This window comes from Tachysurus fulvidraco, chromosome 9, assembly GCF_022655615.1.
Source record: "Tachysurus fulvidraco isolate hzauxx_2018 chromosome 9, HZAU_PFXX_2.0, whole genome shotgun sequence".
NCBI lineage: Eukaryota > Metazoa > Chordata > Actinopteri > Siluriformes > Bagridae > Tachysurus > Tachysurus fulvidraco.
The window spans coordinates 7,942,567-8,014,655 of NC_062526.1; the positions used below are offsets into that span (position 1 = coordinate 7,942,567).

The 72,089-nt window shown below is 36.0% G+C and overlaps 2 protein-coding genes across 2 annotated transcripts in view; one reads left to right on the plus strand and one right to left on the minus strand.

Annotated features, from left to right (window-relative positions):
• Positions 1-927: 927 nt before the first annotated feature.
• gc (GC vitamin D binding protein) lies at positions 928-44,923 on the minus strand. The gene is made up of 12 exons (XM_027138503.2): positions 44,669-44,923; positions 43,279-43,348; positions 40,478-40,610; positions 36,656-36,867; positions 19,143-19,275; positions 13,464-13,552; positions 12,320-12,446; positions 11,869-12,065; positions 7,847-7,976; positions 5,413-5,507; positions 3,806-3,911; positions 928-2,419 (listed from the first exon to the last, which is right to left on the minus strand). The coding sequence occupies exons 1-12, from the start codon at positions 44,736-44,738 to the stop codon at positions 2,378-2,380; spliced, it is 1,404 nt and encodes a 467-aa protein (XP_026994304.1). The 5' UTR covers positions 44,739-44,923; the 3' UTR covers positions 928-2,377.
• A 24,375-nt stretch (positions 44,924-69,298) lies between these two features.
• The window catches only part of npffr2a (neuropeptide FF receptor 2a), an 18,510-nt gene continuing 15,719 nt past the window's right edge, over positions 69,299-72,089 (plus strand). Inside the window, exons 1-2 of the mRNA XM_047818027.1 lie at positions 69,299-69,553; positions 70,555-70,886. Coding sequence (XP_047673983.1) covers positions 70,562-70,886 — 325 coding nt within the window. The 5' untranslated portion in view covers positions 69,299-69,553; positions 70,555-70,561. The remainder of the gene's footprint in view (positions 69,554-70,554; positions 70,887-72,089) is intronic.

Sequence of the window (72,089 nt, forward strand, 5' to 3'; positions counted from 1 at the left end):
CATGGGTCATAGATCAGAGTGCTTAAAGAGGGCATAAATATATAGAACCATATAAATATATGGTTACATGAATAACACATAACACATATAAAGCTTGAGTGTGACTTTTATGAGTCAGGATTCATAAAGCTTTATATTACAGGTACTGTGTTATGTGTAGTATACTACAAGTAATATCAAATACTACAAGTAATGTCCAATTTGAATGTCTGTATTGGTTTTATAATCATGTATTATAATGTGTTATGTATCCAGACATCATTTTATAGACAGGATTAGGAGCGATTGGTAGAAGGATGTTGGAGATAGAGTTGCCAGATAAGAGGTCAAGAGAAATGTTAAAGAAGAGATATATGGATGTGTTTAAAGAGGACATGAAGTTAATTGGTACGAGAGTAGAGGATGCAGAGGATAGAGTTAGGTGGAAACTGAGAAGAAGTAGGAGAAGAAGAATTTTCTCATAATTGTCCTCTTAATTGTAAAAAGCTTTTTCAGTTTATAAAAACTCTGCTAAATAAAGAAATTACAAATAAGTAAAAAGATGTATAAGGCTGAGTTTCAAAAAAATAAAAATTACAGGCCATTTTCACCCTCAAACAGTCTTTATTTTCATCAGGAAAAGGATTAAAGTGACCATATAAATCACTTTAGCCTGAACCGCATGATGACGTCATGATTCACTGTTGATTTATTGTGCAGATCATCAGGAACTAAAGACAGAATAACTATTGAATAACAATCCCCTTGATTAACAAAGTCAGGAGACTTCTTACTTAAAGAACACTTCATTTTTGTCCCTCAAAAAATCTGGTATTGTTTATATATTTTAGTTCATTTGTAAATTAAAAGAAGTGGAATTGTTGTATCACTTTAGGATCTGACTGGATCTGAACTTCTTGAAAAAAACAACCAAACAAAAAAATCCTCTCAATTTCAGGGATAGTTTATTTATTTATTTATTTATTTATTTATTTATTTATTTATTTATTTATTCATTTATTGGAATAACTGAACAACAGGAACATAAAAAATACCATGCTGCAAAGTTAGTCATTTTAGCTTCTCAGTGAGTTCAAGCCTTTCATGCTGTAGCTCATAACTGAATGCAGGTTCTGTGGATTTGAAATATCTTCGTAGACAACGCTGAAAGCGAAATCAACAACAACAACAACAACAAAATAATAATAATAATAATAATAATAGTGATAGTAATTATAATAATAATAATAATAATAATAATAGTGATAGTAATAATAAAAAAATAAACACATTTTATATTTGCTTATATTATTATTAGTAGTAGTAGTAATAGTAGTATTAGTATTTATATTATTATTATTAACAATAATAATAATATTTATATTATTAGCAGTATTATTATTATAATTATAATTATTATTATTATTATCATCATCATCATCATTAGTAGTAGTATTAGTATCATCATTAGTAGTAGTATTAGTATTATTATTATATTTATATTATTATTATTATTATTATTATTATTAACTATATTTACAGTATATAAACGTGAGACTTGTTTTTCAATGATCAGCTTACTTTTCAAATTGATACGATGGCGCCATCTAGTGTTCAACAATCAATCTTGCACAACTTCATATTTCACAGCATTAACATCTTGTCCCATTACCCAGATCTATATGATCTCCAGGAGAAGATGATGTTGTAGAAACAAATCTCATGCAATGAATATGTTTTATTATAAAGAAACTGCAGAAACTGTGAAAGATCAGTTTGCTAAAATATAAATAATATGGAATTTCACTAACCCTTACGCTTCGTCATAATGCTCAAATATTACCTTAAAACATTTTTTTCTTTTTCTATTTTTTTTATATATTGTCCTCAACAAATTTCTTAAATAAAATGCCTAAATCTTGGAGCAAAACGTTAAAGTACACTGATGTAGTATTTAGTAAGTGACCCCTATCATTATTTTCACATTTTTTTCTTTGCCCTAAATATAATCCTTTAAATGTGAGATTAAAACATGTTAAAGATAAATGACAATTAAATCACCTACAACACTTGAAAAAAAATAAAAATAATAATAATTCAAACCCCCCCCCCCCCCTTAGATCATAAGGATGTTTATTATATAATTCATTGTTCTCACATATTAACCTAAAAATCTGACATTTAGATAGATATTCTTCAATTATTACTAGCACAGGCAAAGCACTCTGAAATCTGTTACTTTGTTTGTGTGTGTGTGGGGGGGGGGTGTCTGAGCTCACATCATAAATCTTGTGGAGGGGGGGGGGGGTAAAAAAAGAATAATTAAAGGTTTTGTATTCATGATATGCATTCGATTATGCTCAGGGTCTGTCATGGTTCAAAACCCAGCAGTGAGTGTTCAAGCTGCAGTGACATCCTCGTACTTAATGATCGCCTCAGTCTGTGAAAGGGAACAAGAAATGTAAAGTAATCAACAGGACGATGTGGTCTTAGCTATTACCTCTGATCCTTTTGGTGGTCTTGACATTTCTATAATTGCTGCTGAAATGATGAGAATCAGTAGGTGAGCTGATCTCACATGCAGTGCATTTAATAGCACTGCTTGGGGAAAATCCTTTAATAGCTATGCTTGGTCACTCTCTAATCTAGTTCCTGGTTTATGGATTAATGAAAGTATCACGTGTGTGGTGTAACATCTTCACTTAAATTATTCATGCTGGGTATGTTGCACTCTATTGCAAAACATTAAAAACTTGATAAAGACAACTTATTTCTTAATCCTTCCTTTATCGGTCACTTGCACTTTATTAAGACCTGTTTGGACAGGATTGTATTCCATCATATCCAGATTTTATTTCAATTCATTTCAATTTTATATGTATAACACCTTTAACATTAGACGTTGTTGCAAAGCACATTTACAGGAATATTGAAAGTTCTAAATAAAAATTTGTTTTCATTCATTCATTCATTCATTCATTCATTCATTCATTCATTCATTTTCTACCGCTTATCCAAACTTCTCGGGTCACAGGGAGCCTGTGCCTATTCAGGCGTCATCGGACATCAAGGCAGGATACACCCTTGTCGGAGTGCCAACCCATCACAGGGCACACACACTCTCATTCACTCACGCAATCACACACTATGGACAATTTTCCAATGATGCCAACCAACCTACCATGCATGTCTTTGGACCGGGGAGGAAACCGGAGTACCCGGAGGAAACCCCCGAGGCACAGGGAGAACATGCAAACTCCACACACACAAGGTGGAGGCGGGAATCGAACCCCCAACCCTGGAGGTGTGAGGCAAACGTCCTAAACACTAAGCCATCATGCCCCCCAATTTGTTTCCATTTCAATTTATATTTATCCTTCATAAGCAAGCCAGAGATAACAGTGGCAAAGAAAAGGAGCCTTTAAAGGAGCCTCTGATTAGGAAGGGGGAACAATAACTGGCTAAACCAAGAGCTAATTAACAGGAGAAATAAAATAAGATCGGTTAAAGAGCACAATCCTTTTTAAAGAGGCAGATTAAAGGGGATAATAAAATATCAGCAGTTATTGTTGCTTCATATTCAGTGTATCATGCTTCATTCTTTCTAGTAAATAAATATTTTGTGCAACACTTACAGTATACCTAACTTAAAATGCCACCGAATAAATAAAAAAGATCATAGGACCATCTGTGAAACTATAAGCAGAGGAACTGTGCGAAAAGTTTTACGGATTTCACTCAGTGAAACAAATCCCATCCAAATCGGGTTATAGAGTATGTCTCTGTCTCATTATCCATAAGTGTTGGAGAACAACAAAGTGCTTACCAGTTTTTGGCACAGCTGTGCAGGAGAATGCTGGAAGCAGCAACTGGTGGTTAGATCTATCCATGCTTGGCTCTTAAGTTCATCTCCCTGGAATTCATGCTGAATCCTGGAACCAATGAAAGGTCACGTAGAACATGTGGATTTACAGGTATCAAGAGCCATGCTAATCTAGTTGGCTTAAATTAGATTGCAATTACGTTGCTTTCAAGCTATTGGAAGGGATTATTTAGAAGTAAAATGTAAAATAACACAAATGCAAGCAGGGCCTTTCTATCTAATTCATTTTGCACCTGCAATTAGATTTACAGTCATAAGTCCTAAGCCTGAAATCTATTTTGGCAAGGAGATTGTATGAGCAAATTCATTTGTTCCGAGGACATGTATAAACATTGCAAGATGAAGATAAAACAAAAAATATTTACTAAGTCTTAGCATTAAGAGCGTTCGGATCAGATTATTCCTCTCAAAATGCACAGCCAAGCTGCTACTGTTGGACCCTTGAACAAAGCCCTGAGTGCTGTAATGATTATATGACGAAATAAAGGCTTCTAAAATTATTTACATTTTTTAAAAATCATGGTCCAGATTTTGTATGAGCTCTGCAGTGCACACGTACATTCTGCATAGAGCCAGTAAAAAAAAATCACCCATTTACTTTATGTTACATTTTGAAACGTTTGTTTTGCCAGTATATGAGTTCATTCATTCATTCATTCATTCATTCATTCATTTTCCACCGCTTATCCGAACTTCTCGGGTCACGGGGAGCCTGTGCTCAGGTGTCATCGGGCATCAAGGCAGGATACACCCTGGACGGAGTGCCAACCCATCGCTGGGCACACACACTCTCATTCACTCACACACTCACACACTACGGACAATTTTCCAAAGATGCCAATCAACCTACCATGCATGTCTTTGGGCTGGGGGAGGAAACCGGAGTACCCGGAGGAAACCCCCGAGGCACGGGGAGAACAGGCAAACTCCACACACACAAGGCGGAGGCGGGAATCGAACCCCCAACTCTGGAGGTGTGAGGCAAACGTGCACACCACTAAGCCCAGTATATGAGTTTCTCTACCTAAATATTTGACTTCACACCAATGTTTGGACTTATTATCCAGAATCAAAGTAAATTTGGGTCTATTCTGGCTAATACTGGCTTGTTAAAATCCTTACAGCCAGAAAGTGGCTAAAATAATCACGCTGTGACATTGACGTCGATGGTTTCTCCCGGTTGGAAAGCGCCATTTAGAATTATTCTCATATAATGCAAATACTGTGCTATTATCAGCCACATAAGCATTTTTATAGTTGCATTAAAGCAGCACCAGTCAGCTAACCCTGGTTAGTTAGATCATATGATAAAGTTTGAGCTTAATAACTAAAAACTTGTTTATCTTTAAAAACTTTTTATCCATTGTAAATGGCTTCTTTTCTAGCACAGGAGTTAAAAACCTCATGGTGGGCAGAAACCATATGCTGAATGAAAGTGATATTTGTTTAAAAGGCATTAAAGATTAAAAGCTATAATAGAGGAAATCTGTAGGTGGAAGCAGACTTGTCCGTACGCACAGTACACAGAATAAGTTAAGTTTAAGTCTCACTTTGTTTTGAATGCAGGCAACTCCAGTTTAAAATACTGCAAGCAGAAGTCATCAATCACGGAAAAAAGCGCTGCTGCTTTCTCCAATTTGCTTTCCTGTGAAAACAAGAAAGTGAAAGAAACGATATTCCTGGGTCACTGTGACAAGCCTGACTTCTGGCATGGCAGAAAAACAAAATACACTCTTCTAATCAGACCTCAGTGTTGAAGAGGTCTAAGTCTGAGTGTAGTTTTTTCCCCTCTGAAATCAAATAAATAATTAAATAATCGATTTGGGGGGGAAAAGGAGAGATAGAAAAAAACATCATGCCTGGTGAGGTAGGAGTCTGGGCATGCTAATCATGCATGTTTACCCTCGGGCACTAAGATTCAGATTTAATTAAATGTGTGTGCTAATGACTTCCAATGCTGTGCTGTCGCTCCATCTGGCATAAAAGTGCTCATGGACTTTACTGGAGAGATTTCAGGAAGAAAAATGAAGCTGTAATCACAATCAATGTGGTGACATTTCAGAGACAGAGGTACAGCCTCAGAGGCTACAGTGCTGCATAACCGAGCCTTAAGCATACTAAACAGACCTGACTGTACATTAGCTGCTTATTTACCGTGACCACTGTTTAAGAGCTTATCGGTGAGGCTGGGAAAGTAAATTAGTGTCAGTGTAAAGGTCGTCAAAGAGAACAGCACCCATCAGTACGCAGAATATTAGCGATTAGTGCTGCAATGACTGAACAGGAGGCAATTATAAATGACTGTATGAATCATTTAACACAGTCCTGGTGAAATATAGGACCATTCATTTATCTTCAGTAACTGCTTGTCAGGATTAAGGTGGATCTGGAGTCTGTCCCAGGATTACTAGGTGTGAGGAAGGAGTGCACTCTAGATGAGTATCCATTTATCACATCGTACTTTGCATACACATTGTCATCAAATGGAGACGGAGTCTCTTTTGAGTCTGGTTTCTCTCAAAGTTTCTCTGGATTGCTCATTAGAGATAAATGGTATATTGGAAGAGTAATCGTTTATATTCACACTACATTCCAGTGTCACCCAGAAGAGGACGGGTTCCCACTGAGTCAGGTTCTTTTCAAGTGTTTCTTCATCTCAAGGAGTTGTTTCCTTGCCACTGGCTTGTTCATTAGATTTAGAAATCTGCTTCCATATTTCTGTAAAGCTGTTGTTATAGAAATTGCAATGCAAATACAGTTTCCTAGAAATGAATGTATAGAGTCTCCAGAGAAAAAAAAACGTGCTCTTTATCACTATCTACTGCACGTTAAAAGACTTTTGACAATTTCCCTTCCTCAAGTTTACCTAGTTTATTATCCAAAAAAAAAAGATCAAATTTAAATTCCAGCACTGTCTTTTTTTTTTAACATAAAATGTTTGTTTTTGGGTTTTTTTTTATTTTTATATCTGCCTACAGTTTTTTTTCCTAATGAAATTAGTTGGTTATATTTTACAAAATATAAAACTAAATGCTAGGTTGATTTATCCTGCAGGCTTCATATGTAACATGTTTTTTTCATGTTCCTTTTGATAAAATCCTGCAGAATCCTGATGAACAGCTCTAGTCTCACACAGATGCCAATATTCGTATCTACAATCCTCCATCCCTCTAGATCCCCTTCAACAACTCCTCCTTTCATTGTCTTACTAATTTGGTTTTGGCCAGTTTCCACCCACCAGCTAGCACTTCTTGTCATGTGACTGACTCCCAACCAGCAACATGTGAAGCCAGCCAACTGAATCATTCCGAACTGCTGCTCATGATGGTGTTGATGAAAACCACCAAATAAAAGCAGAACTCTAAAGTACTCTAAGTGCCATTTCTGATCCTGAGGCCCATTTATTAAAAATAGCGTATAGAGTTACAGCCATGATTCCATAGTTTAATGCACTGAAAGCTTGTGCCACAGATTTCACTTTTTCTCCAGCTCCACCCTCATCCATTAGCCACAGCTCATATATATATATATGTTGCATCTCATTTTGTCTTATCATCCTGTCAATCCTATTAGAATTGTAGCCAAATACATATAAATTCTTCAAAATGAAAAGCTCATTTATTCTAAAATGGACACTAATGCAGAAATGAATGAGGCTCGGTATGATTGACATACATGGCCAATTTTGCCCTCATGGGCTTCTGCCCGCTGCTCATCGCAATCTCTATTATGAGGAGGGTGAACACTTTTTTGTGCCACTTGGGAACCTAAATAATGCACCGTAATACACTGGCTATTTCCTTTCCTTGTTTTCATGCTTCCATATCCAGATATTCTGTTTTTGATTGCTGCCTGTGTTGCTGCCTGGGCACTACGACCACAGCCTGTAGTCGTAGTGCCCATGATAAATGTATACAATCACTGCTGTAGATTGTTTAGACCTATCTTTAAACACGCATCACCATGGTGATTGTCAAGGCCTACCTTTAAACATACTGTGGTGTCATTAGTGCCTGAGCAGCAGGCTGACACTGTGCTTCTCATATGATCCTGAATGGTTGTAAGCACTGGCAATGAAACTGACACATGTTTCACCCCAATCTGGAACAAATACCTGGAAACAGATAAAAAAAGACATACAGAATACCTAAAGCTTATATTACATATAAACAGTAAGTTTTAGCACCATATCAATGCTTATTGCAGTTTATATGTAATCAATTTGAACACGAACGTTCATAGTCAGGTCAGCTATAGCCTTTATTATTCATTCAGACGTGGTTGCTAGTTACAAGCGTTATTATTGATTATCATGTATCTTTGCCAGGAAGGCAAGGTATGAACAATTTTTTTTTGCATTCTGTTATGACATTCTAATTCAAAGACTGTTTTATCATGGAAATATCATCTATAAAGAGATGAACGGATAATCACAAAATGCATTTGTCCCCATTGTCATTGATCTGAAAGAGTTATATTATAGTTGTTGTTGTGGGAATGGAGTCAGGGGTCACTGTGGTGTCATTTTATTTTTTGCCCCCAAATATCGGATTTTTCTGCTTATAACATTCCCTGACAAAATCAATAAATATATTTCCACAGAATAACAAAGAAAAGCTTCTTTATATTTTATAATGTAATAAGATGTGGTATAAGGAGAACATTTAGCAGTTTCATGTGGTGGAAGAAAGGTGTCTAAAGGTGTCTACTGTAGCAAAGTGTTATTTCCCCATACATTCAGTGTAATTTTTCATCAAGTTGTTCTTTTGGTTGCTCCCCCTTCGGGGTCATCATAGTGGATAATCTTGTCCATGTATTTGATATAGCACAGGTTTTACACTGTATACAATAACTGACACAACCCAGCCATTTTACCCTGGCTTGTGACTGGCACCAGCACTCAGTGGCTGGGTTAGCATCTACCCACGAAATCAAATATGAGCCGAAGCAATGAGAGCATGGGACCCTGCCACTGGACCACCAGGGGACATCACATATTCATGAAGAGTTGAAAAAAAATTTGTATACGTTTGTGCTGTAGCAAAATGAACATACATTATCAGTTTTTTAACTATGTTATTGCCTGTCAAAAATATCAGTGATCATCATCATCATAAAAGGGAGCTGATTGTGTGCTTACACACTCTGCACAGATGGCATTGATGTTCTAAAAAGTTTGACAGTCTTCATGAAAGAATAGGAAATTTAGCCAATGAAACAGAAAGCACTGAATTATTCAGTGATCATTTCAGCACCAATGTAGGAGCTGAAAGTGATCATTCAAGTGAAAGGATGGTGATGAGGTTTGTATTTGAATGCCATAAATTTGTATTGTGAATGAGTTTGTGAATGAGTTTGTGAATGTGTGTGTGTGTGTGTGTGTGTGTGTGTGTGTGTGTGTGTGTGTGTGTGTGTGTGTGTGTGTGTGTGTGTGTGTGTGTGTGTGTGTGAATATGTGTGTGAATATATGTGTGTGTGTGTGTGTGTGTGTGTGTGTGTGTGTGTGTGTGTGTGTGTGTGTGTGTATACAGTGTCCTGAGATGGAATAGTGTATTGTTGCTTCATACCCAGTGTTCCAAAGCTTGCTTACTAAAGATGGTTGAATATAAGAAAGAGAGAGAGAAAAAAAAGAAATAAAGAAAGAAACCATTGTTGGTACCAAAGAGATCTGATTCAAACTTCTCCCATTCTCTAGTTTGTGAGATTATGGAAATCCTTACAATCCTAACAACAACAACAGGTTAGATAAAGACTTCAGTCAATTGCGATAATTATGAACACTTCCAGGTTATAATATTCAAGTTTGTCTCGAAAACAATACAAGCATCTTCTGTATACTTTATATGCCAAGACAAAACGAAGGGCTCAAGCCGGCCGTCCTTTTCCAGTATAGAAGGTAAGAAATGTAGAGAAGACCATTTAATTACAGTCTTGGATAAATTAATCATGGCCTCACTGGGACGCTGACAGCCTCAGCATGGACTCTCCCTTTCTTGTCCTCCCATGCGTACAAGTTTTTTTTATCAGCTGTGTGCAGCACGTCATAGCCTACTGTGCATAAGCCTACCGTGCATTAATGTGTTTATACTAAACATTATGTGCTAGGATAAGGTGCAAAACTGAGCAAAGTTCAAATACAGACAACATTGAGCTGGTCTCAATAAGTATATCCAATGCTGATAAATAACATGAAAGTTAATCCAAAACTGTCATTTTAACATTTAGAGTCCATTATGAAATTTGCTGGGGAGTGAGGGAGGGGAGGTGCAGGGAGTGATGTAGATGTGTGATTAAAAATGAACCGGAAAAGATGATTGGTCAAGAGCGGTGAAATTATCTGTTGAAATACTCTATATACAAAAGTGAAACGAATTCCATCTTGTCCGAATTTTAGATATATTACGTTTCACCCGGAGTTTGTCATTCATGCATTAACTCAACACATTTTTTAAATCTTTAAAATATGAAGAAATTCATATGCTGATAATGGCATTATTAAGGATGGTAACACTTTACTTTACTTAGCTGACATCTAGATTTGCTGACATCTACGACATGTCATTAATCTGGTGTCTGTTTTATGTTTGTTTGTAGTTAGTATAGTGAATACTGTTAGTTTCCAGTCTTAGAAAGCAGTTCTGTCAGGAAGAGTGCTTCTGTCAACTGGATGCCAAGTTGACATAACACTTGCACGGATGACAGATTTTTGTTGACATATTGATGTGTTTATTATACTTCCTTTTACAGCAACTGCCATCGATTCTCCTCTATGACGTCTCGTGAATACTAGCTCGGTTCATCATTCTCATTCAGGTCTTCTTTCTAGGGTATATATAACCATACAGAAGTCTCAGAACTTTCTTAAATTTCTCTCAGCCAAACTGTCCAGGAAAGTTAAGCATTGTTATCCGTGACTGACTTATTGACTATTGGCTCACTTGACTTCTTGGCTTTTTTATGTTCTGCTAAGGTTTGCTCCCAACAACTACCTACCTATGTACCCTGTATTTTTGGAAAATTATTGTAATCATCACACACAGGGATACTAATTATCCCTAAGAGTCAGATGTCTTGTACTTTAATTAAAGTGCCTTGATAACTCATTTTGTAGCTGATTGTACAGCTGGTATTATAGTATAAAAAGTGTTTAAAATTCAGAAAGCACTATAAAAATCCGCTCGTAGAATTTATAACCGAAAAATGTTCTTTTTTAAGACAGGTAATACATTAAAAGAATAACAAAAATAACAGTGATGTGAAAATTATAAATTGGAAATGCTGGAGCTATTGATGATAATTAAGAAATACATTTACATTTACATTTACGGCATTTAGCAGACACCCTTATCCAGAGTGACTTACAGTGAGCAACTGAGGGTTAAGGGCCTTGCTCAGGAGCCCAGCAGTGGTAGCTTGGTAGACCTGGGGTAGAGGTAGCTGAATACAGTCTATTAATAGTGCTGGGTATAGGGAGCTCATCAAACTATGATCAAGATTTATTTAATTACGACCATTGAGCATGGTCTTCAACCCTCAAATGTATAAAATTGCAGAAAAATGTAAGTTGTGGTCTGACATGTTGTGTAGGCTAATAAAAAATTCAGAAGTAGAAATCACAGCATTATCAGGATGCTCAGTGAATTCTGGCACTGAGAATTCCTCAAGCTAGCATCATCAGTTGAAATTCATAACTACATCTATGTAGTCTATCAGTGGTGCTATGACCATATGACCCTTTTCAAAAAACAACCAAAGACCACCACTTAAAAAAAAATCTGTGCTCATGGTCCTCTAGCACATGATTAAAAATCAATCTCTGCTTGATATATCACTTTACTTGCATTTCCTCATTGTGCATTTGTCTCAATGCACAATTCTATTCCAACCAGTTGGAAATTCTGAATGTCCATATTAAGAGAATATGTTATATGCATATATGAGAGGATTTTTTTCTTCTGCAGATGAAACATGTATTTATTATAAATAATAAAGGTTAACGTGATCACCTGTCAGTGCGATCTGGATGGGTTTCTTCACAGAGTTGGGATGAGTGGACCTGAGGAACGTCTGAGGATGTGACAGGATGTCTTTTTACACTATCCATGCAGGTGATGGCATCTAGAGGGGCTTTGCTGCAGCATCTTTGCAGTTCCTTAGACTTGTTGCCTTCGTCCTTACAGAGGACCTTTTGAAAGCTTATAAACTACCAAAGATTAGGACAAAATATTAGCCTCGTCATACTGTTCTAGGTCATGAGACGTATTTACAGTAAATAAATAATGAACACTTCTTATTTGAGGGAATCATTCATATTCTGCACTTAGCTATTCAATCTCCAAGATTAAAATTTCACTGAATCCCTAACAGGAAAATGGATTAATATTAACTATATAGGCAAAAAAGAGAATAGTGGGGTTAACGGAACTGGGAGTGTGACTGTACGCCTTCTTGTCTTACCTCTTCAATGACACATTGAGGCTGTGGTTGTAAACAGCATTTTGCAAGTGCAGACTGAAACTGCTTTGAAATAGCCAATGCTTCTTCGAATGGTACACTCAGGAAGCTTCCGAAATAGGCAGTCAGTCTAAAATGATAGGACAAGTGACATTTATTTCACAGTTTCAAGTAAATAGCTAATTCCTACCCATCAGTGAAGTCTATCCCTCCATCTGTGAGGACGAAAGCTAAGGCGTGCTTCCTCCAAGACATGTGACAAGCCACTGCATCAGAACTGATGAATCAGGAACTGATGCTCTTGTAACGTCATGGAACAGCTGAATGCACTAACTGCCTGCTTCTGTGGGCATAAGCACAGAAACACCCTCAAATTTCCTATCAGCACTTTAATTGAAAGGAAGGGCATCCGGGACACCCATAGAGTGGGACAGATGTCCTTTCATACACTTCCGGTCACAGATGGTATCGCTGGCATTCAGACGTGTCACCTCCTGACTAAAGGATGAACACTTAGACAAGTGATATTAATGACATTTAAGTTTTTATATGCTACCACATTTGGATACACATCATAAAATTTTAATGTCATAAAGACACCCTCATAAAGAAATGTGGTAGCCTAGTGGTTAGGGGGCTTGACTACCAATCGGAAGGTTGTGAGTTCCATTCCCGCATCTAGCAAGCTGCTGCTTCTGCTGTGCCTCTGAGCAAGACCCTTAATATTCAGTTGTATAAAATATCAGTCACTCTGGATAAGGGTGTCTGCTAAATGCTGTAAATGTAAAGGTTTATGGCTTAGGAAAGTGTTTTTCCTTTTTTTTTTTTTTTTTACAAACTAAATGGTCATATAAACCTCCTTATAAATAAATTAAAAACGAGTTTCATTATGTCTCGTGCCATGTCCAAGATATGACATCCTTGTTTGTGCTGGTCAATTGCTTCAATCTATGAGGAATAAAACAAGTAGGCAAATGATGCTATTGCAAAAGAATCAGAAAACTTAACCTTTAACATTGTTTTTTGGACAATTTGAAAAATATTTAATGTTCATATAAAGTTATATTAAGGATAAATTAACATTAGTCGTTATTGATCTTACAGATTAAAGTGACTTTTTTGTTATTAAACTGAAAGATGCATTTACCCAGTTTTGTGAGATCTGAGATTCACTTCATTGTTACACATGTTGGAGAGAAACTTCAGAAAAATAGCCAAACTATTCTCTTGATACCTCTGTAAAGAGAAGATGTTTTTAAGTTATTTCTCGTCACCAGCATCTTCATTTTAGAACAAAACTCATCCTGATAATCATCATCATCGGCATCATCATCATCATCATCATCATCAACATCATCATCATCACATCATGAATTGCCACAATGCACCAACTACATAAACCCATGGCCGTCTTGTGTTTTTGTGCTCATCATTGTTCTCAGTGTCACGTTCATGGTCAGCAGATTACTGATTGCACACCTGGACACTATCACTACTCATGTCGTCTACCATACTGATCCTTAAGTCTGATTGCGGTTCAGGGTTTTCATTCTGAATTATTAACCTTGTGATTTTTGTCTTGATCTCTGATTGTTCATCACCTGACATCATGCCTGCCTCTTGACCTTGAAAAGTTTTTAACCCATTTTGATTGTTTTTGCCAGTTTTATAATGAAAAGTGTTCATCACCATGTGCTGTCTGAAGCAGGGTTAATTATCTCATACTGTATCTGTAGTACATAATAGAATCACTGTGTGTGCTCTATGTAGTGGTGGCAAAACTGGTTAAGGCTCTGGGTTGTTGATCGGAGGATTGGGGTTCAAGGCCAAGCTACCACTGCTGGGCCCTTGAGCAAGGCCCTCAACCCTCCTGCTCCAGGGGTGCTGTATCATAGCTGCCCCTGCACTCTGATCCTAACCTCCTCAGTTGGGGTATTTGAAGAAAAGAATTCCACTGTGCTGTAATGTACTGTATATTTGGCGATAATAAAGGCTTCAATGCCCGTTCTGTCTATCTATGTATATTAACATGCCTGTTGTTGCATTGCCTTGTCTTGCAGTAATATTCTCTATGGTAAATTATTTAGTGTAAAATTTAGAGACAGGCAGATTATGGACTGTTCTGGTCTGTTTTCAGATTATGGACTGTTGTAGTGTGTTGACAGATATGGACTATTCTGGCCTGTTTTCAGACAAATGTACAGTTGTGGCTGTAAAGCATTCTTATGTCCGTTGTATGACGAAATCAAGGCAGTCGTGTTCACATTCTGTAGAAGTCCCAGTAGAAAAGCGTCCATGCACTAGTTTCCATGCACTAGTTTCCCAAACATCCTGCTATGATCATAATCTGTTTTCAGAATATGGACTGTTGTGGTGTGTTGACAGATTATGGACTGTCTTGTCCTTCATGTAATCATGTAAGACCACCATGAAGAGACTGACGTTCACATTTTAGTTAACAAGGGCTTCTCTTTGTGGCAAATTGTGGGCAGGTATATTCTTTAGGTCTGTATGCCATAAAATTATTATTATTATTTTAATGTTTAATCTAATAGTGTGCCACTTGAGGAAAACCTAAATCATACAAATTATGGGAAACAGGAATAACAAAAAAGGGGTCTTCTGCCTCATACATTGACAACTCTATTTCAATAAAACATAAAGAAATGGGACCAATCCGTCATACGTTTTTTGTATACTTTGAAATCTTTCATGTAAATAAAGAACTAATATAACAAACATGGCTTTAAAAAAATTTAGGTTATGTACAGAAGTATTGTGAATCGCTAACTCTAAGCTGTGTGCTTTCCTAATGCCATCAACGTCATGATTCGATCAGGCGACAGAAAATATCGAATTATATTAATCAGTGATAATTTCAGCACTGATGAAAGAACAATGATTGTTTAAAGAGTGTTGAGGAAGTGGAAGTTAACCAAATGCAGTGACTGAAATATCCCTCAGAATAAGAGACTGATGTGAATGATACTTATGAATTATGTTTTATGTCTTAAGCGATCAATAGAATCTTAGATTGTATTTATTATATGTTTAATTAAATACAAATTAATAGAAAAATACTAATTGCTTTTAAAGATTAGAGAAGTTATTTAGAAATATCCAGAGTTGATAATCATAGATCTTGCTAAATTATTACATACAATACAGTAACATATTGTATTTCAGTTCAAGAAAATAGCTACAAAATAGGTTCCCAGATCATATATAGTAGAAATGTCCAAATTCGATCATGTCCAAGGCTGTCAAACAAATATACACTTTTATAAGTAATCATTTAAGTGGAGGACTTGAAGAACAAGTCAACATTCAGATATGCCACTTTCTGTAAGGTGCTCTGGAAAAAGGCATCTAGAATGTGTAAAAAAGTGCAAAGGAAAAAGAAATAAGATGCAAATCAAATGTGACTGGAGATGTAAAATTATTAGGATATCCTTGTTCAAAGACAGCAGATAGTGATCCGAGACCACGCTGATAGTTTAAAAGACAAATGGGAATGAAATATATACAGTCTCAATTATCTCTATTTACTGTAGAAAGCAGAACATGTGTCAAATGGAATCAACCTTTTTGTTTCATTATGCAGTGGGACAAGGAATAAAATAATGGTAGCAATATTTGCTGTTGCTGTTGGCTACTGCTCTGTCAAAGGGATTTTCTCATTTTACAACACTTGTTCAAGACATAAAATAGTCACAATGGAAAGTTTCTAATATAAAGATAAGCAAAGCAATATGGGGAAAAGCCTGATTATAACACAGTACTAGAAGTTATGTTCTTGCGGGTTGGCAGTGAAATGAAATGCCTGAAAGGAGGATTTTGTTTGAGCTCTCTCACACCTCTATGTGCTAGGTGCTATGAGGAAAGCAGGACCAAGGGTGCCTGGAAGGAGGGGAAGCAAAAGAGAGCCAAACTGCGGTGGACCAATCAGACATTGGTCCAAACACTGGACCAATCAGACCAGTCACTGCAACTCCTCACCCTCTAGCAGGAGATGGGCAGACAGAATGAGGCTCAATAGAGCAGCAGAGGTAAGAGTGAGTTTCCTGGGCAGTAAGTCGACTGACATATGTTCTCTCTCTCTCTCTTGTTACAGATTCCAGAGATGTTCACACTGTTAATGCTCCTCATGCCTGCTAAGCCTCATGCCATGCTCCTGGGCCTACCTCGTCACTGCTTGGCGCTGCTTGCTCACCATAATATATATTCCAGCAGATACAAGTCAAGGGCTCCAGTTAATGTTCACTTACATCCAACATAATAATGAATAGTGTAATCTCTGTGATACTGACACATGATTGGCTGGTGTACAGGTATTCCTATTTTACTTTCTAGGTTTTTGTAGTATGTCTTTGACCTAGTGGTCATAAATGGAACTGCAACAAGTGCCACTGAGACAGGAATCACACTGCCACATCCTTGCACTATGAGCATTTTCAGTAAACGACGCACAACAATCATTTAATGACAAGATTGCCAGATTGGGCTTATGTAAATAACGAGCCTCCTCTAAGATCTCGTTTAATTATAGCAAAAAGTACTGTAGCAAAAAGACACTTTAGATTTCCATTCTAATTGTATGATGAACAGAACACTTTATATTGTAAGAGATATGCAATGACTATAAGAAAATGATTATGGGATTTGATTATGTACAATGGATAATAATAAGAAAGTGGATAATACATAAACACAGAAAAGTGAAAATATACCTTTCTCAGTGCCTAAAAACTGTTTAATTATTTTCTGTTCTTTGGTGTGGTTTCTTAGATGTAGTTAAAAAAACTACAGCTAAAAAAAAACAACTATGTAGTTATCTTATAGCATTAGTTGTTAATGCTTCTAGCATAAATTAGGTTGTGTTGTCATTAGACTGTTTTGTTATTAAGGTAATCACGCTACACAAAAATTCATTACTGGAATCCACCAGAACTCTATGTATTTTTGCTTAATCAAGATTCAAGTGTTTATAGTCATACTGTATGTACAGTAAATAGAGTGTTACACCATACAATTAAATTCTTACTCTGTGAATCCTCCAGCAGCCTAAAACATAAGTGGATAACTTAAAAGAAAGAATAGCAATTTATTTACAATGACAAGATTACTAATAGTGCAAAATGCAAGAGGCAAAAAGTGTATAATGTGCGATGTAACATAAACACATGTATGTCATGTGGAGGTAGAAGGGCCCATGTTACTTATTTGCAGTGAGAGGAATGTATGTGTATGTGCAATGAATGCAGAGACAGTCTGTAGTCTCTGATGTTTATTGCATTCAGGTGTGGGTGTGTATGAAGGATGAGATAGTTGACACCTCTGAGAGTCAGAGGGTTTTCTCTGACTGTGTTGTAAGATAGTGGATTGGTGTCATTCACAAGCCTGATGGCCTGTGGGTAGAAACTGTTTTTCAGCCTTGATGTTTAGGCTATGACACTAATGTAGCCTCTGTCTGATGATAAGTGTGTAAAAATGCTGTGCTGAGGCTGACTATTGTCTTTGATGATGTTGGCTTGATGGCTTTGGCATGGTAGAGGCTTTCCAGCGATTTTAATGCCATTCCAGATTTGGATTGGGCAGCTCTCACCACACGCTGTCGAGCCTTCTGGTCCTCTGTTGTGCAGTTTCCAAACCAGACTGTGATAAATCTATTAAGGGAGCTCTAAATTACATCTCATTGTATAAAAGCTACCGAGGATTCTGATTGACATACCAAAGGAGCAGAAAAACTAATTTCCCCAGATGCTTGTTTTAGATGCCCTGTTACTCATGCTGGGTGATAAACAGAGTAAACAAATTTAACATAAGCAATGCTGGAATTATTAATATAGCTTAATTCATGTGAGAGTGCATAGAAAGTTCACCCCACAGTACATAAATAATCTATAGCTTTTAAATCAATTACTCAGACATTTTTTGTTAATTGCTTATTTCATTGAGGTAAAAAGTGTTCATATCCAGAAGCAATTCCTTCCAGCTGCACATCCCTCCTGAGAAGTTTCATGGCTTTTCGAACTTCATTAATCCTCTTCGATTAGAAATCATTAAAGTCACATGCATGAGAATTCAGAAATGTATGCCTATTAATTTGTCAGTGTGTTTCATGTAGGATTTGTGTCATCATACTATTATGTCAGACCACCAGAAAGAGCCTGGACATACAAATGTACAAATGTTTACAATACCATCTACATCCAGATTCAGGAAGAGCAAAGTGTAGTGTAAGTGTAGTGGTTGGTTAACTGAGATCATCTATTGAATTCGTTTAGCATTATGTGAATGAATATGATAAAACTAAGTTTTTTCTTTTTTAAAGTTCAGCAAAAATGTACCATATGAATTTATATTACAATAATATTTTTTATGAATTTATTATTACAATAAACAATAACAAAAATATGAAAAAAAATCATTAAAAATATAAAAATAAATAAATGATACCACTATACTATATAATATAATAATAATAATATAATAATAATAATAATAATAATAATAATAATAATAATAATAATAATAATAATAATAATAATAATAATAATAATGTGACATATTTGATAGCTGAGTTTGTGATAGTTGAGTTTGTATACAGACCAGAGCAAAATGTTCCAATAGCATTATGTTGTTAAGAAAAATATAATTTATTATCAAAATACTGTCATCACCTTCTGTATATTATAACAACTAAAATAGGGTTGTATTGTTAAAAAACAGAATTGCTGCCAATTAGGAACATTTTCTTTTGAGCATTTCATAGAAACTAATGAGGCAAAGAAAAAAAGAGGAAAAGAGTCGAGTTTTACGGTACCTCTCTGAAAAAGCAGGGCTTTGATACAGTGGGCTTACAGCAATTCTCTGCCATCCTCATGTGTCTTTGGGTCACGTTGAGAACAAAACCTGCTGGGATCGTCCTGTGTCTCCGAGAATACTCGTAAACGTACCTAACAAGCAAAAATAGAAAGTGAATATTTTCTATTTAAAACAAAGGCAAATGTGTACTGTAGAAACTTCACAGAAAAAGAAAACTCAACTGCTGACTGTTTCACTGTTTAAAAAGAAGTGTTCTCATGTTAAAGGTTGTGTTTTGACATACAGAGAGATTTTCTTAATAATCAGCTATTATTAACTCAATAAATACTAGTTTGCTGTTGATCACAAGTCTATTCTAACTAATTTGTACTTCAAATATCTACCATACACATCTATGTATATACATATATTTTCACTTATATTTTCATATATTTTATATAGTTTATACTTTTTTATTTATCTACCTCCTTTTTGGTTTTATTTTTATCCTTAATTCCATTCCCTTTTTATGATTGAATACCGGACAGATGTAAAAAGCATTTCACTGCATGACGTTCTCTGTATGTATGTATATGTGACAAATAAAATCAGATTTGATTGATATATTCATTCATTTTCTACACCTTATCCGAACTTCTCGGGTCACGGGGAGCCTGTGCCTATCTCAGACATCAAGGCAGGATACACCCTGGACGGAGTGCCAACCCATACTCCGTACTCCGGTTTCCTCCCCTGGTCCAAAGACATGCATGATAGGTTGATTGGCATCTCTGGAAAAATTGTCCGTAGTGTGTGAGTGAATGAGAGTGTGTGTGTGTGTGCCCTGCGATGGGTTGGCACTCCGTCCAGGGTGTATCCTGCCTTGATGCCCGATGACGCCTGAGATAGGGACAGGCTCCCCGTGACCCGATGTAGTTCGGATAAAGCGGTAGAAAATGAGTGAGTGAGAGTGAGATAATCACATAATAGGCAAACTATACTATAAAGCAAAAAATATATATATATATATACAGTATCAATTATATAATATTATTAAATTATTACATTATATAAAGTATTCATTAAATTCTGGGGATTAATAGAATTTTGCATCTAATTTACTTTTTGTACATGATAAATACTCATGTAGTGACCTTTACAGTACATTACAAAATTTTATGAAAGTGTTAAATCAATCAGATTTCATTGTTAACTTAATTTCTCTACACTTTTGCTTGAATTCCCCACTAATTTCATGTGCCTGGGCAAGCTCTCTTTAGACATGTGCTAATCAGCTAGCTTTTCAAAAATCCGCCATAGATTGCCAGACCAGTAGCTGCTCTACATCTATTATTGCATGAAAATGGGTAATTACATGCTTAAAAATTATTTCCATTATCTCAGTATTCGGTTGGTGAGCTGATAAAACAATGCAGGGTAGACAGGGAAGTCCATGCTGAAATGTTTCTGTAGCAAAAGGACAAAACCCTCACTTTAAATTTAATGTTTGTGTTTAATGCATCAACATAGATTTTCATTTTTATAAATGTAGCATGAAAATAAACATTACTCTTTTGTTGAAAAGCTTATAATTTGTTTAAAATACTGTCTGCTAATAATACACTTGGGTATAATTATACATATTTAGATATAATATGTAATTAAAATACATATTTAACTCAAACAGCTTCTTCCATAATCGCCTTAAATTCTTTTTTATTTGTTGTTGTTGACCAAGTGCTTTATTTATAAGTGTTTAAAAATGATTAATGTGTGTTTGAAAAGCTTTGCGCCTTGTTCTGCTTTAATTTTACTCTCATATTTTGTAACGTGGGATATTCTATGTCCTTGTGCCATTGTGTGAATTGATCTGTTAGATGTGAGAGACACATAACACACCTTTAATAAGAATTCAGGGCTCTGTCCCAAAGTGCAAACTACATAATAAAGAGAATGTCACAGCAATTACACCAGCCCATGTGTCTGACAATGTAATTAATTGCTTATGGTCATGTCCTCAGTATTAAACTTTTACTAGCTTTTATGCACCCCATGTGACTGTAAGAGTAACTTATAAACTCAGTGGTAGCTATAGCCAAGTCAAGTCAAGTCAAGTCAAGTCAAGTCAACTCAAGAAGCTTTTATTGTCATTTCAACCATATATAGCTGTTGCAGTACACAGTAAAATGAGACAACGTTTCTCCAGGATCATGGTGCTACATAAAACAAAGACAGAGCTAAGGACTTAGTACGTAGTCCTAGCCACATAAAGTGCAACTGTGCAACCTGGTGCAAACAGTACAAGACAAGACAAACAAGACCGACAAGACAGTGCAGGATAAAAGACAGTGCAAACAAAAAATTACAAAACAATACACAAAAGACAATACACAAAAGACAATAAACAGAAACAGCGCCTCTAGTGGTTAAGGTTGTGTATTGGAAGACTAGGGTTCAAACCCCAGCACTGCAAAGTGCCACTTTTGTGCCCCTGAGCAAGGCAATTAACCCTATATTCTCAAGGGGCACTGTATCATGGCTGACCTCAACTTCAAAAGCTGGGTTATGCAAAGAAAGAATTGTTGTGCTGTATTGTATATGTGCCAAATATAAAGTCTTCTTCTTCTTCTTCTTCTTCTTCAAACTCAGTTAGCAAGACACTAATAAATGTTTCATCCATGCAAACAAATGGATTTGATTGGAGTTTTTTTAATCAATTGATTAATGAAGAAAGCTGTAGATTAACAAAGAGCTTGATTACTGTAGTCATGCTGAGTGGGTTTCTATACTCCCTGAGGGACTGTGTGTGATTCTGAGACAGCTGACTATTCGCTATAATATTAATTAATTTTAATTGCCTTGTTAATAACCAGCTAAAAGACAAGCTGTGACAACAGGGGAAAAAGTGGATAGTCTGTATTAATCCTGCAGCATAATTTTTTCTAGAACAGGCCTGTGGATTGAACATACTCACTCACTCTGGGACCGGTGTTGAGCTAGCTGTCTAATGTTAGTTTTATACCATGTTAAAAGACTTCATGGGAACTTGAGAACTTGGAAAATTGTCAGGATTTCCCCGGACTTTTTACCTGTCGGAACATTAGGGGGCGTTCCGGCAGTTGTCTCTTGTCCCATGTGATTTTGTGTACATTTTGTGTTCACCAGTCTACCCCTCCCTGTCTACCCTTCACCTGTCTACCCCTCCCTAATTCCTTCCCATCTCAGCACATCTGTTCCTTGTGTGTCTAATTGTCCTTGTGTGTTATCTTTGTGGTCTCCATTTCGTGTCTCTGTCTCGTTTCTTTGAGTTTCGGTTACTTTTCATTTAACCAGTGTTTCCTGGTATTTGTGTTTGCTTTGTGTTTTTATATAACAAATCATGATTTTTAGCTATCCCTGTGTTTAGGTCTGAATTTTCTCCATGAAGACACCCAAGTGTCCTGACAGGAACAAGCTTCATACGTCTGTGATCTGGTAACTTAGTGGTTAAGGTGTTGGACTAATAATAGGAAGGTTGTGAGTTTGAATCCCAGGTCCTCCAGCTATCACAGCAAGGCCCTTACCCCTCAAGTGTAAAAAAAGAAGAGCTGTCCTTAGTTGTATAAAATGAGATCAAATCGCTCTGGATAAGTGTTTCTGCCAAATAAACATAGAGTAACACTTGCTTACAGCTACAGGATCTGTGTTAAACTGTACCAGCAATGTGCCAAAGGATCTTTGACTGAATATTCTTTCAGGATAAGCTTTTAAATGCTCTTATGGTTTAAAACCCTTCTCAAATCAAGCCTTTCTTTTTTTTTCTTTTTTTTTATTTCTTCTTCATATGTAAAAGAGAGAACCTGATATTTAGTGGAACCACTCTAACTGTGGAGTGTTCATTGTTCAATGTACAATAAATATTTCTGTAAAAACTCACTTATATTCCTGTGTCCTTTCTACTTTATTGGTGTATAAATACAATTTTTCAGTGCTATTTAGTAAGCACATTAGGTTGTGTGGATAGATTCATAGAATTATATAATGCCTGTGTGTATTGTGAATTTTGGTAGGCGTAAAAAGATATCTGGCATGCATTTACACATACACATGCACACACACAAACACACACATACGAAAATGAGTTACAGGACTGATCAGACCAATTTAAAGGATATATGAGGAGCTACACGTTCATCGGTCTTAGCTAAACCTACAGCATTGTATAGCCCTAAAAGCAAGCATGACTCACATCCATTCTACTGAAGCCCTCATGAACACAATGAGGGAAAGTGCAGCTTTTTATTTTTCTTGCAAACATTTTAGTACATGAGGTTCCATTATATAGTACTTTATGTAATTTGACATTATTAAAGATAATTGAGAAAACCCATCTTTCTACACAGTTCAGCTCCATTGTTTCACTAAGCACTTTATATTGTGCAAAGTGGACTTCAGCTAATCCCCGGAACACAGGGTGCAAAGCAGGCACACACACACACTCACACCCACACCCACACACACATACACACCCCTATTGCATGCTTCCCTATTCCCACTTTTTTTTTTGAAACCCCAATACCCCCTACTGACTCATGCAATTCTCCAATTATCCTTTCACAATGCAGCAGTGCAATACATAATACATTATCATTAAGGTATATGAGGCAAGAGCTTTAGTATGGGGAAATAACGACTTTATCTGTTGCATGGTTGTTAAGGCCAGACAGGGTGCTTTGAGTATGTCAGAAATTGCTGACCTCCTGGGATGTTCACTCACAATGGCTCACAGAGTCCATAAAAAATGTGTGGAAAAAGAAAAAAAGCCAGTGAGCATCAATACTAAAGTAGGAAATGTCTAGCTTCTATGACCTTTGTAAAAGGTCAGGTAAGAAAGCACTGGCTGAGTTTGAGTTGAGGGTAACTTATTCCATGATGAGCAGAAAAGCAGTCCAGAAAGCACAGCATTGGATATGAGTGCAAGGTCACATTGCTTTTCACTCATGTTGGTCAAAAACAGAAAAGGAGGCTCTAGTGGGCATAGGCTCACCAAAACAACCAAAGATGAATCTCAAATTATACTACAACATGCAGATGGTAGGGTACGGCATCAACAACACGTATACTTATTCTGCCCAAATGTAAACAGTTCAGCCTGCTGCAGCTGGTGGCGTCGTGGTTTGGGGAATGTTTTCTTGTTTGCTGTACCTTTGTATTGATTTATAATTGAAAGGTAGTCAGCATGGCAGTCAGTAGGTAAGTGAGTAAGTGTGAGTGAGTGAGTATGTGTGAAAGTGAATAAGTGAATGAGTCAATTTATGGGTCAAAAAGCAATTAAACACTTTCTGAAGAATGCAGTAACTTGTTATTCTCCATGCATTCTCCAATAAAAAAATAACATTCACTAAAAAAAACTCTGAATAACACATCTGATTGGGATCGTACATGTTATAAGAGAGCCCCAGATGCAATTTTCACTCATACCTGCTTTTTGAATAGCCATCACTTTTGGGAAAATATGAACCTTTCTTGTATTGTAGGTTTTTTTTTTAATCAGATCAATATTAAACAGCAGAATAGTGAGAAAATATTAGAAGTAAACTATAAATAAAAAATCATGAAAGTTTCATTTTCAAAGTTATTCCTATTTTTATTATTATTAATATTCAATCCATATTTTTTCACTGAACCTTTATTTAGACACCCCTGAAGCTACAATAAAATCTTTTAATAATGGCCATTTCAAATTAATCTTTTTGCTGCAGATAATGAAAATGTATTTTTTCAATTTAATTAGTTTTACAGTTATTGTTGTTTTTGTATAAAATGTTTAACTGTTAATTGAAGTAAATTTTAACATGCTGCACAACTCTGGAAAAGACAACCAGTCAACCATCATAAACATTGTTCGTTATAAGACTGAAAGTGATGAAGTGCATAAAGAATAAACTGGAGTGGGAAAATGAAATAAATAAATAAATAAATAAATAAATGGAAAAACCCAAACAAACAACAACAACAAAAAAACAGCTTCAGATATTCAGATCAGAACCAAGCATAAAGCCAACAGAGGCAAAAAATATGAAAAAACAAAATCTGGTACAAAGATCTGAAATGAGTGTTTGAAGAAATTGAACTAAACAAATTCAAACTTACATTTTATCTCATTTATACAACTGAATAATTGAGCATAATTTAACATAATTTAACATCATGGAGGGGATACCAGTCCATTGCAGGGTACCATGCAATCACACAAGGACAATTTTGAGGTACCAGCCCATCTACTGGCCTGTTGTTAAGAGGTGGGAGTTAACCAGAGAAACTGAATGAAATGCACAGTGGAATAATATATATATATATATATATATATATATATATATATATATATATATATATATATATATATATATATATATATTATTCCACTGTGCATTTCATTCGTGCGTTATATATATATATATATATATATATATATATATATATATATATATATATATATATATATATATATATATATGTATACACACACAAAATATAGTTTAGGATTGATCAGGAAGGCTGAAATTATGAGGCAGCAGTGCTACCTCAATATTCAGTATACATACACTTTATTTAGATGGCAATGCATAAGAAAATTCTTATTGGTTTGTTCAGGTGCAGATTGAAATTTGTATTAGAAAATATATACATTGCCTGTAGATAACCAGAGAAGAATCACAGCACATTGTGTAAACAACAGTGACCATCATACATATGTATTCAATAACCAGCAGCATTCGCATGAAACGTGGATGATATGGAACCGAATTCATGATCCACTATAATACAGGGAGATAAATTACATGTGCAATCTGATAAATTGTGTTCAGGTGATCTGGGTATAAACGAGTGTGTGGGAGTTGGGGGATATATTAAATGAAGCTTGTAGTTCTCATGAAGAATAGATTTCAAAATAGAAAGTTATATTATGAATATTTGTTCATAGACCTTAACAAGTCAAGACCATGTAGCATTTAACAGTTCCATTAAAAGGCTTTATCTGCTCTTCCTCTGACTTCAATATAATTCAAATATCAAGAGAACCCATAATGCAGTGAATAGCTATTCATGGATGGTACAGCAAAAACAAAACACGATCATTTGCATCTGGCACCCAGGATACATCCCTGAATATATTACTGTCAAATAAAAAGAATTTGTGATATTTTACGATTTGTTGAAATTGTACTGATCCATCACTGCACAAGACGCTGAACACATGTGAGAGGCTTTACAGCATTTACATTTAAAAGAGCTTGAAATGTTAGATACATCTTATGCTCATGGGCCTACATGGTTCAAAGCAGTGATGAGACTGTACAGGTTGAACATTTCTGGGAGGGATGATGGAAATCTGTGTAAAGGGGACATTAAAATTCCATCAGTAAATAAATGGTATTCAAACAAGGTAATGTTAATTAGAGGTACTTAATATGCACAGGTACCCTGTAACTACATCAGATCAAATTAATGTCATGATTTGCCAGTAATCTTAACCAAAAATTCAAACAATGAAGGCAAAACATTTTCTTCTCTGCACTCAAGTGTCCCTGTAAGATTCATTCGTTCCTCCTATGCTTATCCTGTACAGGAACTGGGGAATCTCAGGGGACTTGGGGCACATAATGGGGGACTTCATGGACTGGATGAATTTCCAACCCTTTAAAGAGCACAATTTTGCACACGCACACACACACACACACACACACACACACACACACACACACACACACACACACACACACACACACACACACACACACACACACACATGCACACACACACACACACACATGCACACTAAATAATATAGAGACTCCAATCAGCCTATAACACAGTCTTTGGATTGAGGAGGAACCCCCGAAGCACACATGCCCCCTTTCCACCAGAAAGAACCCAGGTACTGGTTCAGAGCTAGTACTGGTGCTGGCTAGCCTTCTAAGAACCGGTTTGCCTTTTCATGGGCTAGAGAGCCATCACAGAGCCGAGTCTTACGTCACTGTATACATCTTTCCCAACAAGGTTAGCGCAGCAGTGGTAAACACAAACACAAACACAACATCAACAATGGCAGATGTTGCTTTACAGTTAATGCTCATGGCTTTGTGAACCTACACTGGCATCCAAACATGGCGAATCCTGATTTAAAATTATTTAAAAATGGTTTTAACAACATTCTCTTTTGTCTTGTTGGTCAAAGTAACCCCGCCCCCAGCCCCTGACGCAAGCGGTTCTAAAGTCTAAACCACTTTTTCTGGTTCAGAGCCAGTGCTTTGGGAGTCGAAAAAAGAAAGAACTGATTTTAAATTAGGCTCTGGCTCCAAACCAGCATTCAAACTGCCTTGGTTGAAAAGGGGCATAGAACATATAAACTCCACACAGGAAGGAATGAAACTCCCATCCCATTTTGTTTTGCATTCATAAATAATATGCTGTGGGCGGTGAAGCTAGGAAATATAAGATGAACACCCAAAGAAGACACAACAATATCAGTATATCAAACTATTTTCTGTTGAGGTGGCAGATTATGTGACTCATAATTCTCACACTGTACGTCTATCCCAAACTGCTAGGTTTTGTCCACTATTATTTTTAGAAGTTTTATTTTTTTACAGAGAAAACTAAACCGAAATATAGACAGGATGAAAGGTCTTCACTGAGTGCCTTGGTTATTAAAAAAAAAAAGTTATGTTCTGACTTAAATGTGTGGAAGCAGGCTGAAAATGGAAATAGAAAGCAGCTCATCTGTGGTGCTGTACTGAACATTTTATTTAATGTGATGAAAGCTTCTTAATAAGCAATCTTGGCACACATGTAAGCGAAAGTCTTATCTTATACACTACACACAGGGTCTATCCATGAAGTGTCTGAATTCTTCTGAATTTAACCTCAGCATGTCATTGTTCTCTTTCAGTAAGCGAGATCCAAGTTATCAGAATCTGTCAGAAGGACAAAAGGGGCAAGTGTTTGAAAAAGTTTTTAATTAATCGACACAACAATCCAAGAGACAAGAGAGCTGAGTGTGTTGCGTCTGAGTCTGTCTCTTAAAAAAACAAACAAAAAAGTTAACACTGTCACCGTGCAGATCTGCTGCTCTTCACACCTCTGATGATGAATCACATTAAACAAGTTTACAAATGACACAAGATTGGTGGGCATTATCACTACACATCATTTCATGATGAGTCAGCATACTGAGAAGAGAAGACGCTTGAAGACGCATGGAGAAAATAAAAGATCCCTGATGAACTTTAATGAAACAGTGAAGACAAGTTAGTGGGCCTAGAGGTGTGTCACAATGCCAGTATCTGTATCTGTACTCAGTACTCAAAGTAACTGTGTCAACCCAAAAGGTTAATTAATTTTATTAACTCTACAAGTATGCTCCAGGATATACTGGAAAAAAAAAAACCCCAAAAAAAACCCCACAGAATTAGTAATGCCAGCTCTGTCAACGTCTGTAAATTTTGGCTTAGTTCTTCAGCCCCAGCTCCATATCAGATTTAGTCACAACTAGCTTGTTTACTTACAGACGTTTGGCACTTCATACCTGTCCAAGACATTTTTAAAGAAATTATATGTAGCATCCTGTAACATCCTTTTATTTATACCACCATATATGACAAAGTATTTATTAAGAATCATAAAAGAACGCTGTAAATGCATAGTGCATGGGTCTTTGTTTGTCCCAATTATAACATTTTCAATGTGTTTCAGGCCAGGGCTTTGTGATGGTCACCCAAAACATGACCACTCCAAAACGTTCATATTGTTTTGTTTAAGTTATTTTTCTTTCTTTCAGATGTATGTTAAGGATCAGTGTTCTGCTGAACAACCCAGTTACAAACCATGTTTTTAACTTAACATGGTTCTAAACATCTAGCTTCAATACTTCAAGATAATCATCCTTCCTTTTAATGTTGTTTAATGACGTACACCAGTCCCTTTTCCATCACAACATATGCCCCATGGATGGTGATTTCTGAATTAAACTCTTCATCATTTTTGCTTCGTACATAATGTGTGACCATTATAGCAGTTATTATAACAGCTCAGTGTTTGTCCTCTAGAAGGGAGGCACAAATGATCTCCCAGGGATAAAGGAAATTTCAGACACAAATGAGCTATTTGGAAGTCCTGTGTCTAGTATAAGATTTATATCTGAAGGAACTATCTAGAAAAATACAATTAAATAAAGTACTTTGATAATTATTTGATGAAAGGGAATTATCTTTCAGTGTGAAATGTCTTAGCAGACTTTCTTATCCAGAGCAACTTGCTTTTATCTCACATATACAGTACAACTGAGAAGTTGAGGATGAGGAAAGTGAGTGTCAGAACATATATAATGGAAGTGTATTAAGCTAACCGTGGGGGCACAAGCTACCCTTTGAGAACTCCAGCTATGATTGATTAATATGAGTTAACAACCAACACACAAACACCAATGTATCTCCAATCTAAATAAATGAAAGTGTACAAAGCCTCCCTCTCTACAGTATCTCTCTTTAACACACACACACACACACACACACACACACACACACACACACACACACACACACACACACACACACACACACACACACACACACACACACACACACACACACACACAGCACTGTGCATATCCGTAGAGCATCGCTGAGAATAGACTAGGGGTGGCATGGTTGACAAAACCCACAGTTCGGTTCGTATCACGGTTTTAGGGTCACGCTTTTTCGTTCTGTATGGTTCTTGTTATTTTTTCTTGTAATCTTCAACACTCCAGAAATTTCCTTCAGCATTTGATATATAGCTTATTAGCTAAATTATCCACAATTTAGGATACAGTATAAACATTTTTGTAATGTAATTATGCACTAACTGAATTTGACTTGACTTTAAGCACATTATTGGGACCATCTCTGAGTAAAAGCTAGGTAAGATTTTGATACGGCAAGAGAGAAGACATTGATGATGACATGCTTTTCGTTTATTTGGCAAAAAAAGGAGAATGTGTATTGTTATCTCTACAGGAACTTGTGCCTTTTTAGCACACAAAGACTGAAATTAACTTGCATTTATCAAACTGCCAACTTCAGTGTAGCTCTTACCAAAAAAAAAATTTAAAAATTAAAGAAAAAGAGAGGAACTCTTACAAGCTCTGTCTTTTAAAAAAGTCAAAATATTTTAAACATAAATATATAATATAATGTAATAACATAATATGATGAGGCTATAACAATAGCAAAGGCCATAATCATAAAGTCAAGCATGAGTTTAACCATCTTAACACAACTGTCATATTAGAAGTGTTGCCATTAGCATATTGAATGCATTTTGCACAATGCTTGCACACAGTCGCAGTTCTATCTACTGTTTTATTTCCGTTGTCATCGTAAGTAACATGAAATCCAAAATGTTCCCACACACCGGATTTGAACGACGCGGGCGCATCCGCCAACTCCGGGCAGCCTGCATTATCTCCTCCACTTGCCATTTCTGCAGCACTTCTTACTCAACGTTTACTGTCTATATGTATGTTCACACGAAACTGAGCACGGGGCTACATTGCGCATGCGTCGAACCGTACAATGCACACACGAACCGAATCGATACAAGCAAATCGAACGGTTCGGGTGTTTTTTCATGTACCGTGCCACTCCTAGAATAGACTATGGACTAAATACTGTATAAATTCAGACACCCCAAGATTATTCAATATTTTCTATAATGGTTATGTAAACCAGAGCTGGAATTAAAGTAAAATGTCCAGTTGCATTTTCATGTTAAGTTCTTCTCAAACCAGTAAGCTGTCTGCTCAGATATATGTGACGCTTTGAGAGGAAGTGCTTTATAATCCAATTCCAGTTGACTGAAATCTACTGTATGCCCTTGTAACCAACCCTGTATGATATTTCACTTTTTCTATTTGGAATGATGTCTTGTGATTGCTGTTACTATAATCTGCCTATAATTTTGACATTCTCTCTTTGATTCATATTTAACAAGATTTTTTAAAAATTGGGGGAAAAAAAACAAAAAACAAAAAAACCCTTCAATCTTTCCATCCTACAGTACATTCCACTTATCCTACACAGGGTCACGGGGGGAACTGAGTTTATCCCAGGGGCCTCAGAGCACAAAGTGGGGGACATCCAGAGCAGGGACGTAGCCTATAAAAACTCACATACATTTACAAACCAAACAATTTAGAGATTCCTATAACACATGTCTTTGAACTACTGGAGGAACCCCGAGTACCTGGAGGAAACCCTCAAAAGTGCATGGAAAACATACAAACTCCACACACACAAATCAAACCAAACCCCTAACCTGAGAGGTGTGAGACAAATGTGTTTACCACTAAGCCACCAATGGAAAAACCTGTTTATTTATTTTTGTATTGGTTCACATTTTATTACTTTTGCTTTTACTGACAATATAGAAACTGGTTTAATGGTTTGGTTAATCTCAAAATAAGGGCATTGCTTTATCTTTCTATTTTTATGATTTGAAATGTTAAATGAATAAACAAATGCTTCCCCAAACAAATGCTACCTCACTCAGATTGCTCTGCATATAACTCACAGTCTACCTTTGATTATCTTTCATTTATCGCTTCATCATAACCTCCCTTTGAGACATGAGCCTTTATTAATAAAGGTTATTAAAGATGCTCTCCTGACGTCCATAACCATTTATACAGATTTTATTCTCAAGGCTTTTAAAACTGGTACCAGGTATAGCTGTTTACCTCACTCTGTCTGATACTGATGAAAAAGCTATCATCTGTGAATTTTAGTGCTCCTCCGATGTTCAGCATTGTTCTGTGGAGCCTCGGTCACTATTTCCTGTCTGTTACAAAGTCAGTAATACACAGACAGAGAAAGTTTACTAGATAGCAGCTTGTAGCAGCTGTGAGATGACATATATATCAAATAAATGTGAACAAATAAATTCCTGAAAGATTTCAGGATTTGAAACATGACCAGGCCAATGGCTGTCAAAAATGCAGACACATATTGGCATCCTCAATCATGTTGGCTTTGTAGTAAACAACTTTCTGGAGATCTTTGGTTGCAGTACATAGAAGAAACCCACATGGACATGGGAAAAGAATGTAAAACTTCACACAGATAATATCCCAAGCTAAGAATTGAACTGGGGCCCTGGAGCAACATGAAAATAATCATGAAAACTCATTAAGCCACAAGTTAGGATTTCAGCATTTTCTACACGGGGTGCATCAGAATATTTGTGGAGCAAATATTTCCAAACCCATCCTATCAAACATGAAAAAAAAACATTTGTTTTCAGGCATGCACAGCTACTGAAAAGATGATGTTCTATGATCTTTTGAAATTGGTGAAGTAGAATTTAATTTCCATCAGGCCTTCTTCAGAATCATGTGGAACAGTTATAGTTGCAGTTAAGGTGCAAACATTACAAAGAATAAGTGCAGATGTATCACTCTCCATGTGTATGAATAGCTCTTTTGTAAAAGCTCTCCAGGCCGATAACTATGAAGTGATTTCAAGGGCTAGTCAAGGACTTTCTCCACATTTCTAACAACATATGCTTTCTCAGTGTGCTTGTCACACAGAATGATTCACGGTTAATACAATTATGTATTTGTATCACCAAGTCAAGAATTGTTGCTCGTTGGTTTCTCGATTAGTTCTTTCAGGCTTTTAGAGATACTTATGGATGGATCCGTAACTCACAGACAGGAAGGATGCAGTTGATATGAGTTGCCGGCCACAACACATGAGCTCCCGTTATCATCATCATCATCATCATCATCATCATCATCATTCATGCCCCATAAAGGTCTTTGTGTACTTTTTCATCATGCAGTACTCAGCTCCATGTACAGTATACGGTACAAATCTGCTGTCACATTTGCTAACAATGACCTGCTGTATAATCAATGATAGCAAATGGGCCTACTTGTAGAAGGTAGAAAGACAAGTGCTGAGAATGGTGTCTAGATAACAGAGTCCAGAACAGAGTACAAGGCACTATTAAATTAAAGTCACTGCTTGAATGAGAGTTAGCCACTTGGAACATCTGGTGGCTAACATTTTAGTGGACACACTGTCTCTTCATGTGAGTACAGAAATGCTACTAGTGCACTTTCCAGTGCAGAAATGTGCAATAGTTCTCATGTTTTATAAAGAACCTGGTGGAAAAGATGTTTTAAGTAGGCTGGGTTGAAGACAGAATGCAGAAGTTGGAGGTAATAAAACAGTGTAGCATAGCTACCCACCATTTCATTCTACATCACATTGCACATCAAGTTTAAACATGCGATACATTATTTTTCCTGCTAGCAAATTGCTCAGAGTTACACGAAAGGTTAAATACATATTCAAAGAACTTTAATGCTGTAGTTTTGCAGTATATGATAATAACATATGTTTACTGAATACAATACAACCCACACATGTTACTAGAGGGGATAGATATTTTCAGCTGTGGTGATCTTAGGTCTGGTAGTTTCTGCTGGGGTAGCTAGTTTCTGCATTGTTGTTCTCATCTTTGTACATAATAACCTAAATATTTCTGTCATTCATTAAAGTTTTCTTTAATAGCCCACTTGATGAAATAGTCTCTTCTGTTCACTCTTGTGTTTGCAAAGTCTCTATTTGTTGTGTCTGTTACTCAAACGATATGCTTCCTTAACAAATATACTTCATGACATTTACATACAGTCATTGAAAATATACAATGTATTTGACATAATCCAACAGCACACTTTTAGCCATATTTACCCATTGGTTTGACCCTATGTATGTACTGATAGGTTTAAATGACTGCTATGTCTAAGATGCTATGCAGCTCTCAATGAAAACCGTTAATGTCAATGTCATTAAAGGACTCAAGCCATTTATGTCTGTGTTATGGAACAATCATTATTAGGATGTGATGATGTAATTCTATGACGTGACATATGATGTCCAGTGATAGACGGTGTTATTTTTCCAGTGGATACCTGGACCCATATAGAGTATTACTGCATGTCCAACCATATCAACCTTATCATTACATTCAGTAATTTTGTAGTACTTAGTCTTTCTTTTGAAATTTCTTATGTAAGCAAGCAGTAAACATTCTGTCACAATATAAGTGATTAAATCACCTATTTAGCTATACAATATGAAAAATTACACCTATTATATTTATTTTAGTTTCAGTTAGCAACATCATCTCTTCATTATCTCTTTTTCTATGGAGGCAAACTGTGTGCAATATAGATACCAAACCCCTGTGCAGTAAACATATTACTACAAAAGATTATAAAAAATGTAACGGCGAGCAGAAGAACAACACAGTTAGTAAGAAGAGTACACCTGGAACCTCTGTCATTTTAATGCAAATGAATGCAGTACTTTGCCGTGGTATTAACTCCCTAACCTTCCCACATTATAATCTGGATGTAAAATGGAATTCACTTTGAATAGAATCTTTGAACAGAGTGAATTTATTATGTAACATGCACTCAGTATAAATAAACCTATTCATTGAAGTCCCCAGAGTTTGTCTAAACAAACCTAAAAACCAAGGAGCTAGCAAAACAATATGGTGAAAATAGTGATGGGTTTTTATGTAAGGGATATGAGCTATTTGAAATCCGTTTATTATTATTATTATTATTATTATTATTATTATTATTATTATTATTATTATTATTATTATGTAAGAAAAATATGCCGTTTGAAATCAATTTATGATGATAAATTTATTTATTTACTTGTTTGTTTGTTTGTTTGTACGAGACATGTTGGAGACTCAGCAAATGTAGAATATTTTTTTCTTGTTTATGAGACCAAAACTGACCACTGGAAAGCAAAATAAACCTCGGAAATCTTCAGATCATGCTTAGAATACCATCCTCTCAATGACATAATTATGAGATAAAGAAAGTACACCGTCAGACAATTTTATGTTTTTATTTATCAGAGCCTTAATAGCAGTTGTGTGGTCCCCAGAAATTTCTATAAACCAACCAATAAGCCCAGGTGATTTAAAAACAATAGGTTTAAATATGTTTACAATACAATATTGTTTTCCACAAAGAGTAAAATCATGATTCAGATACCAGGTGGGAAAAAATACCCTTCAACAATCATTAAGAGTACTTAGATGCAGGTATTATTAAAGAATTGCGCAAGAACAATTAAACATTAGGAATTTTTCGATCACTTTAAAAGCACAAATGTTAGCATTTTGGTTTTTTTTGAGTGCCCAGATGTGTGTGTCTGCATCATGTCAAGTAAAAAAGGCATCAGTCATGTTATCAAAGAAGCAGTTGTTGCTTCTGATCAATCTTGGGAGAGGTAAATAAAGCCTTCAATAGAGTTTCAAATCTTCCAAAAACCAGCAAATACAATCCAAGCTCAGATTGTTTAATGATCAGAGACATAAAGAAAAACCCAAAAGCTGCATCATGTGACCTAAAGGATAAAGCCCTTCTTTCCAAAAAGAATAAAACAGCATGAGATAGGTTTGTAAAATTACACATTAACAAACCACAATGCTGTATTATATACGGTATAGTTATTATAAGGATATTAATATTAGCCATTAGACTGTTGAATCCAAGGTGGATGTGTCTGGACATCCAGCACAACATCATTTTGATAGAAAAACAAGGACAGCATATTGCCACAAACACCCCATACCATCTGTCAAGCATGGTGGAGGATGCATGATGATTTGGGCTTTTTTCTGCAGCCACAAAATATTTTTTACCAGAATACTGTTGAGAGATATGTGAGGCCATCTGTCCAGCAGCTTAAGCAGGGCTGAAATTGCATCATACATCAGTTCGCTGATCCCAACAAACTGACGTGAAAGCCAAAAGAAAAAAATGACTAATAACTACTACAGAAAATATCTACTTCAGGTTATTGTTGCTAATGGTGGTTAATAAATTATAGATTGTACTTGTTTTTCCAACCTGGTTTCTGAATATTGATTTACTTTTTGGAAAAACAACAACAGTAAGTCTGAATTAAGTGCTTTTTTTTTTTGGATTAACACTCTTAAGGTTCCGATCAATGAGAAACTGTAGTACTTTGTAGTACTAATGAGTACTTTCTTTTTTTCCATGACTGTATGGGTGTAGCATTTTTTTCAAGGTTACCCTTGACCTCTTAGTTGCTTCTAGTTGGACTAGTCTCCTAAAATCCCTTTCAATTGTAGGTTGTAATACTGAAAAATATTGAAAATTTTAACAGGGTCAATATTTGTTCAAGCTTCTGGAGTTTGTCGAACCATCGAACAAATAAATTGCAACATCACTTGTTCAGTAAATTGTTCTATTGTATTAGCCTTCTCACTTATTTGAATGTACACATTATTATGGTTATAGATTTTAGTCAGCCTGTATTTAGTAATTACAAATGATTCTGAAGGGAGACGAATTTTCTGACGTATTTTGCTATAGTGGTGTTATGATTGTGATATTTATATTGGAACTAAACAGTTATTTATGCCACAGTGTATGACCTTTCCACATCCTACCTCAGAGCGTAGCTGCTGGGGTCCTTAGTATACAGAGTACAGATCTCTTCAGGTGTGTTCTCCAGCAGAGACGGGAGTTCATCTGCTGAATAACGCAGCATGGCCAAACACAGTTTCCTCTCATCTCCGTGGATAGTGCAACACTGCTCAATACCTGGGTGCTTGGGAAATGGTGAATCCTTCCTACAAGACTTGTCTGAAATTTCAGTGGCCTTAAAGAGATGGACATATTTAATATTAGTTTCCTCTAACTTTGGATTATGACCGTTCTAACATTTAAATATCTGTGCCTGTTAAATATCAAAATTGACTACATTTCTAGATTTAAATTCTGTCACATACACATGTCTATGTCATTATAAATAAAAATGTAGCATAAGCAATAGTTAGGATGCAAATAGAAATAGAATTACCTGTACAAGAAAAGGGAAAGATATATATATACTGTATATAAAACATAAAGCATAAATATATGTATATGGTTTGGTGGTAGAACAGCATAACTATTGTGAATAAAGTATGTAGATATGTAATATGTAATACAGAATAAAGATGTGTGCAACTGTGCGCAATGCAACATTATCTGTGTAAAAAGTTTACAAAAGACAAAAATCTATCCTAGTTTGTGAAAGTGATCAACCACAAACAGTATGTACTGAGGTGCCAAATTGCATTATGGCCATATGTTATACTTTGTCTGTCTATTTGCTCAAACTTTTAATGTGTTTGATTACTACATAAAAAGCCACCATGAATCACAATTCTTCATGCTTTATGTATTATAATAGCTGAGGCTGGTTTTGAACTAGATGAATTTGTTCTCAACATCCAGTGCACTGCTGACATGTAATCCTACGGGAAGCAGCTGTGCAGCAGAGTGAGTCCAAAACTTTTAAAAAACGATTTACCTCATGTGGTTTGATGACAGCATGGAGCGGAGAATCCGAGTAAAAAAAAAAAAGATCAGAAATTGTTTGCTACGATCTCTACTTTAAATTGTGGTTGCACAGCTTTATTCGTTTATTGTCTATATCCAGAACCACAGTGAGGTAAATTATTTAGTGCTAATTAGTGGGAAAGGATAACAGATTTTGCATAATAAATACATATTCTTTTTGCACAAAAACAATTCATCGTATTCCACATTTGCAACTGAAATCAATATCTCTGTATTGTGTTCGATGCTGCATACACTTTCATTACTTGATGCTTCTTTCTTATTTAATGCGAACCATTTATTTCTAAATGGGAAACTGAAACTGATAATTTTATTATCAGATATTACAGAAGGTATAATTACAAAATTTCATCATATTACAGTTTAATTTTTGATAATATTTAACTAGTGTAACATCTCCCTCCGTTAGAAATCTTTCTGTCAATCTGTTGCTGGTTGATTTATTTACCAAATGATCACACATTAACTTCTTAGTATTTTCTCTTCGGAGTGGATTATCAGCCTCAGTCCTGTCACATATGCAACTACAGCCTCATATTGGTGCTAGCCTGTGATAAACCTTTGCATGCTCCATTAAACGATAGACAGTCCTTTTCAAAATGTGTTTGTGACAATCTGCTTCATTGCTCGAGTGGTGTCTGTAATCTATTCCACAGAGAACTGCTTAACTCTGTAGCGAATATGAAAGAGTTGAACATTGCATCTCAAATCTTCAGTGGCATAAGGTTGTGTCAGAGCAGGGTTTGACAGAAGAGTGGTAAAAAAAAAAAAAATTAAGCATGCAACCGTATGTAAACTGTCACTGAGCTGTAATGCATGGTGAAATGAGGTTGTATTAACTTGTGTATTTTTTTTTATTGGGGTAATGCATATACACTGATAAAAACTGGCAATGATATAAAACTCAGCATGTTAAGCCTTAACATTAGTCTTAATTCCACATATGATAGACTTAATAGTAGAGCAAAAAAACAGGAAGGATTTTCCATTAGGCAAAGCATCATTGGTTTCAGAACAGGTGCACACATTTGGAAAACAAACTAATGACAACACTAGGGACTGAGAGGAAACCAAAATATGGCCTGAAAGGGAATTTAAGAAATCTTATGGAATGAATTGCTTGTTTATTCCAAGCAAATAACATTTCCACTAAAATCAATCAAAACCACTTCTTCCTAATGCTATATATTAATTCATTAATATTAAATCCATTAAAACACAATTAAAGAGCCATGTTTTGTAATATAGAGTTGGTCATAGGTCCTACATCATGACTTTTGACAGCACATGAACAAATTTAGTGGCTGAAACGGTTTTAGTAATATTTTTTTTTAACTTTTCTACTCCATACAACTTTTAATCCATCCATAAATCCATAAATCTATCCATCCAACCATCCATCCATTTATCCATCCATCCTTCCATCAATCAATGAATCAATCGACCAATCCATTAATCAATCAGTCCATCCATCCATCCATCCATCCATCCATCCATCCATCCATCCATCAATCAATCAACCAATCCATTAATCAATAAATCAATCCATCCATCCATCCATCCATCCATCCATCTATCAATCAACCAATCCATTAATCAATAAATCAATCCATCCATCCATCCATCCATCCATCCATCCATCCATCCATCCATCCATCTATCAATCAATCAATCCATTAATCAATCAATCCATCCTTTCATCAATCAATTTATCCATCCATCCATCCATCCATCCATCCATCCATCCATCCATCCATCCATCCATCCATCCATCCATCCATCATTCATTCCATCCATCCATCCATCCATCCATCCATCCATCCATCCATCCATCCATCCATCCATCCATCCATCCATCCATCCATCCATCCAAGTGTTCAAAATAAGGTAGAGTAGTAATTCAGTGGTTAAGGTGTTGGACTACTGATTAGTAGATTGTGAGTTTGAATCCCAGGTCCACCAATCTGCCAATCCTGGGCCCTGAGCAATGCCTTTAATACCAAATTGCTCAGTTTTATAAATAAGATAAATGTAAGTTGCTCTGGATAAAGACAGCTGCCAAATGCTGTTAACATACTCAATTAAAGTTGATAGAAACAACAGACCCTTCATTTGCTACATACCAATCCACATAAATTCTTTGTTCCAGGAATTGATGATCATTTATATTTGAGGACAGATAAATGATCTATATTTAAGGCACCTTAAGATGGTATTAGGTCATATTTTTTTATCTCTTTGATCGTAACTTTATTTCCCCTGTGGATATATGGAATGTTTGACATAGATGATTATGTTGAAACATTCAAGTGGTAGCATTTATCATGGTGTTTATACACAGCACACGTCAAAACATAGACACACACAGAGCAACACATAATGCTGCATCCTGTTATTGTCTTGCTAACAATGAACAATTACGTTCCACAGTGGCATATTAATTGGTGTAATTAAATGTGAAACGGGTGAATTCAAAATGAGGCCTCAACATCTGACATCTCATGTTGAGAGTATGAGAGAGTCACCATTCACACTGACATTTGAGATTAGATTACGGTTGGATTACACTGGTGCCATTTATTTGGACTGTGCATGTCGTATTGAAAGCACATGAACGGTTTATCTCCAAGTATCTGTTAGAATAAGTGCAAGAGAATTATGGTGACAGAGTCAATTATGAATTGTATGCCATGGAATGACAGGAGTATGGAAAGCTGATGAAAGTGGTTTGAGGTTACATTCCTTTAAGTACGTCTCACCTTTTCCCCTACTAGCTTTCAAATGGAAATCAGTCACGAGAATGATTGGGTTTTATTGAAAAAAAGCAGGATTGTTAATACATATCAAAATAACTGTTGCCTTACCCCTTTGTCATAACAGTCCAGACTTGCATCATCTTGACAGCAGCGTTCTGCTAGTTTACCCATTTCATCAGCCACACAGTTCACTTCCTCAAAGGTTCCATTTGGAAATTTCTGACTGTATACAGCTGTCACTCTGAAACATAACAAAATACTTTTCGATACTGAAAATGCATAAAACCCATGGCACATTTTGAGTCAGTAATTTAAGTGTATTACAGCTATTACACCGTCACATTTGAAATAAGAAAGGGACACACATTGCCAAGTAAATGATTTGCTAAGAAAGTATTATTGTTGTTATTGATTATTCATTAATTTTATTTATTTGATAATATTGCTTATGAATCCATCTGTCTATTGTCATGTGTAATTCCACTGTGTAATTATTATACCAGTCATTAAGCACTGAGAAACAACAGCAAATAAACTATTAAAAAGACTTTGTTCATTAAGCATAACAAAATGTAATTTGTACTTTATTTACACAGTAGAACTTCGCTTTATGTTGTTGCATGTTACGGTGTTCTCCATTCCCGATCCTGGGCTTTTTTGATGTTTCACATTCTGTCCATCAAGGTGTAAATAATTAATACTATAACAATTACTGCTTTTAATTTTTTTAAAGGTCTAATCTTACTCTCCTCGATGTTTTGAAATTGAATCTCTATGTTCTACTGGCTTCTTAGTTTTATTTTGTTTCTGTTAGTTCTCTCATCCCAGTAGATTTAGTAATTGTCTGGCTTTGAACTTTTCTCTTTCTTATAACATTTTGGGTGAAGGAATTTGCCTCTCTGAAAGACATTTTCCTTTAGCAATTTGCAGAGAAACACAAGTCGGCCTCTTATTTCCAAGTCCCTTTTCCTTTTAATCTTATTACTGTTCACTTCTTGCAAACATAGTTATAAACTGCATCAGCAACAACTCTCTGGCACAACAAAACCAATTCTGTCACTCTGTGCCCAGTCACATTACGAAGCTTCCTATAGTGCTCCTTTATCTGCAGTGAAGAGAAAATGATCAGATTGTTTCAGGCAGAAGCGAGCGATCAATATCACTTTTCCTCTGTGTGGTTTAGACATTAGGCCTAATCTTACTCACCTTCAGGATATTAAATTACCGTTTTGAGGAAAGTTCGTCTTTGGGTGAACAAACTTTTTAGCATGAATCACCGAACATGTAATGTTTTATTCAAAAATGAACTGATTAGCATTTTGCCATTTCGTCAAAGATTATTGAACAATAGATACTGAAAATTCTATCAGATATTGAAAATGTATCTATCACCTGTCTATATTATATAATGAAACCACAATTCTTTATTAGGATGGTGTAGGGCCTCCTATGTCAGCCTGTTGCAGCACTATTTCCTCTTGGGAATGACAGATACAAGTCCTGCATCCAGATTGATTTTGCATCATTCCTTGCAGAACAGTGGAGAAGCCACTACGTGATGCTGGGGGCGAAAATGTTTACAGACTCGCTTCTTCAAAACACCCCAAAGTGGCACAATAATATTCATATCTGGTGAAAGTGCAGGTGAAGGAAGATGTTCAGCTTCCAAACCACTCTGCCAGTGTTGTTGTGTGTATTGGCACTTCACCACCTAGGATACAATGTACACATGCACACATGGCCTGCCAGAATGATTCAGTAGTCCTTGGCAGAGAAACACCAATCTAGCACAAGTAGTGTTTCTAGGGAATGCTATGACATTGCAGTCCAAACCAACAGAGAACTACCCCATGCTTCACTATGGCCACACAACAGACTGTGTGGTAAGGCTCTTTGGAGATTCTCCACACTGTAACTCTCTCGTATGTGGGAAAAACAGTGAAGGTGGACTCATCAGAGATCAAGTTTCACATTGGTCCACAACCCAAGATTTCCACTGCTTGAACTGCATTAAAACTGACGTTTAGCATTGGCACAAGTGACCAAAGGATTGGCTATAGCAACCTGACCTTTAATTTAGACCCTATGGAGCTCCTGACTAACAGTTTTGGTGGAAAAAGGAGAGTCAATGTGTGCATTTAATTCTGCAGTGAGTCGACATCCCATTTAGACAGCTCCATCTTGCAGACAGACAGATCGACAGACAGATCGACAGACAGATCGACAGACAGACAGACAGACAGACAGACAGACAAACAGACAGACAGATAGATAAATAGATAGATAGATAGATAGATAGATAGATAGATAGATAGATAGATAGATAGATAGATAGATAGATAGATAGATAGATAAATCATCAAGATGATCACCATGTAAAAATGTTGCAGTAAAAGGTAATAACCTTTTATCAATTAGTACTGTATATAGTATGTGTCTCATAGGTCAAGGTGACTATGTGTATGCATAACTGCACATTATAAAGAACTTGCATTAAACATTGTATAAGATTAAAATGTAAGAATGTGTAAGTTTAGGTGAAGAATGTACTTAACAATGGTATAATTTTATATGATTTCCAAAAAACTCCTCTAAATGATTTGTAAGTGTGGGTTCAAATAGATCAATAAAAATGCAATCAAACTTGAACTTATTTCCTGCACCTCCAAGCCACTGCAGTTGACCTGCGCTTTCTTAAATGCAACAAGTTCTTCAATGCAACAAGTACGATACGATCTGTCCGAGGTTTTGTGTAAAGTTTATACAAAGAGAAACACTACACATGTGAAAACCTATTTAATTTAAATTTAATTTAAAACTATTAAATGTTAATAACAGAACACTGTATAAAACATGTGTAGATACAAAACTAATTACAAGGTAAAATATGACATTTTATATTTACATACACTGTTTTGAAGTTATTTGATCCAATGAGTCGGAGCTCTTCACATACTTTTTCTTTTGCATACTGAATTCCTGTGAAGATAAAAGAGAGAAAGAGTTATGCTTGATAACCCATACTCTCGCAAGCATACTTTTATCTATTAAAATTTTCATGTTCAAGAAAACTTTCAACGGTTTCAATTTATCTTTCTGTACACTGGACTATCAAGAAGCTTTTATTTGTCATTTCAACCATATATAGCTGTTGCAGTACACAGTGAAATGAGACAACGTTTCTCCAGGACCATGGTGCTACTGTACATACTGTAAAAACAAAGACAGAGCTAAGGACTTAATTAAGTGCATCTGTGCAACCTGGTGCAAACAGTGCAGGACAATGGATATGGATTATAATCCCAGCTGTGTGAGTACTTGGCAATTCTTCAAGCATACAATCCCAGGCTATTACGCAATATTGTGCAAAAAGCAAATGGGTTTTTCCGTCACTATCGTCTCTTTTGTTTCCCTGATGTTAATTAGATAAAACACAGCTTGTTGTCTTACTGAGAAACCAGAATAAGTAAACTCTGTCCCTGTCCTGCAGACTTTACCACAACTTCAATGATTTTTCCTATGTTAAATAATTGCATATTAATCCATTTTTATTCGCCATGATTTATGTTGTGCATCTACTATACATGTCCCTGAGAATCAGCTGTAACAGGAGAATAAACTGAAACAGGAATGATAACATACAGTAGTAGTATGAGTGCATTCATATAAACCTTATTATTGATAGAATCCTCTTATCATTATACTGTACAGTCTAACCCTCCTAGGTTTAGTACTTTATTTCTATAAAAGAATGTTATTTATTTTACAGAATGACTTTAAATATACTGCAGTTTTCCTTTTTCAGCCTGCTTCATCAGTAATACAATACCATACTGTAAAAAGATGGGATGATGGGAACAGACATTTGTGCCGTTATTGACCTGTGGTTAAACTTAATGTGTCTGTGGCTTTAAGGAACAAAACCTAGAAATAATTATTTGTGTAATTTTTTCAAGTGTTATTTTGCCTGTAAGTGCAGGATAAATGGCCAACACGACAAGACAGAGAAATAATTTTTCATTAGAATAATCTAACGCTTGTGGCTGTGACAGGGATAAATGGCCTTTAAAGTGTGAGTAGACATATAAATAATTGCTTGTCTGCAGAAATATTGCTTTAATAGAGCTTTTCATATGTTTTTTCGAATTTGTTTCCACAAAGCGTTTGAACGTTTTTCACTTAATTTGCTCTAAAGTTACAACAAAAAGTTTTAAACTGTAGATGAAAATAATGTCATATTAACATAAATTGATTTTCATGTGTCAGTGAAAGGAAATTAAAAAAAGTTCATTTCCATACCTTGGTCAGCTGTCCCACTTGAATAAACAGTGGCAAAAATTAAAATAATAATTAGTTCTTTATTCATCATTATTCTAATTTTGTGCTCCAACTGTGTTTATGAATTCAGTGTACTGCCAGGCACTAAAGGTACACACAGATTGTTAAGAATTAACCCAAGCCAAAGCTTATAGTTCAACAAACGTTTCAATGCAAACAGAACTCTGGGACAGGCAAATATATGCCTATCTAGTGTTTAATAATTTTCTTTCTGAATGCTTATCTAAAAACATCAGAAATATTTCTAGATTCTATTTCATGAGTAACTCCTAGCCCAACAGTTTTCGTTTGCTGTGTGCACTAATGTGTCTTGAATAATCATTCTCGGATGAGATTTCCCAACTAAGCTACGGCTCTATTGAAACTGAACACGCACCTGTGCTGAGGTTGAAATGTGAAATTTATATCCAGTTGTTTTCTGCTTCTATAAATGTTATACAGCTATTATTTCATTTAGGCATGGATTTGTAATGATGAAATAGAACCTGATTTCTGTCTGACATTTGCATCTTACTGTTTAAACAAGTATGGTCACTCAATTGTTCATTCATCTTAAATAACTGATTTATACTGAACAAGGTCACTGTGGATCTGGTGTGGATTCTGGGAATAAGGTAGAAATACGACATGGATCCAATGCAGGTTCATTACAAGTCACTCATGCACACAGACATTTATTCACACACATTCACACCTAAACATAATTTAGCATTGCCAATCAACTTGCTGGTTTGAGATTACATTTTTTGTTCATAAACCCACAAAGAAATATCACAAGACAGTAATCAGACCATAGGAATGAAATGAGGACACTGAAGCTGTGACCGATACTTTTATGATGTAATTAAACCAATCACAATATGTCATATAATACATGAGACCAATATCGTACAGTAAGAGCATTAAAGAAACTCATAGCCATCTATTGTATCAAATATGGTGGAGCACTTTAATTGGAACAATATCCCAAATTTTTTAAAAATCTGCCTTTATACATGATGTCACTTTCAGAGACATGTAATGTAGAGTTATTTATGGAAAATAAGGTTGAGGTGATTACACTGACTTACTGTCACGTATAGTTACAGTCAACGTGAAACAAACTTGCACATGTTGCCTGTCACTGGAGTTAATTTTAAAATAATGAGCTCTATTTCCCAGCCCAAGACTATATTTTATATCTTCTTTTTTGTAGAACTGCAGATTAACCAGCCTGCACAGTACAAAATAAAGATAAGAAAAAGCTTTTTACAACTTCTGTTCCATTCCAAAGACTTTTTGGAGGGAATGAGTGCCCTTTAGTACTTGTGGGTTGTTTGGTTTTCTGTTAAAAATAGGATATGTTGGTTTAGAGCCATTGACCTTCATCTGAGTCTGTGAAAATAGGACTACAAATAATTAGTGTTTACTCACTAGATGAAGCGCAGACAGCTGATATAAAACATGCATGTGTTTTCAAGAAAGCTGCTCTAAGAGCTGTTTGGGAAATTTTTAGACCACGAACATGATTTTTGACTAAACATTTCTGTCTGAAACATACTGGTCTTTTTTAATAAAAGACAATGTGGCTCAATAGGCTTTTAACTGTCACATATCAGGACACTTTAGAAAAAGAACCTGCACTGACATGACATTTGAAAATATATATAACAAAAACATTAAAACCACTGGGAGGTAAAATGAATAATATTGATTATCTCGACATAATGGGATCTGTCAAAGGGTGGGAACCTGGAAAAATGGGCAAGCCTAAGGTTCTGAATGACCATGAGGGCATCTGTAAAACAGCGGTTAGTACCTACCAATGGTGGTCCAAGGACAGACAAAAAGTGAACTGGAGACAGGGTTATGGGCACCTTGATGCACATTGAGAGTGAAGGCTATACAGACTGGTCCAAACCCCACACAAGCACCTCTATATTGGAAACTGTAAAAAATGTCATGCTGGCTATGAAAAAAAGTATAGAGCTGTGCACTGTCCACTACTGACAGTAGCTACAATGTGTATGTGAGCCTCATAACTGGACCAAGGAGCATTAGAAGAAGGTGGCTTGGCCTGTATTACATGGCTTTTATCATGTAGATGGCTAGGTTTGTGTGTGTGTGAGTTATCTGGGGAAGATATAGCACCAGGATGCACTATTGGAAGAAGGCAAGCTGGTCCGGGGCAGTGTGATGCTTTTGGCAATGTTCTGCAGGAAAATATTGAGTTCTGGCATTCAGGTTAATGATACTTTAAAGTTTTTGTTTTTAATGTCTTGGTGCCAGATACCACAGCACACCCTCAGTGGTCCTGTGGCATCCATGCCTTAGTGGGTCAAAGGTGTTTTGGCATCAAACAGGGGACCTAAAATGGAACAATAGATTATACTACAATGGATGGGTTGTATACACACACACACACACACACACACACACACACACACACACACACACACACACACACACACACAAAACAATTGCGCGCAAGCACAATACTACCTTTCCACCATGTTACTTTTCAGCACATGTATATCCTCTCATTTTTGCCTCTAACATTAGGAATGTAATAGCAGTGAAAATAATGATGGGTTCATCTCCTGCCTCTGACAGTCCAAATAGTTAGGCAATACAATAAATAGTAGTAGCAACAATTCAAATGCTTCCTTTTTGGTAATTTTTGGTATTCTTGGCTGGGGATATGGTGGAGTTGCTTTATATCTTTTCATCATATTTAGCATTTGCTGTAAACTGAATCAATAAGAAGCCCTATTACAAAAGAGACAATTACAGTCAGATAAATAGAGGTATCTACACTTTTCTCAACAAAATGGAATGATCATGTGAAACAGTCTCTCCAATTTCATCTAAATCACTCTTAAATGTGTCCGTGCTCCTTGACCATTGAAGTTCATTTCTACAAAATGATGGAGATTTTTGATCTCAGCATGGTATAAGCTAAATCTTCAAAAAGAATCTGGTCATTTTCTAGTGCTTTAAAAAGAGACACCTTCAGATAGGTTTTGTTCATAAATTGAATTTAATCATTTATTGGCACCAAAAGCGAAAGAATTTTTATAATGAAAGGTAAAGATGTTTTCACCTGTGAGTTCACCCTGGTTCAAACATGGATGAGGCTGTCTGTTATCCATGTTTGAAGTGGCTTATTTTAGGGAAAAAGGTAATATATATATGTTGTCATTTTTGACTGCCCCTGGCTTCTGACTTTCAAGCCATTTCATAGACTCTTTAATGTTTAAGAACTGAACCTCAGCTATTGAACACAAAAACAATTTCCAGACAGGATCTGCTGCTAAAAACTAATCTAAAAGTTTTTAGTATTGCTAAAGTACAGCTCTTACTATCTATGTAATTTGATGTTCACTGTCAGCCATTGCAACAAAAAAGAACGTCTGAAAGTGTCTAAGCAATACCTTACAAGACAAATACAACCTCCAGGATCACACTTTAAATAATGTTTTTTGTTTATGTGACCATGATTTCAGGCTGATTGATGAGAAAGCAGAAAAATAACTTTCCATTATTAGAGCATCATCATTATGTAATGTGACATGTAGAACACAGTCAGTTGTAGAATTAGATAGATCCTTTATTAGGATCATCTCATACAGCGTTTATGACAAGCAATAACCTTAAAAGACTGCTGAAACTGTACAGTGTAATACCAAGAGTACACTGTGTTCGGGATTCAAGGACTGAATTAATAATAAATATTATTGTCATGCTTTTTTTTCTACAGCCAAAGAAATGATTTGTGAGTTTACAGCATCTCTTACATTACTGCCATGAAGCTCAGCCATAGAATACACCCCCAAATCCTCACATAAATCATGTTCAGGTCCAAGAATTGTCATGCCAGTGTGGTTTCTGATACTGTATGTTATGATAGTGATGTCTATATAAATGCACAATGTTGTATCTAAAAATACAGATGTTATAGTATTCTTAAACAACAATATTTATGGCTGCATCACTCCACAAAATTGAAGATGGACTTGGACAACAAGCTAGAAAAAAAATCTATATATGATTCAATGATTATTTGGAAATCAAATAATAAATACAGACTTTTTTGGTATTTTGTATGTATTGAATACTCAGCTGCATTTACAGACTTTCTATAAGTGATATATATTATACTGTAACCCATATATTTTCCAAGACTAGATTTGAACCCTGCCTTGATTTGTAAGTCAACCTGTACTTGACTGGAGTGTTAGATCGATAAGACACAGCAATAGATGGTGTTGAGGTGAGATATGTGTCTAGCACTGGCTTTAAAGGAAGTTGGTATTGGTAAAACGGTTTAACAGTTATCAGGATGAATCTGGCTTTATGTCCTCAGAGGCAGCTTTATGTTGGTTTTAGACAAGCGTTTAAAGATGCCACAGTAAACATGTATATACACATATAGATCTCCCTCTCTTTTTTATTACATTTGCACACCTACATATACACACATTTAAGAAATATATTCAGGCAACTGAAAAAAATGCTATTGTGATGAAATGTGACAGAAGATTCATGAAGTACAGGAGCTCAGGTGTGTATTTCTAATTCCTGCATGTGCGCTCATTATTTTTCATTCAGAACAGCAGTTGGAGCCCATTTAAAAACACTTAGTGACAGCAGAAAGCCCTTGGAATTGCAATACAAAGGCGTAATGGCCTTAGGTTGTTTATTCGGTACATATTTTGTGGTTTGTTTGTAAGGTACATTTCAACAGTTCACGTTTCTTTTGAACATTTCTATAATGTACCTGCTTACATGTTAAATAAGCTCTGCAATTTTTAATAATTAATTTTATCATATAGTATATTCAGTATAACCTAACTCTTACTCATGCAGTATTTCTTAATTGTAAGATATAGAAAGCGAATCAGCTACTGCATTAGACTTATTATAGATAATTTAGAGTTTAAAAGCACATACTATTAAAGACCATTGCATCAGGTGTTTCAGGCGTGCACATAATTCATCCGATAATATTGTGCTCTATTACATCAGACCAAATGCACATTATCAAATAGTACATGCTAATATTATGAACAGCAGCTTTGTTAATCCCTCTCCACTGCTTCTCTCTTTCCACCCATACTGAGGCATCCAGAAATTTTACCAGCTCCGATTGTCTTCCATGCGATGAAGATTTTGGACCTCCACTGAGATGAAGCCGACTATATGAGAATCCTGAGGCATCTAGAGATCTACCTGCTCCAGTTAGACTCTTTGATACTAAAGAGGAGATGCCAACTCTATGTGATCTATTGCATCATTACAACATTTGTCAGACTGTATATTTATAAATCACACCCTGCAGTGTCACTCATATGAGGATGGGTTCCCCTTTGAGTCTGGTTCCTCTCAAGGTTTCTTCCTTTACCATCTAAGGGAGTTTTTCCTTGCCACTGCTACCTGAGTCACCTCAGACTTGCTCATTGGGGATAAATACATACACATTTAAATATATCTAATATTGATCTTGAATTTTGTATTCATTAATCTTTATTATTCTTTATAAAACCCTTTGTTCTATGTTTTTGTTCTGTAAAGCTGCTTTGTGACAATGTCAATTGTAGAAAGCTATACAAATAAACTTGAAATTGAATTGAAGTAGAGTTTACCATCTGTTGCAGAAACACTAAGGGGTTGTGGTCTGTGTGTGCCAAGAACTGCAGAACCTGATAAACATTAAAGTGCTAGAGTGCTAAGAGTAAGGCACATGCTTCCTTTCCAATGGTACTAAAAGCCAAAAAGTGATAGAAATTCATATGTGGCAAGAACAAGAACGGTACTTAAATTCTTACACAAGATATGAAGGGCCAAACAACATCTGAGAAATTCTTACAAAAGCACCAGTGATATTCAACCATAACAAGGAAACATTTGAAGTGACATTTCCTCACATCAAAGTGGCACCACAGCAAGTAATCCTGACTGTTTAAGTAGACAACCACGGCTTCCAGATAGGCTCCTAGGACAATGTTCACAAACCGTTGCAAATTGTAACATAAATACAATGTGTGGTGTAAGAACAGAAGCCCGAGAGGTGAGGAGGAAAAAAACTTTAACATATTGCAATTTCTTACAAATTTTGCAGAGCCAGTTCTATAAACACAGGTATCTACACAGCCTTTCATTCTGGTAAGTGGAAATGACTCTCAGGTCCTAACAAGCATTTACTTTTCTGTAATCTGTACAAAGTCAAAATTTCAACCCATCAATCTCTGACCTCACGAAGAAAGGAGGGCACAGAAGACTACGATTTGGAACAGTGAGGTCATTATGTAGCAGGGAATCTAGTCTTTATCCTTGTCCAGAAGAGAATGGTTAGAAGGATTAACATGGTAAAGATGTTTAAGGGGTGAGTGCCCACCAAAGTAAGAGGTCATAAAACAGGTGTACAAGATGTATTGTCTGAAAAATATTCAGGAAACAATTTAATTACATTTTATCTTTTAATTTTTCAAAGATAATTCCAACAAACATCTTTTGAATGTCTTGGTTGCACACTGACAAACAAAAACAGAACATTTTTTTATGATACCAACTGATCATCCAATGTTGACATCCATAAGACCTCCATACAAGGTTAGAAATGAGATCAAATGTGGACATTGTGGACATCTTTTTAACCTTCTACGTATAACATCAGACATGAGACATCATTTTAGACATCATTTGTTTTGCCTTTGGACTAAATTATGCTGCATTCTTATGCTGCAATCAAATAAAACTTTAATTCTTTTTTTTGAACTTTATTATGACAAAACAAAAATAAAAACAAAAACACATGAACATTGTCCTGAGAGTGGGCTTCATACATTATTTACCATCATAACATATACATATTAAGGGCATAGATTGTGTCCTATTTCAGAAAGTCAATAGCTGGACCCCATCTTCTTTCAAAAGCTGTGACTTTTAATTGCAGTTGTGCTGTCAAGCTTTCCATTAAGTAAACTTGTTTTAACTTTTGTGTCCATTGCTTAACAGTAGGTGGCTCAGGCTTTAGCCAACAGATTGTTATCATTTTCCTAGCCGTCATTAAAAAGAGAAGAAATGCTTCATCTTGTGAAAGGTTGTCTGGAAAGATGTCCAATAAAAAAGTTTGGGAGTCAAAAGACATGTTCACTCTTAGTAGATTGTCCACAATGCCCTTAAAGTCCCTCCAAAAGCAATGTATAATGGGGCAGTCCCAAAAGATATGAGTTTGATCACCGACCAATCCACATTTCCTCCAACATTTGTCACTCATACTATTCTTGGTGAGGAAAGATTTCAACGGAGTCCTGAAAAATCTGATTTTCGTCTTTCACTCAAATTCCCTCTAAATCTGACTGCCCACACCCTTATGACATCCAGAACAAATATTAACCCAAACATTGTCATCCAAGGTAACATTCATTTCCATTTCCCATTGTTGTTTTATATGTTGTGTATTATCTGACATGTCAATCAACAATTTTTTGTACAACAAGGACAATTGTTTTTTCATTACACCACCATTTTCAATCAAATTAATAAAATGTTTCTCTATATTTGTAGGCTTAATTCTTATCAGTTCCCAATCGTTATGTTTTGTGACATAGCTCCTTATTTGAAAATATTTATATAGATCACTTGAGGGTAACTCAAATTTCGCTCTTAGTTGGGCAAAGGATTTAAATACATTCCCATCAAACAATTGATTCACTGTGAGGAGACCTCTCTCAGCCCATCCCCGGAAACCGCTACTGTCTGACAAGGATGGGAGGAACTCAATATTTCTATCAATGGTCATAGCTCGAGATAAAGCAGTCTTTCCCTTCAGCAGCTTTTGGACCTTATTCCAAATCTTTAAAGTGTGTTTAACCCATAAATTCGAAATTTTAATTTTTTTCTGAGACTGCAGGTTGAGAAATGGGAACTGAGAGAGAGAGATTCCCGGCACTGAGTATTCCTCCATAGATACCCACTGTGACTCCGGATCCTGGATGATCCATGCCACCACAGCTTTTATTTGGGCAGCCCAGTAATACAACTTGAAGTTTGGTAGGTTTAAGCCCCCATTTTCCTTAGACGACATTAAAATTTTTAGGCGCACTCTTTTCTTCTGCCATATACATTTTGACAATAGTTTCTCTAAAGATTTAAAAATAGATTGTGGTATAGCAACAGGTAGGTTTTGGAATAGAAATAATAATGTATAATCTTGGAAGAATATTCATTCTTATACATTCAATTCTACCCAAAATTAAGGCTTCGGATTTGTTTGTATTAATTTTATAACCTGATACCATACTGTATTCCTTAAGACAGTGAAGCAAAGCTAGGACAGAAGTAATAGGGTTTTCCAGAAATAATAAAATGTCATCAGCGAAAAGTGACAATTTATGTTGAACATTGGATTCATCTCTTATTCCTTGTATAAGATGGTTGGATCTAATCAGCTCAGCTAACGGTTCTATACTCAAAGCAAATAGAGAGGGTGAAAGAACCTCACCCTGCCTAGTACCGCATCCCAATGGGAAAAAATTTGAGCAGTGCCCATTGACCCTTACTCGTGACTTTGGATTCTTATAGAAAGTTTGGATCCACTCTATAAACGTCTCACTGAAGCCCATGTGCCTCAATGCCTGTTGTAGGAAACCCCAGTCCACCCGATCAAAAGCCTTCTCAGCATCCAAGCTGAGAAGCATTGATGGGGTATTCCTTTTCTGAGCCACTATTTGGAGATTTAAAGCTCTTCGAACATTGTCGGTCCCCTGTCTGATCGGGTTTAAGAAGTTTTCTCATATACTTTTGCATTCTGTTTGCAATGATGCCAGTCAGTATCTTTAAATCCACGCAGAGGAGACTGATGGGGCGATAAGACGAGCACAAGGTAGGATCCTTACCATCTTTATAAATGACACTAATAATCGCTTCAGACCATGACTGAGGAGGAGAGTGCATAATTATAAACTTTATCCAGAAGTGGTGTAAGCTCTCCTTCAAACATTTTATAGTATTCGCCTGGGAGGCCGTCCACTCCTGGAGATTTATTATTTTTAAGTTTTAAAATACTATTTTTTATTTCCTCTCTTGTAATTAGGCGTGTCAATAGATTGGCTTCCTCCTCAGTCAATTTAGTAAGACATATTGAGTTAAAAAAATTAATCTGTTTTTTCTCCCTTATTTTGACAGCTCTCTTCCTTCTACAAATCTTGGTAATAGGTGGCAAACGCCTTTGCCACATCCTTGGGTTGCGATAGCATTTCCCCAGAATTTGGACACCTAATTCTATGGACAACTCTGCCTGATCGTGCTTTTCGCAACTGAAATGCTAACAATCTACTTGCCCTGTTACCAAATTCATAATACCTTTGATTTGTAAATCGGAGCTGCCCCTCCACTTTATAGGTTAATAAATCATTTAATTTCTGTCTATTTTCTTTCAACCTATTAAGAGTGTCACTATTTTGTACTGTATGGTAATCTTTCTCTAACTGTCTAATTTTATTTTCCAATCCTAATTGTTCTGCAAGCCTCTCTCGCTTTAATCTTGATGAAATCGCAATAATGTTTCCTCTCAGGACACATTTGGCTCCCTCCCATAACACTGATGGACTTACGGTCTCATTGTCATTAAACTGAATATACTCTAATAACCCTTTCCTAATTTGTTGTTGAATCGCTTCGGTATTTAGAATAGAATTAAACAGAAAATAGAATTAGAAAACTTTAATTCTTTAAAATGAAAACGTTAAAATTCACTTTAATTGGATCTACTACTTTAAATGTCATTTTTAAAACCATGCTCATTATTATTTGTATTAGATTACTTAATATCTGACATTAATCATCTAATCTTTACTTTTATATATGCATCTATATATGTAAACAAACATTTCCACATAGTAAGGTAGGTCTGTTGACATGGTTTAAATTAGCAGGCTAGCAATGCTGTTTACCTAGCTTTCATTTACCACACCAGTCATTCTTAGCTATACTATATAGCCAAAAGATTGTCTATGTATTCTATAGCATTACATTTTCCTTTCAGTGGTACTAAGATTCATAGACAAAGCATGTTCCAGCATGATAATGCCTCAGTGAGCACCGTGAAAACATGGTTTGTAAAAACTCTAAAATATTGTTTAAAGTGTAGTGTATGTTTTTTACAGCATGGTGCAAATCTTTTCACTTGACTGAGTAGCTCATAGAAAGACCACTTTCACTTACAACAGTATGTCTGATCTGTTGTAAACATCCAAGGATGCTGGGATGCCCATAATTTCATAGTGTGTGGTTTGCTATGCCCCAGTGACCCATTCAGCCTTTGGGCTATCAGCAGCACTGGTGCACAGACTGCTGAATACACTATAGAGCCATCTATAACAGTGACAGTGGTGGGAAGACACATATAGTTGCTCTTTTGGACAATCATAAACCAAGATATCCTGTCCCAATGCTTCTGTGATTCACATTAGACAATGAATTGTCTGTCTGTTGAGAGCATGAACAACTTCTTCACTGCAGGTATTCCAAATTAACTGAGCCTCCATCCTGTGGATTTGCCAATCCTCTGCTATAAGCTTGCTGTGAGACAGTGTATCCGTTATCTGATTGTACTGTCCTAGTAAGTGCTTAAAGGCATGAAGTGTGTATCCACCCATTTACAGATTTTTTTTTTAGCTCAATATCACTAGCCAAACAGATGTATGTATGTATGAGCAAAAGCGACCCTTTTAGGGGCTTGTAAAAATGTTGCAGTCCTACACGCAAAGCTTTCATTTTGACAAAGATCATTTTTCCATTTCCCTCTGTACTGCACTAAAGCCACTATAACAGTGGGCTCACTGAGTCCGAGTACGGATCCACATACAAAAGTTAAAAAACATATTGGCTGTTACCAAAATATACTCAGAAATTCACCAAATAAAAGTCAAGCATTGTCAAAATACCAAAGATCAGATACTCATCGAACAAAGAGGACTAAGCAAATGCAAAAATAAAGCAAGAAAAATTATATCTGAGATAACACAGCTCAGATCTCACAGGTTTGACATGCAAACTGTGGCTTGGCTGAAACGTTTCTGTACCTTTTATAACATGTCAAGATAAGGCAATATATACAAACTATAAAGAGTTTCAAAATTCAGGAGGGGGCAGCCTCTGGTGGACTCGAGGGAAAATAACTCACCTATTCATTTCCAATTTCCCAACAACTGAATGTACCAGGAACCTTTGTACAACCATTAATTCATTCATTTTCTACCGCTTATCCGAACAACCTTGGGTCACGGGGAGCCTGTGCCTATCTCAGGCATCATCGGGCATCAAGGCAGGATACACCCTGGACGGAGTGCCAACCCATCACAGGGCACACACACACTCTCATTCACTCATGCAATCACACACTACAGACAATCAACCTACCATGCATGTCTTTGGACCGGGGGAGGAAACCGGAGTACCCGGAGGAAACCCCCGAGGCACGGAGAGAACATGCAAACTCCACACACACAAGGCGGAGGCGGGAATCAAACCCCCAACCCTGGAGGTGTGGCAAACGTGCTAACCACTAAGCCGCCGTGCCCCCCCTTTGATATGGGCACAAAACAGACACTACATTGTTTAAGAAAAAGCAACAAATAAACTCAGGTAGATAAATGAACCTTGGTCCAAATTGACCAACCAAGACAACAATAATGGAACTTACTAATAATTTATCACATACTGTATATCCCAAAGTGATTACTATAGACTGTCCACTCAAACCAGTGTAATCATTCTCCTCTTATCTCTCAACAAGGGGCTTCAGCCTATTGACCTTTCATAGACAGGGTGTTTTTTCTTCACACTATTCTTTGTCATTTTCAGACTGTTGTGTGTGAAAATCCCAGGAGATCAGCACTTCCTGAAATTCTCAAATCAGCCAATCTCCTGCCAACCATGCCACAGTCACAGAGATCACATTTTTCCTAATGCTGATGTTTGGTGTGAACATTATCTGAAGTTGAATCTGCATGATGTTTTTGCATTGCCATATAATTCATTGATTAGCTAACTGCATTTCAATGGTACTGAGCATTTTGCACATTTTTTTTAACCTGTCTGTAAACTGTTCTATTTATGTTTCTACTATTGTATGTAAATGGTTCTGCAATTTCTGGAGCTCGCTCCCAAGAATTTCACTCACCAAGGCACATGTGCCGTGGTGATGTGACAATAAAGGTGACTTGACTTGACTTGCATTAATGTGCAGATGTCAGTAGCTTGTGTTGTTGGACATTCTGTGGAACACTGTTCTGTGTGTCTCTCAGGATTAATAATAGGTCTGTTTTGTTGCCTGAGTTTGTGGTCAGTGCGGCAATAAATACAAAGTCATTACTTTGACTTTTTTCCAGACAGTGTAGTTCAGTGTATTTGAATCTTTAAACATGTTTTTTTTATATATGACAAGAGTGAGTCCACCTTTGTTACAGCAGTTTGTGGAAGTCTCACATATGTATATGATGTTCAGGTGTTATCCATTCATACATTCTCCACACCTCATCCTGGAGCCTATCCTAGGAGACTCAGGAAAGTACATAAAGGCGTCAGTCTATCACAGGGTACACACACACACACACACACACACACACACACACACACACACACACACACACACACACACACACACACAGACAATTTAGAAATGCCAATCAGCTTGCCTTTAAATTGGGAGAGGAACTGAGAGTACTCAGAGAAAATCCCAGAGGCACAGTGGAGGTGTGAGGAAAACGTGCTAACCACCAAGCTGCCGTGTCCCTGGTCAGGTGTACACTGCAGTTGCTTGTGCTTTTGCTGTTGGAATGGGATTTCAAATTCAATTTTCTTTCTTTTGGAATAAACAGATTTTAAAATGCTACAACCTGTGCATGAATAACTGTTTAAGTTTTCCTGAATTTCTAAATAGATAAATGGCAAAAAATTTACAATGTAAATATGTAATTTTTAATCTTCCCAGAAAAATATTGGTTGTATCCTTAGTATACACTTACTACATGTTGTATATCAGGGGACTTCATCTGCTTTTCTGTAGGTCTGGTCCTGCTGCAGGCTTTCATTCCAGCCTAATAGGAAGCACACTTGATAGTTGATTGAAGAATAAGATGAACTGATTAAACAAGTGGAAACAGGTGTAGCTCCTGCCGGGTAGGAACGAAAGCCTGCAGCCACACCAGCCCTCTGTGGATGATCAATATCCTTGTTAATATCACCCCAAACATTTTTTCTAAAAGAAAGTTCTTTATTTTATTTTCCCATTCCTCAGTGCTATTTTGAAAATAAATGTACAGTGTTTCATCCAAGGGCTGCTGAATTCTATCATGTTTATGATTTTAATAAAGAATAATATTGGCACTTTAGATGACATAATTGTTCCACTGTACATGCATGTACATCTATTCCAACTCATCATTAGATAAAGATATGAACACTTTGACTTAGTATTTAAGCAGAGGTTAGTTCATTTGTTGATGGCTGATTGTTTGCAAGTAAATGACTGCACAAATCTGTTAACACCAAAATACGCTAGCACAAAATCTGCATTTGTATCTGACACCGATCACTGATCCGTGGTTATTTCCACTGCGTTAAACATAAATTCTAATTCATAATTCTAATGAAAAAGAGACAGGAAGCTTAAAATGCACTGATTAGACAGGTACATTTGCATCAATTAGATGCACTAACAAGTTAGATTTGTCATATGTTTATGTTCTGGGAAATGTGAACATATAAATTCCTTCAAAGTGAGTTTAATTGGACCATGCATTAAAATGTGACCTTCACAAATGTGTGAGAGACATGTATATGCCCTTTTATAGGCCGTTTGAGCTAAATTATTACTTTCATGACTATGTTACTTATATGTTGTAATAGGTTCTTTTAATTTCACTTATATAAAATCATTTGAACTGCATGGATGTGTAGCAGCTAGCATTGCAAACTTGCCCTTGTGTGTGAATGAGTGTTTGACGAAGTGATACATGCGATAGGCTCTGGAAACATTGAAACTAGTCTAATTATCTTATAACCTAAACAAATAATGATCATTTTGGGGAGGGTTTTTGCTTTTCATTTTGCCTTTGATGAGAAACCCTGACCTTTTGAGACTATATACTGGATTGCTTGAACAGGAGCCTCTCAACTCACCAAATTGTTCAGGCTTCTACTCTGTCTCTCCAACATGTATCAGGTAGATGCAAGTCTTTCATGGCATTTCGAAGGCAAGCTGGACACTTTGTTTGTCATGAGAGCGGCCGATGATCCTGTGGTGGGGTGTGGTTTGTCAGTGTGTGTTTACAGGTGATTTGACTTGGTTAACTAATCATGTTTTACATAATTGAATAATCTCATACATGAAATAGATAAAATGTATTATACTTTCAGGGTGCAAAAGTTTGATTGACATCAATTTTAATTTGTTAATTTTATATAGAATATAGTCAAAGTTTCTTTTATTTAATTTATTTATTAAGATACCTTTTTCACTATAATGCATCTAGATTAAGTTATTCAATACAATTCATAATTCAGATTATTGAATTGAAATGATTCACAAAGTATACTATAGTTGACTTAACTACTCTAATGAAACTACAAACACGCATCTAAATGTAGACAAATTAAATTGGTGCAAGCAACTGGATTGATATAAATTGTATAAGACATGTAAGTTGCAGAAATCTCACCATCTGATTGAGTCACTAATGGTATGGGATACATGCTGAGAAGCTAAGGCTGCTCCATCAGCTGCTCCATTAAGCCATCGAGCATTCTCCTTAAAGCACTTACCTTAATGTATGAGCCATGGGTGATTTCATTGTCTAATGTCAACTCTATTATGAAAAAAATCACCATTGTTATTATTTGGTCATATGAATAAAGCCTTTTTTAGTATATAACGGCACAATAGGCAATCAGTGCAGAATACTGAAGGCAAGATTACTTATGCTTCTAAAAGGGTATTTAAGTAAAGATGTTGAATAATTGAGGTACACTATTTAAGCCCTCCATGTAAGTATGTTGATACCTGACCATCATACCCACATATACTTCTGCTTTACCATGTTTTCACAAAGAAGGAAGCACACAATTGTGTAAGTTGTCTTTTTATGCTGTAGAATGACTTGTTCCAGCAGATGGGGTCACAGCCAGAAGGTGATGACTTTGTTATTGGCATGTGGAAAGAAAACGAGAAAAGAAATTCATTACTCTTGTGCCAAAGACCATTTAAACAAGAAATAGCCTAAAAACTGTGGGAAAACAGCCACCTTTCTACACAGTATGAGAATGAGGCCAGTAATGAGTGAACACTAGTGAATTTAACACAGATCTCCAGTACATTCTGCTATATCTACCAAATGTGTTTTTTCTCTATCAGTCTTTGCCAATATTGGCAAGATTGAGAAAAAAAAAAATCATTAAGTTCTCCTTCTTTGTTTGAAAGCATAATAATTAGGTATTAAACTAGGTATTAAATACAGAAAAAGGACAGGAAAAAAACACATTAAAATTCTCATTAGTCACTAATTAAATATTGGCTAATTAAGGAAATATTTAAGTATTTTTCATTTACAAAGTCTATATCATGCTTCATCTAAGACATAATGTGATGCCTGCTAACCACATTTCTGAAATGCTGCTCATGCTGTATCACATAGCAATTTGGTGTGTTATCAGCTTTATCTGCCATCACATGCATGCATTAGCTCACAGGCATGAATCGTTGCCTAGCGTTGCTGTGACTGACAGGCCAAGAGAGAGCATGTTATTTTTCCCACTCAAAAAGCGTGGCCAATTTTGATTCTTCGGTTTCCAGCCATGGATGTCTTTGGCATAATTTGGCATAACACTCTACCATGCGCACAAAGATCCCAAACACACCTCCTCACACTACTTACTTTATCCTAACCTCTTTTTTTTTGTACACAATATACAATGTACACGATATACAATGAGTGCGAGGATGAAATGATGAGGAAGAATAATGAGCTAATACCATTGTTGGTAGCATCTATTACACAAATCTAAAAAAGTCTAAGATATAAAAAGATGGGCATTTCTCTACTTTAGTTATCATGCACAAGAATGTAACAGAGAATATTTCAATCCAATTCAATGAAAGAAAAAGCTCTGTGAGAAGAAATGAGGAAGAAACCTTGAGAGAAACCAGACTTATCATCATGTGTGTGATAATGGATCACGGTGACATTATACTATAACTTCTATAACTATGAAAAGTGCATAAGTGTAACCAGGAATATCATTTGAGTTTTCACATTAAGTCTGTTTTATTGAAGTTTTTAACTGTACAGTGATGAAGGTTTCAGTGCAATACTGTTTGTAGCAATTGCAGTCTTAGAGCTATCATAGCATTTGTAGAACTGAGGCATTATACCAAAACCGGTCATATCATCTGGAGTCCAAAGCCTTCTTCATGGTTTCTAAGTGCTACCATCAACAGTATATTTAGGCTCTCTAAGTGGAGTCATTTTCAGCAACAGTGAGATAACAACAAGGGGTAGTACATCAAGATGGATCAGGATCGATCATCAAGAAGGGGTCAGGATAAACAGAAAACAACGAAAAATTGTAACTATAATATGAATCTTTTACTGAACATTTCTGTCCTGACCTCTTCAGTGCTTTGAACATCATTATCTAGGAGACCTGCAGGAAGTGTAGTTGTTGACCTCTATGTTCTCATGCATAATACACTAGCAAACTGACAGTGTTTATCCTTATAGTCTAGAAATATAAAATTGAACTTTTGTTCATCATCTATGAAATACTTTCCTACTCAGTTGACCAGCTGTTTGTCTCTTTGTATTATTTTGTTAGTACTTTGTTGTTGGTCACATACATAAGGACAGAAAAGGGCATCTGACATGCAGCAGGTGTTGACCAGTGCATTTCATTGTGCTTCACATTGATCGTGTGGTTAGAAAAGAGGTCTCTAGACAAGCAAATCAATCAAAGCAAGCAGTAGGCATAATACACCTCACAACTCTTAATGTTAACTCTCAATAATAAAGATAAAGGTAATAAAGTCAGACAAAAGTAATAAGGTTATAAAGCCTTACATAATGGAAACTTGAAACAACAAAGCAGATAGATAGATAGATAGATAGATAGATAGATAGATAGATAGATAGATAGATAGATAGATAGATAGATAGATAGATAGATAGATAGATAGATAGATAGATAGATAGATAGATCTCATAGAGTCATCACTACAGCAAAGGTTTTATACTTCTGCTTGTGGTTTATGCTCAGAATAGCAAGTCTGTGACAAACCTTCAATTGAGGACAATTTGAAAGAGATATTTGCAGGAATCTCAGCAGTATCTTGCTTACTGAACACTGCAGATGCAGGGTAAGAGAAAATGTGGTCTTTTGATATGGGCTTATGCACCTGACACAGCAGTCAGGCAAAAATGTAATTAAAGACATCTGCCTGAAAACCACTGACACCAACAGTCAGAATCAGAGATGGTCAAAAATAGTAGGCAGTAGTAAGTAGGTAAGTTTTTAACACTTTCATTGCTATAAGACAAAAATAATAAATTAATTCCTTAAAATCTGACATACTGCAAACAATCATGTCTTCTATTGGTCTTTGTTTACCAAATTTCTGAGATTCGAGGCATCAATCTCCATTACCATTTCATGATAACTCTAGTAAGCTGATTAAAGTTCTTTAATATGAATTAATATCAAATAATAATATTCTATAAATGTCCAGGTCCTGTTGAAGGGTCCAGTATTTCCTTTCTCATAGATACAATTTTCATTGTAATTACTGACCAATTTATAGTTGTTATAAACAAATTCTTTATTTAACCCTATTGATTATTGTAGACTGAATTATTGACCTGAAATTTGAGAATGTGACACGTTCAAAGTCCCCCTTTAAAAATCTGCAACATCAATAATTTCTTAATAATTTCCAGCAATACTGAAGATGTGAGTATAAAGCACTGTGAGAGTAAATAGGGCCTGTGCCAGTAATAATTGATGCACCAGAGATAGAGTTGCTCCCCTGCATGTTTGATAGAAGTGATACAAACAATCAAGTGATAAAAAGTCAATTTGGTTGTAATTCCAGCTAGGCATTTAAACCGTCATACGCTTATAGCTTCCTCTGACACAGAGAAATAAATACAAACCAGCATGGGTGAGGAATGACAAAAACCCAATATGAAAATTGTTCTTGAGCATCCAGTTCAGTAAGATATCACAAGAGGGTGTGGAAGATGTAATGTGAAATAATTAAGTGCTGGCAAAATAAAATACTGAAGTTGTAGTTCATCATTTTTTCATCCCCATCACATTATCTTATTTAAATATTTCATTTTGACTGTTATTTCACGTATAATAAGGTTTTCTGGTCATTCTACTGAACCACAACTGCACCTGTGATGTGGTGGATGTAAGATGATCAGGCACATTAAAAGTATTCTTGCAACTTAGCATCACAATAATTACATATGATTGATGTAATGGGATCCATGTGCAGTGCAACAATAATACGATTTCTCAACACTGATTAGATTTGTTAGATTTAGATTAGATTGAACTAATCTAATTAGAACACTGATTAGATTTAGTTTTCTGACTATTATTTACAAACTAAAGATTCCACATTATCAGAAAAAAACGTCAGTGTCCTGATACTCACAGTGGGGACGATAGTGTTGAAATTATTGACTATTTATTTCCCTTACTTCTTACATGGCATCCGCTGCAAATCTGAGTACTATCTGTTTCCTATCTGTACTATCTGTATTCATGAAAAACACGTAATTTTAGAAAAAACGTGTGTGTGTGTGTGTGTGTGTGTGTGTGTGTGTGTGTGTGTGTGTGTGTGTGTGTGTGTGTGCGTGTATGTGTGTGAATTTCACCATATTAAAAATAACTAGTTTAAAACTGATCACCCATCATGATTTAATGTATATAAATCATGAGGAGTTATTTGTATAAACAGATTATACTGTCGAGAATAGTGACTCTAAATTTGCCCATAAATTCAACAACACATTTATGAAATCCAGTTGTTTCATATGTATAGCAAGAAGTATTCATTAAGATACTGTATATTTATTATTGAGATAAATATTAGGTCATTCAATAAAGAATGCTGATTTTTTTTGCCTTTACAGGGTCTGTGACTCACATGGATGTGAATCTAAATAGCTTTCACTTTTATCTCTGAGAAAGTCTTTGTTCGTTGTGTTCATCATTTCAGCCGTGTGAGTTTTGCCCTTTCTTGTGTCTTTCCTCTGCCTTGTAATTAACAGGTGATGGGCGTCCATTAACATACATACACGAGTAGGAAGAACATTTGAATTTTCAAAAGCTTACACAAACATTTACACAACATGTTGATAAATGAGATTAATAAATAAGGTCTAGAGTTGCACCAGAGCTGGTCTGCTAAGGTCAAAGTGTTGCCAGGTTTTCAAAAATAAAACATAAATAAAACACAATTAATAACTGCATGAGTGGGATTTAAAAAAAAGTGTGCACATCTTCTGTGAGCTTACATTTACAGCTATTGGCACATGTCCTTATACAGAGCAGTTAAGGTTTAAGGGCCTTGCTCAGGGGCCCAACAGTGGCAGCCTGGTGGTCCTGAGATTTGAAATCATAAACTTTTAATCAATAGGCCAATGTCTTAACCACTGAGCCACCACTTCCAGTAATCAGTTAAAGTGAGTGTCTGAGTCAAATTTTTTCTAGTGTTTTCAGAGGGTGTGAGGGTTAAAAAAACACTGAACAGATACAGATAGTGGCACTGTATACATTTATGTCATGTACCTCGTGCCTACACTGGAAGAGCATGGAATATTAAAATGATCAATATGACTACTGAATGCAGTTTGGATGTAATTATTGTTAATCACCCGCAGACGTTATGCTTTAAAGGAGACTCTACTTTGCTATTACAGCTACTACTGAGTTCCTGAAGGCATCAAGGAACAAAGTACCTTTAAGCTAGAATTAAATTGGTTGAGAGTAATCTAATTGCCTGGGGCTTTGATCAAACAGGACACACAATGATGAGAGTGATAGTCTACTTAGTTTAATATCTAATCCTGCTTCACAAATAAAATAAAGTAAAGCATTTCCTTTCTCTGTCAAAGAAGGTCTTATTCTCAGAAGCCGATCCTTTTCCAACCTGTGTGCAGAACAAAATATTTTAAAATGTGTCTTCTGAAAAATTAGGGAGCTTGAGGAAAGATGTGTCATCACCATTGTGTTTCTGTCTGCTCAGTGAGCCATTTATTTTGTCATTATGGGTACTGAAGTGTCTGGTCTTTCAAAGCCAGCTTATTGCCTTGGGATTTGTTCCTACTCTATGCTCCTGTTTTTGTGATTCCTTCTTCCTAGTTCTATATGATGATGCACCTACACCTACAGTACACTATATCAACTATATCAACCCAATTTTAGTACATGCTGAAGAAGGTACGCCGTTGCGTTGGCTTTATATGACCATTGTTTGTTTGTAAAATTTGAGAGATTTTGCTATTTATTTTTTGCAGTTCTTTACTTTATTTGCTTTTTGGAATTGGTTGAATTGGGTATGTTTGTACATAGCATGCAACCATAGCATATGTCTTGATAAAGATCCTTCTTTTTACATTGTGTCATTTATGAAGGGTTAATTCTTCACAACATCAGGAAGATTTGGACATTTCTCCACAGAGCCACTATGGTCCTTCTTCAGTCAATTATCATGTCATGATTAGTCTAATGGCAGCTCTTCCCTTGTGTTCCTTCAAACCCCTGTCAGTGCTACAGAATGCAGGTGTTTGCACTCTCCATTCCCACTTCACCTCATTGGTGCATCTTGGGCAGTGATTCCTGTAGGTACCTACATTAAATTTAAATGCTAAAGTATGACCACACAGACCTGAAAATCTTGTTCTGAACCATGTCTCATTCATGTCTATGGGCACAATGACACTTCACTCGCTATCTATTAATTAATCTGCCTGTTTTCTAATCGCTTACATGAACAGGGTTCATCTTTATATTATTCTGAGTCCCAGAATTTCTTAGACTAGCATGACGATATATTTTTGATGAAGACTATAATGCACTTCTGGATAATTCTCTCAATAAGAATGTCTGTTAAATTTTGTGCTTGTAAAAAATATACGTAATGGAATAAAATAGAATTATCTTCTAACCATATTCCCTTTGTTAAGGATCAGAATAAAGTTTTGTTAGTTATCTATTTCAAAGCTAAACTGATCGTCCTGGATTGCTACTGAAATCATAGGAAGGAATCATACTGGAGATTGACAGCCTGACTGTAGGGCAACAAACAATGATATATTCATTCTGAGTCAAAATGAGATCTCCAAATCGAAGAAGTTACAACTTTTACTGGGTTGTCAAAAAATCTGCATATCCATAGTAATTACCATATCATGTCACAGTGGACTGTCACTGTCGATTATTCATGAACATGAACAAATTCATTAAAAAAACTGGGCCGATTGCTACAGAGAATGTTCAGGATTTTGTATTCCCGTGCCCTAAAAAAAAACATCATGCTGTGCAAATCCCAAAATGATGGTGCACTGACATTATTTCCGATAGAGTTGGCAGAAGGCTCATGAGTGCAATTTGGCTCATCATCTGGAGGATGACCGACAGTGTTCAGTTAAATGTCAATTAGCCCTACATGATAGGATGTCATTTGACATCCAATACATTAATTATGCAATATTCTTGAGGTGATAAGGATCTTGTGGAGTAAGCTTTCAAATCAATGATGCTAATTAATCAGTGTGGATGCCGTCTTCTTATAAGTTTTTCAACATAGTTATTTCCTGTTTTGCTATATTTGTGCTTTTCATCTCAGTAAAAATACAAAGATCTCTGCACTATTTTTGGTATTAATATGGTGGATAAAGTGAGGATGCTAGTATGATGATGATGATGATGATAATGGTGATGATGATGATGATGATGATGATGATGATGATGATGATGATGATGATGATTATTATTATTATTATTATTATTATTATTATTATTATTATTATTATTATTATTATTATTATGTCTTTTTTAAGTGGATTAAATGAATGAGAGAGTTCACAAAGGGGAGGAAAATTTGGGAAAATTGTTTCCTTCTTCTTCTTCTTCTTCTTCTTCTTCTTCTTCTTCTTCTTCTTATTATTATTATTATTATTATTATTATTATTATTATTATTATTATTATTATTATTATTATAAAAATACACACTACCTGTAAAATACCTGTAGTCACACACTAATATTTCAGTGGACCACGTTTTGCTTTGATTAAGGCACGATCGCTGTGGCATTGTTTCAATAAACTTATGCAATGTCACAACATTCGCCAAGATCTTGTACTGATGATGGGAGAGTCAGAATGCTTCATAAAGTCTTCTCCAGCACATCCCACTGATTCTCAATGGGGTTTAAGTCTGGGCTCTGTGGTGGCCAATCCATGTGTGAAAATGATATCTCATACTCCCTGAACTCTTTCACATCTGAACTCAATGTATCCTGGCATTGTCATCTTGGAGTATTTCCATGCCTTCGTCTCATCTGCCTCTCTTCTTACCATGATGCGCCTATCACTCTGGACTCATTAGATTAACATGACCTTTTTCTATTGCTCCAGAGTCTAATCCGTATGCTTCCTAACAAACCGAAGCCTTGTTTATAATTAGCCTCACTAATAAATAGTATTCTTAAGCCTGCAATGCTGTTTAGTCCCACTCCCTTACATACTTTTTGCATTGTGCTTGTGGAAATGCTCTTTCTTTCACTATTAATCCCAGCCATGAGAATTACTGCTGTTTTTTTTTTTTTACAATCTGATTTCACAGAATGTTTTTTAATTGTGTAATATGTTTTTCTGACCTTTTCGTCCTCTAAGATGATGGTTCACTATAATTCTTCCAGTTTTAATAATACTCTGCCCAATTTGAACAGTTTCAGCTCTCTATAGTTGTTTTATTTGCTTGATATGGGTCAATAATTTGACCCTTCTGAAACAGAGAAACATCTTTTTCACGAACATAATTTTTATTTTGACATGATTGCTTAAGAAACGAGAAGCTACTCTCTACATTAATTAGAGTTAAACAACTTGACAAAAAATTAATGATTAATGAATCGTTGAAGTAATTTTTCAATGAAAAACTCTTATCTATTTGTTATTTAAATCGAGGCGGTGACCTTATTTATTTTTTTATTTTTTGGCCAGGCATTATACATCGGACAGGCTACACTGAATCCGATATTGCCTTTTATATTGCTTCACAAGTCAGAGTGGTCTAGTTTAATATTTGTTTCAATTCAATTTATTTGTATAGCGCATTTAACAATTAACATTGTGTTAAAGCAGCTTTACAGACGTATAGAAACAGAAGAGATAAAAGAAATAAATATAAGAAGAAGAATAAAAATAAATAAATTAATACATACATTTAAAGTTTAAAATTAATTTAAAAACATTAATTTCAAATGTAAAATACTATATATCTATTCCCATCCGTAACGAGCAATCCGGAGGTGATAACGGCAAGGAAAATCTCCCTGAGATGATTTGAGGAAGAAACCCTGAGAGGATCCAGGCTTAGAAGGGAACCCATCCTGATTTGGGTGACACTAGACAGTAAACAATGTAAATGTAAATAATGTCATTTTTACAACAGTTTATAATAGTGCAGCTGAGAGCTCCTGAGGAACTAATGGGTCATCGCAAACTCTGAGCTCACCATGGACCCAACACTAATCCCTTCCTATCAAAATCTTTAAATTATTGCTGATAAAGTCCAGACCATACAGCTAACTGATGCAACAGTTTTTACAAAGCTTAAGCATCTCTGGGTTGAAGATGTTCTTTATTGCAGTTTTAAGCTAAAAGATACACATTAAATGTACTAAAGATTTAATTTTTTAAGAACGTCAACAACAAGAAAAGGTACCTTTATTTCTAAAATTGTAACGTAGTCTATTGCACTTGCAATTCACTAAGAATCCCTCAAATATTTTATTATGTACAGGGGGTCATGATAGATAGATAAAAATCTTTTACATTTACGGCATTTAGCAGACACCCTTATCCAGAGTGACTTACAAATGAGCAACTGAGGGTTAAGGGCCTTGCTCAGGGGCCCAGCAGTGGCAGCTTGGTGGACCTGGGGTTCGAACCCGTGACCATCTGATCAGTAGCCCAACACCTTAACCACTGAGCTACCACATCCCTTTTAGATAGATAGATAGATAGATAGATAGATAGAAAAAATATTTTAGATAGATAGATAGATAGATAGATAGATGTGTTCAGTTAAGCCATGTGATATAGTGTATAATTATAGTGTAACAGAAGTAGTCTACCTGTTGAGTATGAACGTTTGTAACAGAAGCACTAGAACACACAGCAGGACACAGGCACCAGACACACGCACGCACACGGGGACACGTACACACACCAGCTCGCGCACAAGTGACGCGTCGCCTCTCTCTCTCTCTCTCTCTCTCTCTCTCTCTCTCTCTCGTGCGCTCGCGCAGTGATCAGCTGAAAAGAGCAGTTCATTCGCACAGCTTTCGGTTAGAGAAAGTTTCTAGCAGCAGAACAGAATAATGGTGAAAATTCTTTTCCATCTTTATTTTGGAGAGCATGTAGAGCTAAAGCTGCTCAGCTTGAGTGTGTGTGATGATCATGACCATTGCTCATCCTTCTTACCTTAATAGCCGGCGCGCGCGTTTACTTCACTCCTTTCTGTTGTTGAGCAGCTTCAGCACCCGCTTGTGCTGAAATTTTGCAAGGTAAGAACTGATTCTGTGGCAGGATTAGAAGACATCTTCAATTGACACATATTCAATTTTGTCATGCAAAATTCAATGATCAAAACTTAATTAAAATGAATGAACTAAAAAAAATGGAAACATTTTTTTCCTTTTACTTATTTCTTATTTTTTACACTTTGCAAATATCACTTTGTATGTTTTTAGTCTCTGGTTAGATATTCACATGTCCTAGTGCGCGTGGTACATTGGCAGGTTAGTATAGATCAGATCAGTAGATCAGATGCCAAGCCAGTGTCCTGCACAGCATTTAAAAAAAAAAACTACTCCAAGCAAAGGCTGTCTGTTATCTGGTTAAGAAGAGAAGGTGTATGAGCAGGGGAAAAAACTAAACTGTTCAGGAATCAGTGTAATCCACGACCAGGGATAAGAGCTTGTATTTCAGGGACTGTTGGGCTCTGTGTGACTGAAATATAATTTGTGTGTGTGTGTGTGTGTGTGTGTGTGTGTGTGTGTGTGTGTGTGTGTGTGTGTGTGTGTGTGTGTGTGTGTGTGTGAATGAGTGTGTGGGTGGGTGTGTTGTAAGGGTGTGTGTGTGTGTGTGTGAATGGGTGGGTGTGTTGTATGGGTGTGTGTGCTTTCCTGATGCTGGGAATTGTCTGCCATGTTTCAACAGGGAAGAGTCATTAAAGCAACTGAAAAGATTCATTTTCATTTCCTCTTCTGTATCCACGATTATGTGAAAAAAACAACTCAGATTGCCTTTGCAACCCCAGTCATAATTAGTGGATTATGGGTTTTGTGATCAGCTTTCATATCGTTCATCTATTTGTGGAGACTTACAGGAGCATCTACTTACAACTTGTAGTACAGTTAGGCATGCAAAAAAAAGTGTGTGTGTGTGTGTGTGTGTGTGTGTGTGTGTGTGTGTGTGTGTGTGTGTGTGTGTGTGTGTGTGTGTGTGTGTTGTGAGTGTTTTCGAAACAATTCACCCATTAATATAATTTCCTCATTTCTTTCAGATCAAAAATGGACAGAGAGCTGAACATCACTCTTGGGGATGATGAGAACTTGACTTTGCCCAAAGTGTCTATAGAATACACCATACGCCGGAGCAACATCACATATGTTGGATTTTACCTGCACGAGCCATCAGTAGCAGCTATCTTCATAGTCTCATACTTACTCATATTTTTGGTCTGCATGGTTGGAAATGGAGTTGTGTGCTTCATTGTCTTAAGGAGCAAGAATATGCGTACTGTCACTAACCTGTTTATTCTCAACCTGGCTGTCAGTGACCTCCTTGTTGGGATTTTTTGCATGCCAACTACTCTTCTTGACAACATTATTACAGGTTAGTGCAATTTGTATTCTGATTTCATTTAGACTAATAATTCTGCTTTTGCATTTTGTTCCACTATTTGTAATTTTTTTTTTACAGCAGCTAAAATGAGCTTAATGCTTCTTCAGTTTTATATGAAATGTATTGCAAATGTTTAGTTAAATGGCATGGTAAAAAAAATGGAAGTTTAAAGGAACAGCACTACGGTATATAACGTAACATCTTCACAAAAGTAAAAATGGAATCTAGTTTGTTGTGCTAAATTGTATGAGAAATTGAGATAAGTGTTTGTACTTGCTGACCCAGAATACTAATACTAACCACAGATCCCTACAATTTTTATGCACAGGCCTTAGTGACTGTATCTCTGTGACAGACATTAAGGGTTTCCAGTTAAAGGGGATGTTTTTTAACTCATCAAAAAGCCTAATGGTGATGTGACACACTGGGATCTAATGCAGTCTTTCTCCACCTATGATGCACAAAACCACAAAAAAGTCTTTCTGCTCTTATATTAAGGCATGTTGAGAATGCATACATGTACGTAAATTAGAAATCAAACGCAAAAGTCTTTGTTTTAGAAATTCAGTAATCAAACACAAAAAGGCTTTTTTGTTCACTTTTACACACCATGTATACCTCCAAAAAAAAAAAAAATGCAAATAACGCTAGTGATTTCTTTTTCTTACCAGTCCAACAGCTAAGTTAATGGACATTTAAATATTTAAACATTTAAATTGAAATAATTATTCCTAAAAGCTTTATGCAGGAATTAATGATAGAATGTGCAAAGCTAATATAGATCACGTGCCTCTGATTTTGTCATTGTGAGACTTTAATGTATTCCTGGAGTTGCAGTTAATATGATGCAGCTTAACATTGTTACCTTCAAATAATCCACTCCATCGACAACATCTCCTGTAGCGGTCGGATAAGAGCTAAATCAGCTTTACAACCACACGTGACAGGTGAAAAAAAAAAGAAAAAAGAAAAAATAGGAGCTCTGTAAAAAAGAGTCACTGCAAATCAATACAGAGCTCTTCCGACTGATCTCGTTTATCCTGTGATGAAAATTTTTTATCCTGTTCAGAGTGCTCTTTTTTCAGAAAGATGCTGCTCCCAAGCACAGGACATGAAGGCTAATGGAATGGATTGATGAGTATGGAAACAATTAAAATCATAATCACATGTATTTCACTGTCACTCACATCTCTA

What these genes read in the sequence shown, in the direction of transcription:
- gc (XM_027138503.2), bottom strand. Translation starts at nt 44,738, where the DNA reads ATGATGAATAAAGAACTAATTATTATTTTAATTTTTGCCACTGTTTAT. An exon ending in TCAAATAACTTCAAAACAGT is followed by an intron (nt 40,611 to 43,278) that starts GTATGTAAATAT and finishes GTTATGTTTCAG; the next exon opens with AGTGACAGCTGTATACAGTC. An exon ending in AGCCCTGCTTTTTCAGAGAG is followed by an intron (nt 13,553 to 19,142) that starts GTACCGTAAAAC and finishes TTCTCTTTACAG; the next exon opens with AGGTATCAAGAGAATAGTTT.